Below are 72,089 nucleotides of genomic sequence, written 5' to 3'. Positions count from 1 at the left end.
ATTTATTGCCTGTCCCTAGTTGCCCTTGGAGGGCAATTGAGAGTCAACCACATTGCTGTGGCTCTGGAGTCACATGTAGGCAAGACCGGGTAAGGACGGCAGATTTCCTTCCCTAAAGGAACCAGATGGGTTTTTCTGACAATGGGTCATCGGTAGATTCTTAATTCCAGATTTTTTTTTTTGAATTCAAATTCCACCATCTGCCATGGTGGGATTCGAACCCGGGGTCCCCAGAACATTAGCCAGATTTGGCATTGGCCATGCTAAAATTCTCCCTCAGTCTACGTGAATGGGTGGCCTACAAAAAGCGTATCCTTGCATACAAAATAAAATTTCTTTATTCATCACAAGTAAGGCTTACATTAACACTGCGATGAAGTGACTGCGAAAATTCCCTCGTCGCCACACTCCTGCTCGGGTGACACCGAGGGAGAATTTAGCACCTAAACAGCGCGTCTCTCGGAGGAAACTGGAGCACCCGCAGGAAACCCACGCAGACACGGGGAGAATGCGCAAACTCCACAGAGGCAGGGACCCAACGCAGGGTCCCTGGCGCGGTGAGGCAGCAGTGCTAACCCACTGTGCTGAATATATAGGTTGATTAAAAAAAAGATATTCCAGCGGGTGCTCTGGATGCTGTGTGGAGAAGCCAGTTTTGACTTCCTGTTGGCCATATTCTGAGGTCCCCTAAAAACGTGCATGTGGTGATCGCCTTTTGGGGTCATATTAGTTGGTAACTGTGCGATTGGGTAGACTTGAAAGCTATCTTTAATCGAATATTATCAGGAGACCAGCTTTTATTGTGTTCTTACCTAATTTGTGACCTTTTCTCTGATGTACCCATGTCATTGCTTATTGCGGAGTACCTTTCGTTAACCATTAATCGAATCCCATTTCTGTCTTTCGATACCGACTTGTAATGTTTTTCATTGCAGTGTGAATCACAAAGCACCCACGCCTCTCGCAGTCCAAACGTCACTGTGCCCCTTTGGCTGGTTTGGACTCATGCGCAGTTACGGAGGAAGGTTACTGAACACATTCACAGGAGTCTACTGATCAACCCTTCGCGGTGAAGGAGGAAACCATTCACGGAACCAGAAAAACCAAAGAATATTATTCCAGGCAAAACAAAAATCTCACGCACAAGAGATTAAGACCACAAGCAGTAAGGATAGGCAACAACACCTCCTCCACGATCATCTGCAACACTGGTGCCCCACAAGGCTGTGTCCTCATACCCTACTTATACACCTATGACTGTGTGGCCCAATTCCCCTCCAATTCGATTTTCAAGTTTGCTGATGATACCACTGCTGTGGGTCAGATGTTAAACAATGATGAGGCAGAGGACAGGAAAGAGATAGAGAATCTGGTGAACTGGTGCAGCAAAAAAATCTCTCCCTCAATGTCAAGAAAATGAAGGAGATTGTCACTGACATCAGGAAGGGTAGTGGAGAACATGCCCCTGTCTACATCAACGGGAACAAAGTAGAAAGGGTCAACAGCTTTTAACTGTCCAGATCACCTGTCTTGGTTTCCCCCCATTATAGTTAAGGAAGCCCACCGACGCCTCTACTTTCTCAGAAGACTAAGGAAATTTGGCGTGTCAACTCTGACTCTCACCAACTTTTACAGATGCCCCATAGAAAGCATTCTTTCTGGTTGTATCACAGCTTGGTATGGGCTCCTGCTCTGCCCAAGACCGCAAGGAACTACAAAAGATCATGAATGTAGCCCAATCCATCACGCAAACCAGCCTCACATCCATTGACTCTGTCTCCTCTTCCCGCTGCCTCGGCAAAGCAACCAGCATAATTAAGGACCCCAAACATCCCGGACATTCTCTCTTCCACCTTCTTCTGTCAGGAAAAAGATACAAAAGTCTGAGGTCACGTACCAACCCACTCAAGAACAGCTTCTTCCCTGCTGCTGTCAGGCTTTTGAATGAACCTGCCCCATATTAAGTTGATGTTTCTCTGCACCCTAGCTATGACTGTAACACGACATTCTGCACCCTCTCCTTTCCTTCTCTATGAACTGTATGTTTTGCCTGTATACCACGCAAAAAACCATGCTTCTCATTGTATCCCAATACATGTGACAATAATAAATCAAACAATACTTTTCACTGTATCCCAATACACGTGACAATAATAAATCAAACAATACTTTTCACTGTATCCCAATACACGTGACAATAATAAATCAAACAATACTTTTCACTGTATCCCAATACACGTGACAATAATAAATCAAACAATACTTTTCACTGTATCCCAATACACGTGACAATAATAAATCAAACAATACTTTTCACTGTATCCCAGTACACCTGACAATAATAAATCAAACAATACTTTTCACTGTATCCCAGTACACCTGACAATAATAAATCAAATAATACTTTTCACTGTATCCCAGTACACGTGACAATAATAAATGAAATCAAATCACATTGATTCAAACTTGCACCATTTCTTTCATCCTAGTGACATCCTTACAGACACAAAACCCAGCCAGTGAAGACTTCCTACCATTTTAAGACCACGTATTAAGAGTACAGTAGAGTATCGGGAAGAAGGGAATGCAGTGTTACAGTCATAGCTAAGGTGTAGAGAAAGATCAACTTAACATATGCTAGATTCATTCAGAAAGCTGATGGCAGCAGGGACGAAGCTGTCCTTGAGTTGGTCGGTACATGATCTCAGAGCTTTGCATCCCTTTTTCCGGCAGAAGAAGGTGGAAGAGAGAATGTCCGGGTTGCGCAGGGTCCTTAATTATGCTTGCTGCTTTTCTGAGGCAGTGGGAAGTGAAGACAGTGTCAATGGATGGGAGGCTGGTTTGTGTGATGGACTAGGCTTTGTTCACAGCCTTTTCATAGAAATCATAGAACCCCTACAGTGCAAAAAGAGGCCGTTCAGCCCATTGAGTCTGCACCGACCACAATCCCACTGAGGCCCTACTCCCATATCCCTACATATTTACCCGCTAATCCCTCTAACCTACGCATCTCAGCACACTAAGGGGCAATTTTTTTAGCATGGCCAATCAACCTAACCCGCACATCTTTTGGACTGTGCATTCTTGGGCAGAGCAGGAGCCCATCCCAAGCTGTGATGCAACCAGAAAGAATGCTTTCTATGGTGTATGTGGTGGGAGTCGTAGCTGAAATTTCCTCAGCCTCCTGAGAAAGCTGGTGGACTTTCTTAACTATAGCGTCAGCGTGGGGAGAGGGGGGATCAGGACAGGTTGTTGGTGATTTGGACACCTGGAAACATGAAGCTCTCGACTATTTCCACTTCTCCCCAGTTGATGTAGACAGGGGCATGTTCTCCTTTACGCTTCCTGGAGTTGATGACAATCACTTTCATTTTCAGCCTCTGAACAGACACATGGGAGGGCTTCCTGCCTTGCTTGGTGACTACATACCTCTGACTGTGCACCAAGAACCTCGGTGAGAAGCCCCCCCATGCCTCCTCTCACATGCCGCAACAATGCTTGAGTTTTTCAGTGACTCTTGGAGACCCCTTTAAGAGATAGGTCTCTTTTAACTGTTAGTCAACAGATTAAGTCTTTGAAAAAACCAGCTTCCTGTGACTCCTGAAACACAGGCACCCAAAAGTTTATTCATTAGTGTCACAAGTAGGGTTACATTAACACTGCAATGAAGTTATTGTGAAAATCCCCTAGTCTGTTTGGGTTACACTGAGGGAGAATTTAGCACCTAACCAGCGTGACTTTCGGACTGTGGGAGGAAACCCACGCAGACAACATGCAGCCTCCACACAGACAGTGACCCAATCGAACCCCCTGGCGCTGTGAGGCAGCAGTGCTAACCCACTGTGCCAACGCAGTACCCCCAACACTGGCCAAGTTGCAGGCCAAGCTCCCTTGCCTGTGTAAAACAATTGCACAAATCCAGGAGTTTAGAATATCTCACTCGATCTTTATTGTCCACTCACATTTACACAATAATAACACAGACTCTGTGCTTATGAGGGCAATTTGGTGATATTATATCTGTGTCTGTGTGTGACACACTCTGCCAACGCTGCAGTTTGTCATGGAGTTAGCAAGTCAGAATAAACATTCTGATTTGATCTGATTTGATTTATAATTGCATCATGTATTAGTATTAGTGTCATGATGGTCTAGAGGATTATCACTAGACTATTAATCCAGAAACACTGCTCTGGGGACCCGGGTTCAAATCCCACCACGGCAGACGGTGGAATTTAAACTCAATAAAAAGAAATCGGGAATTAAGAATCTACTGATTCTTGTCAGTGTCAGAAAAACCCACTGTAGGGAAGGAAATCTGCCGTCCTTACCCCGGTCTGGCCTACATGTGACTCCAGAGCCACAGCAATGTGGTTGACTCTCAACTGCTCCGCCCCCACCAAGGGCAACGAGGGATGGGCAATAAATGCTGGTCAGGCTGAATTAAAAAGTGAAAAGTATTGTTTCTTGTGCACAAAGCATACCGTTCACAGAGAAGGAAAGCAGAATGTAGTGTTACAATCTAGATTGGAGAGAAAGATCAGCTTAGTGCGAGGTAGGTCCATTCTAGAGTCTGACAGCAGCAGGGAAGAAGCTGTTCTTGAGTTGGTCGGTACGTGAGCTCAGACTTTTGTATCTTTTTCCCAGTGGAACAGAGAATGTCCGGGGTCCGTGGGATCCTGGATGAAGCTGATCACTTTTCCCAAGGCAGCAGGGAGGATAGACAGAGTCAATGTCTGGGAGGCTGGTTTGCTTGTAGTCCTTGTGCACCAGTCACTGAAGATAAGAATGCACCGGGGGTAAAGAAGGCAAATGGTGTGTTGGACTTCACTGCGAGAGGTTTCGAGTACAGGAGGAGGGATCTGTTGTTGCAATTATACAGGGCCTTGGTAAGGCCACACCGAGAGTATTGTGGGCAGTTTTGGTCTCCTTTTCCTGAGGAAGGATGTTCTTGCTCTCGAGGGAGTGCAGCGAAGGTTTACCAGGCTGATCCCGGGGATGGTGGGACTGATGCATGAGGGGAGATTGACTAGGTTAGGATTGTTTTCACTGGGGTTCAGATAAATGAAGGGGGGATCTCATATAGACTTATAAAATTCTAACAGGACTAGACAGGGTAGATGCAGGGAGGATGTTCCCGATGGTGGGGGGGAGTCCAGAACCAGGAATCACTCTCTGAGGATTCGGGGTAGACCACTTAGGACGGAGATGAGGAGGCATTTCTTCGCCCAGTGAGCCTGTGGAGATCCCTGGTTCTGGACTCCCCCCCCCACCATCGGGAACATCCTCCCTGCATCTACCCTGCTTAGTCCTGTTAGAATTTTATAAGTCTCTGAGAATCCCCCCTTCATTTGTCTGAGCTCCAGTGAAAACAATCCTAACCTAGTCAATCATTACCACAGGAAGTAGTTGATGCCAAAACATTGAACGTATTCAAGACGCAGATGGATATAGCACTTGGGGCGAATGGGATCAAAGGGAGAAAGCAGGATTAGGTTATTGAGTTGGACAAACAGCAATGATGGTGATGAATGGCGGAGCAGGCTCGAAGGACTGAATGGCCTCCTCCTGCTCCTATCTTCTATGTTTCTATTTTCTATGTCAGCCTTTCCATCCTCTTGAACTTCAGGCTCCTTCCCGAGTTGCTGACCAGCCAAGTGTGAGTGAATGTCTGGATGGAGAGAGGTGCAGGTTAGGGTCAGAGGTCACAGGAATATGGTGGGGAGGGAGGGGGTGCGAGGGGACGTTTGGGCATTTCATTTTACAACGTATGTTTCATTTTCAAAAGTAAAGGAAGCTTCCAATTGACTGCATGTTTGGGGTTTGCACATTCTCCCCTTGTCTGTGTGGGTTTCCTCTGGGAGATCTCGTTTCCTCCCACAGTCCAAAAGATGTGCAGGTTAGGTGGATTGTCCATGCTAAATTGTCCCTTAGTGTCCAAAAATATGTAGGTTCGGGGGATTGGCCACGCTAAATTGTCCCTTAGTGTCCAAAGATGTGCAGGTTAGGTGGATTGGCCATGCTAAATTGTCCCTTAGTGTCCAAAGATGTGCAGGTTAGGTGGATTGGCCATGCTAAATTGTCCCTTAGTGTCCAAAGATGTGCAGGTTAGGTGGATTGGCCATGCTAAATTGTCCCTTCGTGTCCAAAGATGTGCAGGTTAGGTGGATTGGCCATGCTAAATTGTCCCTTAGTGTCCAAAGATGTGCGGGTTAGATGGATTGGCCGTGTTAAGTTGCTGCCTCTCACCTTGAACCTGTGTCCCCTTGTAATTGACACTTCCTCCCTGGGGAAAAAGCCTCTGACTATCCACCCTGTCTCTGCCCCTCATCATTTTGGAGACCTTTATCAGGTGTCCCCTCAGTCTTTCCAGTGAAAACAATCCCAGTTTATCCAACCTCTCCTCAGAGCCGACACCCTCAAGACCAGGCAACATCCTGGTGAACCTTCTTTATACTCTCTCCAAAGCTTCCACATATTTCTAGTAGTGTGGTGACCAGAATTGCAGAGTCCGATGGATTTTACCAAGTTACTAGTCCCTCGGAGCACATGAGGAACATGGGAATTCGGAGCAGAAGTAGGCCATTCAGCCCTTCGAGCCTGTTCCGCCATTCGATCAGATCATGGCTGATCTCTCCCTGGTCTCAGATCCACCTGTTCCCCATCTCCCTTTAACCCCATTTTCTATCAGAAATGTATCTATCTCCTTCTTGGAACCATTTAATGATTCTGACTCCCCGCGCGATGGGGCAGTGAGTTCCGCAAATTCACCACCCTTTGCGAGAAGTAGTTCCTCCTCATCTCAGTTTTAAATCTACCGCCTCTCAACCTATACCCGTGACCTCTTGTTCCAGATTGCACCATAAGGGGAAACATTCGGTCCATATTTACTTTATCAATCACTTTTAGTATTTTATACACCTCGATCAGATCCCCTCTCAGTCTTCTAAACTCCAGCAAGTGCAAACCCAAACTGTTTAATCTCTCCTCGTACGTCAACCCTTTCATCCCCGGAATCAACCTGGTGAACCTCCTCTGAACTGGCTCCAACGTCACCACATCCTTTCTCAAATAAGGAGACCAAAACTGGACATAATACTCAGATGTGGTCTCACCAACACCCTATACAATTCCAGCAACACTTATTCACTTTTCGAGTACAGTCCCTGTGCAATAAATGCCTATATCCTATCTGCCTTTTTTATTATGTGCTGTACTTACATATTGACTTTTTGCGATTCATGGACACAGACGCCCAGGTCCCTCTGCATTGACACATCTTGAAGATGCTTTCCATTTACAGAACAATTTGCCTATTTTTTCACACTTATCCACATCTGAAAAGTTGGCCTTACTTTTTTTTTCTTTTTTAAACCCTACAGTACAGAAGGAGGCCATTCAGCCCATCGAGTCTGCACCAACCACAATCCCACCCAGGCCTGACCCCCATATCCCAACATATTATACCCACTAATCCCTCTAACCCAATCATCTCAGGACACTAAGGGGCAATTTTTTTAGCATGGCCAATCAACCTAACCAGCATATCTTTGGACTGTGGGAGCATCCGGACGAAACCCATGCAGACAAGGGGAGAATGTGCAAACTCCACACGGACAGTGACCAAAGCCGAGAATTGAACCCAGGACCCTAGAGCTGTGAAGCAGCCGTGCTATCCACTGTGCTACGTGCCACCCTAAGTTTATTCATTAGTGTCACAAGTAGGCTGACATTAACACCGTAATGAAGTTACTGTGAAAATCCCCAAGTCGCCACACTCCGGCACCTGTTCGGCCATACTGAGGGAGAATTTAGCATCTAACTAGCACATCTTTTGGACTGTGAGAGGAAACCAGAGCACCCGTAGGAAACCCACGCAGACATGGGGAGAATGTGCAAACTCCACACAGATAGTGACACAAGCCGGAATCGATCCTGGTGCTGTGAGTCAGCATGCTAATTTAGCATGGCCAATCCATCTAACCTACAGATCTTTGGAGCATGGGAGGAAACCGGAGTATCAGGAGGAAACCCACACAGAGACGGGGAGAACGTGCAAACTCTACACAGACAGCGACCCAAGCCAGGAATCGAACCTGATGCTGTGAGGCAGCAATGCTAAATTAAATGACCAATCCATGTAACCTGCACATCTTTGGAGTGTGGGAGGGAAACTGGAGCACCCGGAGGAAACCCAAGCGGACATGGGAAGGGAACTTGCAGACTCCGCACAGACAGTCAGGGAATTGAACCCAGGTCTATGGCGCTGTAAAGCGGTGGTGCTAACCACTGTGCCACCATGCCGCCCCCAAACACAGTAGCCTTTTCCCCTGGCAGCGACTGCTCCAAGCTTGAACACATCCCTCAGCAAGGCCTTGGGATGTGTCCGTCTGGGAGATTTAGATCTGGACAAATCCATGCCCTGCTCACCAGCAGCCAAGCTAGCAAGAAAATTGCTCACACTGGGAAGTCTTTGCGCTCCCAAACGGGATGTTGGGATGCAATGCAGTCTGGGTCAGCTGCGGATAAAGGAGGCTGGGATTCGAGTTTACCCAAGCTGTCATAGAGTCATAGAAGTTTACAGCATGAAAATAGGCCCTTCGGCCCAACTTGTCCATGCCGTCCCTTTTTTTAAAACCCCTAAGCTAATCCCAATTGCCCACATTTGGCCCATGTCCCTCTATCCCCATGGAACTGTCCAAATGCTTTTTAAAAGACAAAATTGCACCGGCCTCTACTACTACCTCTGGCAGCTCGTTCCAGACACTCACCACCCTCTGGACATTTTTGTATCCCCACCCTGCGCAGAAAGCGAGGAAGGAAATTGTAGATTATCTTTCAGCTGGGAAGGATGAAAGGGCTCAAATCTGTCTTGAGCATATCATTCGAGAGGACCATGAGGTAGAAGCTATGGAAATTCTGGAGCTGTAATGTGATTTATTGGCATGGTCCAGTCAGTGAAGGTCCTTGATACAGAACTTGCCCCTCTGGACCCTTCTGTATCTCTCCCCTCTCACCTTAAACCTATGCCCTCTGGTTTTAGACTCCCCTACCTTTGGGAAAAGATATTGACTATCTAGCTGATCTTTGCCCCTCATTTTTCCATAAGATCACCCCTCTGCCTCCTATGCTCCAGGGAAAAAAGTCCCTGTCCATCCAGCCTCTCCTTATAACTCAAACCATCAAATCCCGGTAGCATCCTAGTAAATCCCTTGTGCACTCTTTCCAGTTTAATAGGGTGACCAGAACTGTACACAGTACTGTGTCACTGGTGGGACTTAAGCAAGGGTGTGGGGCAAGCTGTCTTGGAAGACTGTCAATAAAGAACCAGAAGCTTCTCTCTCTCCAGGAGTGAATATATAAAGAGCACCGCCTAGTCAAATCTCGATTGACAGTGTGCTTACCGAGCCACGATACTGTGCCAGGAAAAGACAAGAATGAATAAAGCTTTTCCAGTGGGAGTCAAAGGTCAAAGAGCAAAGTTCTCCTGCTTGTAATTGATAGTGAAGCCAGCTATGACACTGCAGAGATTAGTCCTGGGACTGAAAGGACAGTTCTCTAATAAATTTGATCTACTTCCTGAATGCACCACTGCAATTAAATCCTCCATACCAAAACTAATCCATTACTCTGCCGCCCTCTTCCCTGCCGCAGCAGACTTGAGCATTTTTTTTATTAAGTCGTGGGACATCGTTGGCTGGCCAGCATTCATTGCCTATCTGGCTGCCACGGTGGCACAGTGGTTGGCACCGCTGCCTCACAGCACTAGGGACCCATGCTCCATTCCCAGGGTCTGCATGTTCTCCCTGCGTCTGTGCGGGTTTCCTCCGGGTGCTCCGGTTTCCTCACACAGTCCAAAGATATGCAGGTTAGGTGGATTGGCCATGCTAAATTGTCCCTTAGTGTCCAAAGATGTGTGGGTTAGGTGGATTGGCCATGCTAAATTGTCCCTTAGTGTCCAAAGATATGCAGGTTAGGTGGATTGGCCATGCTAAATTGTCCCTTAGTGTCCAAAGATGTGTGGGTTAGATGGATTGGCCATGCTAAATTGCCACTTCGTGTCCAAAGATGTGCAGGTTAGGTGGATTGGCCATGCTAAATTGGCCCTTCGTGTCCGAAGATGTGCAGGTTAGGTGGATTGGTCATGTTAAATTGCCCCTTAGTGTCAGAGGGATTAGCTCAGGGAAATGCATGGGGTTGTGGGGACAGGGCCTGGGTGAGACTGTGGTCAGTGCAGACTCAATGGGCCGAATGGCATCCTTCTGCACTATATTTTCTATGATTCTATCCCCTTGTCACCCTTGAATTGAGAGTCTAGCTTGGCCATTTCAGAGGGGAGTTGAGAGTGAACCACATTGCTGTGTCTCTGGAGTCACATGTAGACCAGACCGGGTAAGGGCAGTAGATTTCCATCCCGAAAGGATATTAGTGACACAGATGGGTTTTTCCGACAATGGGTCATCAGTAGATTCTTAATTCCAGATATTTATTTATTGAATTCAAATTCCACCATCTGCCGTGGCGGGATTCAAACCCGGGTCCCCAGAACATTAGCTGAGTTTCTGGATTAATTAGCGAGAGTATCATTAGGCCAATGCCTCCCCCTGGAAATATTTAGACTGTTTCTGCTCAGAGAGAGGTGACCACAATCCCACCCAGGCCCCATCCCCATAACCCCATCTGCTAGTCCCCCCAACACTAAGGGGCAATTCAGCATGGCCAATCCACCTAACCTGCACATCTTTGGACATTAAGGAACAATTTAGCATGGCCAATCCACCTAACCAGCACATCTTTGGGCACTAAGGGGTTATTTAGCATGGCCAATCCACCTAACCTGCACATCTTTGGACACTAAGGAACAATTTAGCATGGCCAATCCACCTAACCTGCACATCTTTGGGCACTAAGGGGTAATTTAGCATGGCCAATCCACCTAACCTGCACACCTTTGGACACTAAGGGGCAACTTCACATGGCCAACCCACCGAACCTGCACATCTTTGGACATTAAGGAACAATTCAGCATGGCCAATCCAACTAACCTCACTCTTTGGACAACTGGAGCACACAGAGGAAACCCACGCAGGCACAGGGAGAACATGCAAACTCCAACACAGATAGTGACCCAAGGCGGCGATTGAACCTGGGTCCCTGTGAGGCAGCAGTGCTAACCACTGTGCCATGCATAAAGGGCCCAGGTTACTCAAGGAAGAAGTGCAGTGAGAGTTCAAGTCACCCTCGTACCACTCCAAACTCCATAACACTGCTACTGTGCTAGTGGCAACACAAAACCATGCAGGAGTTCACAGAAAGGCCCCATTATCAGCCAGAAGAGGTTGTGTAACTACTGCACATAGTTTACACCTAGCTTTAGGTCCAACGGGATTTACTATCTGTTGTGTTGACACCTACATATCATCGTCAAAGAACAAACACTGTCCTTGGTGTGCACCCCAGGTAGATCTCAGGCCTGTGGCATGGAGATAATGGACTTTGAGTCTCTGTGATGCCAATGTCTAACCTTGAACACTGGGACCTGGCTGATAACACAGCAGCAAATGGGTACCTTGATATTATCCTTATCCACCATCCTCGATAAAACAGACCTTTAAACGGAGATAAATTCTGTGGAAACCACAGCAGCTGTATTGGAGGTGATAAAAAGGCAAGGGAATCATGGATAAGACGAAGGAGGGAAGGTGGAATAGAATGCCATGGACACAGTATATAACACATTCCAATAGACCCAGTGTATAACACACTCCAATAGATTCATTGTACAACACACTCCAATAGACCCAGTGTATATAACACACTCCAATAGACCCAGTGTATAACACACTCCAATAGACCCAGTGTGTAACACACTCCAATAGACCCATTGTATAACACACTCCAAGTAATCTCTAAACTGTCTGTGCTTTATATGCTCTGTCTGAGGCCAGAACTCTCCATTCACCTGACGAAGAGGCAGTCCCCTCGAAAGCTTGTGAGTATATTATCAAATAAATAGGTTGGACTAAAACCTGGTGTTGTCAGACTTTTTACTGTGTACACTCCAACAGACCAGTGTATAACACACTCCAATAGACCCAGTGTATAACACACTCCAAGAGACCCAGTATATATAACACACTCCAATAGACCCAATGTATAACACACTCCAATACACCCAGTGTATATAACACACTCCAACAGACCCAGTGTATAACACACTCCAATAGACCCAGTGTATAACACACTCTAATAGACCCAGTGTATATAACACACTCCAATAGATTCATTGTACAACACACTCCAATAGACCCAGTGTATATAACACACTCCAATAGACCCAGTGTATATAACACACTCCAATAGACCCAATGTATAACACACTCCAATAGACCCAATGTATAACACACTCCAATAGACCCAGTGTGTAACACACTCCAATAGACCCAGTGTATAACACACTCCAATAGGCCCAATGTATAACACACTCCAATAGACCCAGTGTATGTAACACACTCCAATAGACCCAGTGTATAACACACTCCAACAGACCCAGTGTATATAACATACTCCAATAGACCCAGTGTATAACACACTCCAATAGACCCAGTGTGTAACACACTCCAATAGACCCAGTGTGTAACACACTCCAACAGACCCAGTGTGTAACACACTCCAATAGACCCAGTGTGTAACACACTCCAATAGACCCAGTGTGTAACACACTCCAATAGACCCAGTGTATAACAAACTCCAATAGACCCAGTGTGTAACACACTCCAATAGACCCAGTGTGTAACACACTCCAATAGACCCAGTGTGTAAAACACTCCAATAGACACAGTGTATAACAAACTCCAATAGACCCAGTGTATAACACACTCCAATAGACCCAGTGTATAACACACTCCAGTAGACCCAGTGTGTAACACACTCCAATAGACCCAGTGTATATAACACACTCCAACAGACCCAGTGTATATAACACACTCCAATAGACCCAGTGTATATAACACACTCCAACAGACCCAGTGTATAACACACTCCAATAGACCCAGTGTATATAACACACTCCAATAGACCCAGTGTGTAACACACTCCAATAGACCCAGTGGATAACAAACTCCAATAGACCCAGTATATACAACACACTCTAATAGACCCAGTGTATAACACACTCCAATAGACCCAGTATATACAACACACTCCGATAGACCCAGTGTATAACACACTCCAATCGACCCAGTGTATATAACACACTCCAACAGACCCAGTGTATATAACACACTCCAATAGACCCAGTGTATAACACACTCCAAGAGACCCAGTGTATAACACACTCCAAGACACCCAGTGTATTACACACTCCAATAGACCCAGTGTATGTAACACACTCCAACAGACCCAGTGTATAACACACTCTAATAGACCCAGTGTATGTAACACACTCCAATAGACCCAGTGTATAACACACTCCAAGAGACCCAGTGTATAACACACTCCAATAGACCCAGTGTATAACACACTCTAATAGACCCAGTGTATGTAACACACTCCAATAGACCCAGTGTATAACACACTCCAAGAGACCCAGTGTATAACACACTCCAATAGACCCAGTGTTTCTAACACACTCCAATAGACCCAGTGTATAACACACTCCAATAGACACAGTGTATAACACACTCCAATAGACCCAGTGTATAACACACTCCAATAGACCCAGTGTATAACACACTCCAATAGACACAGTGTATAACACACTCCAATAGACACAGTGTATAACACACTCCAATAGACACAGTGTATGTGCCATTCACCCACGTTAATCACTATACCACCCTGACGACAGGGTTTATGGGGTGAGGGGTGTGGGCAGGCATTTAGAGGCAGGAATCCTCAGAACATTGAGTAAATTCTCAGGAGTGCAGCATGGTGGCACAGTGGGTTTGCACTGCTGCCTCACAACACTGAGAACCTGGGTTCGATTCCCGGCTTGGGTAACTGTCTGTGTGGAGTCTGCACATTCTCCCTGTCTCTGCGTGGGTTTCCTCTGGATGCTCCAGTTTCCTCCCACAGTCCGAAAGATGTGCTGGTTAGGCGCTAAATAAATGAATAATTGAGACTGTGGACCAAAGTGAGGGGAAATGGGATTCGAATAGTTTAAAATTTATTTGTTAGTGTCACAAGTAAGCTTACATTAACACTGCAATGAAGTTACTGTGAAAATCCCCTAGTTGCCACACTCCTGTTCAGGTTACACTGAGGGAGCATTTAGCATCTAACCAGCGCATCTTTCGGACTGTGGGAGGGAACCGGAGCACCCGGAGGAAACCCACGCAGACACGGGGAGAATGTGCAGACTCCACACAGACAGTGATCCAAGCCGGAATCGAACCCAGGTCCCTGGCACTGTGAGGCAGCAGTGCTAATCACTGTGCCACCATTCTGCCCTTGATAGTACGACTGCACATTTTTCCCTCATCCCGTGTATGTATGGATTTCCTCCAGGTGCTCCGGTTTCCTCCCATAATCCGAAATATCCCACTCCATACTGTCATAGACACAGCACAGAGAGAGGCCCGTTATATCTGTGTCAGCCATTTTCACTGTAACTTCATTGCAGTGTTAATGTAAGCCTACTTGTGACACTAATAAATAAACTTTAAACAATTCTAATCCCATTTCCCCACACTTTGGCCTTGAATGTTATGGTGTTTAATTAATTTATTTATTAGTCACAATTATTCTTAATCTACCCTATCAGCACAGTGGTTAACACTGCTGCCTCACAGTTCGAGGGACCTGGGTTCAATTCCCGGCTTGGATCCCTGTCTGTGTGGAGTTTGCACGTTCTCCCCGCGTCCACAAGGGTTTCCTCTGGGTGCTCTGGTTTCCTCCCACAGACTGAAAGACGTGCTGGTTAAGTTGATTGGCCATGCTAAATTGCCCATTAATATCCAAAGATGCGTAGGTTAGGTGGATTGGCCATGCTAAATTGCCCCCTTAGTGTCCAAAGATGTGTGGATTAAGTGGATTGGCCATGCTAAATTGCCCCTTAGTGTCCAAAGTTGTGCAGGTTAGGTGAATTGGCCATGCTAAATTGCCCCTTAGGGTCCAAAGATGTGTAGGTTGGGTGGATTGGCCATGCCAAGTTGCCCCTTCGTGTCCAAAGATGTGCAGGTTAGGGTAATTGGCCATGCTAAGTTGCCCCCTTAGTGTCCAAAGATGAGCGGGTTCGGTGGATTGGCCATGCTAAATTGCCCTCTTAGTGTCCAAAGATGTGTGGGTTAAGTGGATTGGCCATGCTAAATTGCCCCTTAGTGTCCAAAGTTGTGCAGGTTAGGTGGATTGGCCATGCTAAATTGCCCCTTAGTGTCCAAAGATGTGCAGGTTAGGTGGATTGGCCATGCTAAATTGCCCCTTAGTGTCCAAAGATGTGCAGGTGAGGTGGATTGGCCATGCTAAATTGCCCCTTAATGTCAGGGGGATTAGCAGGGTAAATGCATGGGGTATGGAGATAGGGCCTGGGTGGGATTGTGTTTGGTGCAGACGTGATGGGCCAAATTGCCTCCTTCTGCAGTGTAGGATTCTGTGAAAGCTTTCTTCTTATCTACTGTATTGTCACTGCGGCATCAGCGGGATTCGAACACGGAACTTTTGGGGCTGGGAGACCGGAACGTTAGCCAACCAAGCTACAGTCTACAGCTAGAATGCGGTGAGCAAGAGGACCCCTGCCCTTTGACTGATTGTTTGCCGACTGACTGGACCGAGATTATTCAGTTTGGACTGGGTTAATAAGTTGGGATTTATTGGCCTCTGCAGATTCTCATTGGCTGCCCGCCCCTCATGCTAGGTGACGTGGGTCTCTGCGAATCTATTAAAGTCCCGATTATCAGCCTCCAAAACTGCTGGGTGTATTCCCTGACCATCTGCGTGCTCTGTGCAAACATGAGAAGTGAATTCAAATAAGCGGACACATACTCGGGGGGAAAATGTTGGTGAAAATATTCACCGTTGTGTTATACCTCAGCCTTCACTCCTTCATGGTAAGTGCCAAATACCCACACTAGTTTCTGGTCCAGAGGTTATTCCGTCTTCTTCGTCACGATCTGTGTGTCACTGGATATTGTGGCTGTCTCTCGCTCAGATAGTGAATCAGTCTTCTGACAAATAACCAGACACTGTGGTCTTTAAGCATCTCAATGACAACGATACAATTGATTTTGATTTGATTTATTATTGTCACATGTACTGGGATACAGTGAAAAGTATTGTTTGATTTATTATTGTCACATAGAACATAGGAAAACTACAACACAAACAGGCTCTTCCACCCAGAAGTTGCACCGAACGTGTCCCTACCTATTAGGCTTACCTATAACCCTCTATATTACTAAGTTCCATGTGCTTATCCAAAAGTCTCTTAAAATACCCTATCGAATCTGCCTCCACCACCACCACCGGCAGCCGATTCCACTCACCCACGACCCTGTGAGTGAAAAACTTACCCCTGACATCTCCTCTGTACCTACTCCCCAGCACCTTAAACCTGTGTCCTGTTGTGGCAGCCATTTCAGCCCTGGGAAAAAGCCTCTGAGAATCCACCCGATCTATACCTCTCAATATCCTATACACTTCCAACAGGTCACCCCCTCATCCTTCGTCTCTCTAAGGAGAAAAGACCGAGCCCCCTCAACCTATCCTCATAAGGCATGCTCCCCAATCCAAGCAACATCCTTGTAAATCTCCTCTGCACCCTTTCAATAGCTTCCACATCCTTCCTGTAGTGAGGCGACCAGAACTGAGCACAGTACTCCAAGTGGGGTCTGACAAGAGTTCTTTCAGTTACAACATTACCTCCTGACTCCGAAACTCAATCCCTCGATTGATAAAGGCCAGTACACCATACGCCTTCTTAACCACATCCTCTACCTGCGAGGCCGATTTGAGAGTCCTGTGAACCCAGACCCCAAGATTCTTCTGATCCTCAACACGGCTAAGAGTCCTACCCTTAATATTACATTCCTTCATCCAATTTCACCTGCCAAAATGAATCACCACACACTTAGATACTGGAATACAGTGAAAAGTATTGTTTGATTTATTATTGTCACGTGTATTGGGATACAGTGAAAAGTATTATTTCTTGCACACTATACAGACAAATCATACTGTTCATAGACGACATAGGGGAGAACGAAAGGAGAGGGTGTAGAATGTAGAGTTGCAGTCATAGCTTGGGTGTAGAGAAAGGTCAAATTAATATTTGATTTATTTTTGTCACAGGTATTGGGATACAGTGAAAAGTATTGTTTGATTTATTGTTGTCACATGTATTGGGATACAGTGAAAAGTATTTGATTTATTATTGTCACATGTATTGGGATAGAGTGAAAAGTATTGTTTGATTTATTATTGTCACATGTATTGGGATACAGGGAAAAGTATTGTTTGATTTACTATTGTCGCATGTATTGGGATACAGTGAAAAGTATTGTTTGATTTATTATTGTCACATGTATTGGGATACAGTGAAAAGTATTGTTTGATTTATTATTGTCACGTACTGGGATACAGTGAAAAGCATTCTTTGATTTATTATTGTCACATGTATTGGGATACAGTGAAAAGTATTGTTTGATTTATTATTGTCACATGTCCTGGGATACAGTGAAAAGTATTATTTGATTTATTATCAAATTTATTATTATATTGTTTGATTTATTATCAAATTTATTATTATTATATTATTTGATTTATTATTTGATTTATTACCCCTGAGTGCCCCAGGGGTCGGTGCTGGGGCCTCAGCTATTTACCATTTTTATAGTTGATCTGGAGGAGGGAACCGAGTGTATGGTGTCGAAATTTGCTGATGACACCAAGATTGGTGGAACGGCAAATTGCGCGGAGGGTGTGGAGAGTCTGCAGAAGGATCTAGATAGGTTGGGCGAATGGGCCAGGAAATGGCAAATGGAATTTAATGTTGGCAAGTGCGAGGTGGTCCACTTTGGCAGGAATAATGGTAGGAAGGACTATTACGGGGCGAAAAACTGCAGCAGGCGACGGTGCAGAGGGACCTCAGGGTCCTTGTGCATGAGTCACAAAAACCCAGCCTGCAGGTGCAGCAGGTGGTCAGGAAGGCTAATGGGATGCTGGCCTTCATAGCGAGGGGGATTGAATATAAAAGTAGGGAGGTCTTGCTGCGGCTGTATAGGGCATTGGTGAGGCCGCAGCTGGAGTACTGTGTGCAGTTTTGGGCGCCGTACTTACGCAAGGATATTTTGGCCTTGGAGGGAGTGCAGAGGAGGTTTACTAGGCTGATACCGGAGTTGAGGGGGTTGAGCTATGAGGAGAGGCTGAATAAACTAGGCTTGTACTCGTTACAGTTTAGAAGAATGAGGGGAGATCTCATTGAGACGTATAAGATGATGAATGGGATGGATAGGATAGAGGTGGAGAGGCTCTTCCTGCTCAGAAAGGACAGTAGGACTAGGGGGCACAGCCTCAAGATAAAGGGGGCGCGGTTTAGAACGGAGTTGAAGAGGAACTTCTTCACTCAAAGGGTGGTGAATCTCTGGAATTCTCTGCCAGTTGAGGTGGTGGAGGCTGCCTCGTTACATATTTTTAAGACGCGCGTTGATGGGTTTTTGATAAGCGAGGGGATTAAGGGTTATGGGGAGAAGGCAGGAATGTGGAACTGAGACACGACAGATCAGCCATGATCTTACTGAATGGCGGGGCAGGCTCGAAGGGCTGGATGGCCTACTCCTGCTCCTATTTCTTATGTTCTTATTGTCACGTGTACTGGGATACAGTGAAAAGTATTGTTTGATTTATTATTGTCACATGTACTGGGATACAGTGAAAAGTATTGTTTGATTTCTTATTGTCACGTGTACTGGGATACAGTGAAAAGTATTGTTTGATTTATTATTGTCACATGTACTGGGATACAGTGAAAAGTATTGTTTGATTTATTATTCACGTGTATTGGGTTACAGTGAAAAGTATTGTATCTTGCATGCTATACAAAGCATACTGTTCATAGAGAAGGGAAGGAGAGGGTGCGAAATATAGTGTTGCACTCATAGCTAGGGTGTAGAGAAAGTTCAAGGTTGATCCATTTAAAAGTCTGACGGCAGCAGGGAAGAAGCTGTTCTTGAGTCGGCTGGTGTGTGACCTCAGACTTTTGTGTCTTTTTCCCAATGGAAAAAGGTGGAAGAGAGAATGTCTGGGGTGTGTGGGGTCCTTGATTATGCTGGCTGCTTTTCCCGAGGCAGTGGGAAGTGTAGACAGAGTCAATGGATGGGAGGCTGGTTTACGTGATGGACTGGGCTACATTCATGACCTTTTGTAGTTCCTTGCGGTCTTGGTCAGAGCAGGAGCCCATACCAAGCTGTGATACAACCAGAAAGAATGCTTTCTGTGGTGTATCTGTAAAAGTTGGTGAGAGTCGTAGCTGACATGCCAAATTTCCTGAGTCTTCTGAGAAAGTAGAGGCGTTGGTGGGCTTTCTTAACTATAGTGTCAGCATGGGGGAACCAGGACAGGTTGTTGGTGATCTGGACACCTAAAAACCTGAAGCGCTCAACCATTTCATTGTACTTGTGTAGTGCCCATTAACCTCCCTGCTGACACTGATGTGTGCCCACGCTAAAAAAAATTGGACCATAAGATAGTTACACGGGTTAGAGAGTGATTGAGAGTGTATTGGGGGTGGGGGAGGGGGGGGCGGTGCGGGTGAAGACTGAGGGGAAGACGGTGGGAGAGAAGGAGGGATGGAGGGACTGAGTGGAGGGATGGAGAGGTGGAGGGATGGCACAGTAGCACAGTGGTTAGCACTGCTGCTTCACAGCTCCAGGGTCCTGGGTTTTATTCCTGGCTCGGGTCACTGTCTGTGTGGAGTTTGCACATTCTCCCTGTGTCTGTGTGGGTTTCCTCCAGGTGCTCCGGCTTTCTCCCACAGTCCAAAGATGTGCGGGTTAGGTGGATTGGCCATGCTAAGAAATTGCTCCTTAGTGTCCTGGGATGTGAAGGTTAGAGGGATTAGTGGGTAAATGTGTAGGGATATGGGGATAGGGCCTGGGTGGGATTGTGGTCAGTGCAGACTCGATGGGCCGAACGGCCTGTTTCTGCACTGTAGAATTTCCATTCCCTGAAACTGATATGGATGGAGGGATAGAGAGATGGGAAGATGGAGGGATTGAGAATGGAGCGATGAGAGGATGGAGGGGTGGAGAGTTGGAGGGAGAGGAGGGATGGGAAGATGGACGGAGGAATGGGGAGATGAAGTGATGGAGGGAGGAAGGAAGGAGAGATTCTCACAGTGTCTGCGTGGGTTTCCTCTGGGTGAACAAAGAACAGCACAGCACGGGAAACAAGCCCTTCGGCCCAACAAGCCGCCATCTTAACAATGTGTTTTTCCTCCTCCACCCTTGACTCATGTCTATGCTTATGGTACCCCCATTGGGAACCAGATTAAGGGGAGAATAATTTAGGGACAATTTGTAAACACCAATCAGCCTAAGAGCACATCTTTGGGGTGTGGGAGGAAACCGGAGCACCCGGAGGAAACTCACACAACCACAGGGAGAATGCACAAACTCCCATAGACACTGGCCCAAATCCATGTATCTGCACAGCAAACAGTGATAGTCACTGAGCTGTTGTGGTGCCTATCTGCTGGTCCAGTTTTAAGCATACACAACGACGCAAAATACTAGGCCACTCTTGAACCATCCAAGAGCAGCCCATGCACGACCAACCGTGTGCATGCCCCTTGTTAGACAACAAGGTGGACCGACACACCTGCGGAGTAAAAGAGAAAAATGTCAACACACGTGGCATTAGATTTCCAGGAACGTCCCTCCTTATTTAAAACGTCTCCTATAACCCTCCATCCCTGTTTCGCTCATGTGTCGATCTAAGTAAACCTTAAACAAGTCCAGCGTGCCTGCCTCCACCACCTTACTTGGCAATGCATTCCATACCCCACGACCCTCTGTGTGAAAAACCTTCCTCTAGCATCCAAACTATACCTCTACTCCCTCACCTTAAGCCCGTGGCCCCTTGTGATATTTGTCTCCAATCTAGGAAAAAGCCTGCCACTGTTTATCTGTACCCTTCATTATTTTATACACCTCTATCAGATCCCCCCTTAATCTCCGTCTTTCGAAGGAAAAGAGCCTCAGTTTACCCAATCTTTCCTCATAACCCAGTCCTTCCATACCAGGCAGCATCCTGGTAAACCTCCTCTGCACTCTCTCCAGGGTCTCCACATCCTTCCGGTAGTAAGGTGACCAGAACTGGACGCAGTACTCCAAATGCGGTCTAACCAATGTTCTGTACGACTGTAGCATTAGACGCCAGCACTTGTACTCTATACCCCTTCCTATAAAGGCTTGCATACCATAAGCTTTCTTCGCAACCTTCTCCACCTGTGTTGCCACCTTCAGAGACTTGTGCAGTTGCACTCCCAGGTCCCTCTGCATTTCTATACTCTTAATAGGTCTACCTTTTATCATGTAACTCCTCCCTGCACTATTCCTTCCAAAATGCATCACCTCACATTTGTCAGGATTAAATTCCATCTGCCATTTATCTGCCCAATATACCAGCCTATCGATATCCTGCTGTGTCACCTGACACTCCTCCTCACTATCTGCCAATCTTGCCATCTTTGTGCTCCGGTTTCCTCCCACAGTCCGAAAGACGTGCTGGTTCGGTGCTAAATTCTCCCTCAGTGTAACCCGAACAGGCGCCAGAGTGTGGCGACTCGGGGATTTTCACAGTAACTTCATTGCAGTGTGAATGTAAGCCTACTTGTGACACTAATAAATAAACTAAACTTTATTAAAAAAACTTTGAGATGTAAATTATTTTGGGATGTTTTACTGAATGTTTGTGGATGGGGGGCCAATCAAGCGGGGCTGCTTTGTCCTGGATGGTGTTGAGCTTCTTGAGTGTTGTTGGAACTGCACCCATCCAGGCAAGTGGGGAGTATTCCATCAGACTCCTGACTTGTGCCTTGTAGATGGGGGACAGGCTTTGGGGAGTCAGGAGGTGAGTTCAGCCTCAGGATTCCCTGAGTTGGGTCCTTGTAGACGGTGGCAGGTTTTGGCGGAGTCAGGAGGTGAGTTACTGCCTCAGCATTCCTTGAGGTGTGCCTTGGAGATGGTGGACAGGCTTTGGAGGTGTCAGGTGGCGAGTTAGGCCTCAGGATTCACCGAGTTAGGTCTTTGTCGATGGTGAAAGACTTTGGGGGAGTCAGGAGGTGAGCTCGGCTTCAGGATTCCCTGAGATGAAATTTGTAGATGGTGCACAGGCTTTAGGGGAGTCAGGAAGTGAGCTAGGCCTCAGAATTCACTGACGTGGGTCTTTGTAGGACAGGCTCTGGGGGAGTCAGGGGTTGAGCTCGGCCTCAGGATTCCCTGAGATGAGATCTGTAGATGGCGGACAGGCTTTGGGGGAGTCAGGAGGTAAGCTCGGCCTCAGAAGGTTGACGAGGCCAGGAGAATTTGCCCTCTAACCGCTGTTGTCTTCCTCGCAGGGCGCCTGCACCAAAATCCACCGGGCCGGATACTGCGCCTTCTACGAAGATTGCGGCCCCAACCCCGAGGTGAGCGGCAGCCTGCTTCCAGCCCGCGTCCCCTGCCTGAAGAACATCCCGGCTCGCAAGGTGGTGGGCCAGCACTTGGCGCAGCTGCAGCGTGTGTGCCCGATGCTGTACCGCGGGGCGGGCAGCACGCACGCCTGCTGCTCGGCGAAGCAGCTGACAATGTTGGAGAAGAGCCTCTCGCTGTCCAAGACCCTGCTGAGCCGCTGCCCGTCCTGCGTGGAGAACTTCATCAACCTGTACTGCCAGAACACCTGCAGCCCCAACCAAAGCCTTCACATCAACGTGACGCGGAGTTTTGTCGCCAACATCTCCGGTGTCCTCACCCCGGCGGTGCTGGAGTACCAGTGCTACTACACCCGGCGTTTTGCGGACGGCACCTTCAGCTCCTGCCAGAACGTCCGCATCCCCTCCACGGGTGGGTTCGCCATCTCCCCCATGTGTGGCAAATACACGGCAGCCCTCTGCAACACCGAGCGCTGGCTCCGTTTCCAGGGCGACAGCAGCAACGGCCTAGCCCCGCTGGATATCCAGTTCATCCTGACGGAGAACGGCGCGGGGCCTCCCGCAGGCACGGGCATAGTCCCCTACAACGGGGCCTTCTGGCGCTGCAACCAGTCCACGGTGGCCGACGGGCAGGCCTGCTCTTGCCTGGACTGCCTGGAGTCCTGCCCCGTCCTGGCCACCCCTCCTCCGCCCCCGGGGCCTTGGCAGGTAGGCTCGCTAGACGGAGCGCTGGCCGTCAGCTTGGCATGCTTTGGCGGGGGCGTCCTCCTCTTCGTCCTCTTCCTGGTGGCGCGCAAGCTCTGTAAGGGCCGCTTGCTGGGCACTACCGGGCAGCCCCCCTGCCAACTCAGCCTGGGCCAGGCCTTCCAGCTGTGGGGCACCATGGTGGCACGGCACCCAGTGCCCGTCATCTGCGTGGTGCTGGCAGCGGTGGCGGCCCTGTCCGCTGGGCTGGCCTTCATCACGCTGACCACCGACCCGGTGGAGCTGTGGTCGGCCCCCGGGAGCCGGGCCCGCAGGGAGAAGGAGTTCCACGATGCCAACTTTGGCCCCTTCTTCCGCACCAACCAGATCATCATCACGGTGGCGGATCACTCCAACTACACCTACGACTCCGTCCTGTTTGGCCCCAACACTTTCAGCACCATCTTCTCCAAGGAGGTCATCCTGGAGCTCCTGGACTTGCAGACCAGGCTCCAGGACATCAGCGTGTGGTCCGAGACGGCGCAGAGAAACATCACCCTCAAGGATATTTGTTACGCTCCGCTCAGGCCCCATGACCCCCGGCCTAGCGACTGCGCCGTCAACAGCCTGCTGCAGTACTTCCAGAACAACCGCACCAGAATCAACGCCGTGGCCAGCCAGACCGTGGCAGGGGTCACCGGCACCATCGACTGGCGAGATCACTTCCTGTACTGCATCAAGTAGGTCTTCTTCCCTTCTGATTCAAGATGGAGGCATGGCGGGCGAGGTTTTCGGTGGGAGGGGTATGGGGTGTGGTGTGGAGCTAGAGAAAGCCCCACATGGTTTAAGGCTCCACTTAATCCGGGCAGGAGGAGGCCATTTGACCCGTCGCGCCCCTGCCAGCTCTCTCTCCTCACCGACAATTGCCCCTTGGTGTCCATGGGTTGGATTCTCTGACGTCGCTCGGGGGGGGGTGGGATGCATAGACTCATCGAGAAAGGGGCCATTTGGTCCACAAGTGCACTGACAGCGTCTCCCCACCCCCACCCAAGGCCGAATTCCTGTAATCCCACATATTTACCCTGCTAATCCTCCCTAACACTAAGCAGCAATTTACCATGGCCAATCCCCCTAACCTGCACATCTTGGGACACTAAGGGGCAATTTACCATGGCCAATCCCCCTAACCTGCACATCTTGGGACACTAAGGGGCAATTTAGCATGGCCAATCCCCCTAACCTGCACATCTTGGGACACTAAGGGGCAATTTAGCATGGCCAATCCACCTAACCTGCACATCTTGGGACACTAAGGGGCAATTTACCATGGCCAATCCCCCTAACCTGCACATCTTGGGACACTAAGGGGCAATTTAGCATGGCCAATCCCCCTAACCTGCACATCTTGGGACACTAAGGGGCAATTTACCATGGCCAATCCCCCTAACCTACACATCTTTGGACACTAAGGGGCAATTTAGCATGGCCAATTCCCCCTAACCTGTACAGCTTTGGGCACTAAGGGGCAATTTAGCATGGCCATTCCACCTAACCTGCACATCTTGGGACACTGAGGGGCAATTTAGCATGGCCAATCCTCCGAACTTACACAACTTTGGACACTAAGAGACAATTTAGCATGGCCAATCCCCCTAACCTGTACAGCTTTGGACACTAAGGGGCAATTTAGCATGGCCAATCCACCTAACCTGCACATTGTTAGAACTGTGGGAGGAAACCAGAGCACCTGGAGGAAACCCACACAGACACAGGGAGAACGTGTAGATTGCACACAGATGGCAACCCAAGAAATGGGAATCGAACCTGGGTCCCTGGCGCTGTGAGGCAGCAGTGCTAACCCACTGTGCTGCCCCATAACCAGCCAATTTTCTCATGTTTAACACATCCATTTTTTTGTCTTCATTGCGTCCCTCCGTCTCGTTCGTCATCCAGGCTAGGAATACGTCTCCGTGACTGCTGGTTCTGGGACAGCTTGGAGCCTGTACCCATGCCATCACCGACCTGAGGGCCTCCCAAATACAGACTGCCCGTCCTTGTAACACTGTCACGCAACTGAGGTGAATTCAGTGTGCCGTAAAAATGCCTTTCTGTCCACAGCTCTCCCCTGTCCTTCAAGGACAACACAGTTCTGGGAATGAGTTGCATGGCAGAATATGGGGCCCCCGTCTTTCCATTCCTTGCAGTTGGCGGATATAAAGGTAAGGAACTGAATTGCTGTTACCACAGTGGAGGCGGTGGCCTCGTGGTATTATCGCTACACTATTCATCGCGAAACTCAACTAGTGTCCTGGGAACCCGGGTTCGAATCCCCACCGTTTGAATTTTGAATTCAAGTTAAAAAAAAATCTGTAATTGCGAATCTGCCAATGATCATGGAACCATGTAGGAAAATCCCGTCAGGTTCCCTTTAGGAAATCTGCTGTCTTTACCTGGTCTGGCCTACATGGGGCAGTACAGTGGTTAGCACTGCTGCCTCACAGCGTCAGGGACTCAGGGGTTCAATTCTGGGTCACTGTCTGTGTGGAGTTTGCACATTCTCCTGCATGGGTTTCCTTCCACAGTCTGAAAGATGTTCAGGTTAAGTGGATTGGCCATGCTAAATTGCCCTTAGTGTCCAAAGATGTGTCGGTTAGGGGGATTGGCCATGCTAAATTGCCCCTTAGTGTCCAAAGATGTGTAGGTTTGGTGGATTGGCCATGCTAAATTGCCCCTTAGTGTCCAAGGATGTGCAGGTTAGGTGGATTGGCCATGCTAAATTGTCCCTTAGTCTCCAAGGATGTGCAGGTTAGGTGGATTGGCCATGCTAAATTGCCCCTTCGTGTCCAAAGATGTGCAGGTTAGGTGGATTGGCCATGCTAAATTGTCCCTTAGTCTCCAAGGATGTGCAGGTTAGGTGGATTGGCCATGCTAAATTGCCCCTTCGTGTCCAAAGATGTGCAGGTTAGGTGGATTGGCCATGCTAAATTGCCCCTTAGTGTGAGGGTGAGTGGCGAGGGAAATCTGTTGGGATTGTGGGGATAGGGCCTGGGTGAGATTGTGGTCGGTGTACTCTTGATGGGCCGAACGGCCTCTTTCTGGACTGTAGGGATCCTACGAGTCTATGAGTGTGAGACAGAAAGCCATACTCCAGCTCCGTCCTCTGCGGAGAGATACACTTTCACTCTGTTTAATTATCAGGAGAGTGGTTTCAGCAGATATAGCCGGCTGTTAAATATTTAGCTGTTATAATTTAGGTTGTGGTCTGCTGTTGGGGCAGGGCTGATTATTACTTTACCGGTTGTATTGGCCTCTTCATTTGAATCTCTTTTTGCCTCCTTAACAGATGAGGACTTTACCGGGGCAGAAGCCTTAATTATGACATTCTCTTTAAATAACTATGATGCCCAGGATCCCAAATATGAATACGCCTTGCTTTGGGAGCAAGAGTACCTCCGGATTCTGCAAGAGTACAAGAAGAACAAGTCCATCCATTTCAATTTTGTCTACATGTCGGAGGTACGGTGGTTAGAAACTGCTTTGCATCACCTAACGAGACCCTCACACCACATCCTGACCCTATTGTCCAGCTCCATCACCTCAGTAGCAGCAGTGTGTACCATTTACAAGATGCACTGTGGCAGCTCATCCTTAGACAACACCTTCCAAATCCACTACCATCTAGAAGGACAAGGGCAGCAGATACATGGGGAACACCACCACCTGCAAGTTCCCCTCCGAGCCACTCACCATCCTGACTTGGAAATATATCGGCCAATCCTTCACTGTCGCTGGGTCAAAATCCTGGAACTCTCTCCCTAACAGCACTGTGGGTGTACCTACACCACACGGACTGACTGATGTCCAATAACAATCCTGGAACTCCCTCCCTAACATCACTGTGGGTGTACCCACACCACAGGGACTGCAGTGGGTTCAAGATGGCAGCTCACCCACCACCTTCTCAAGGGGCAACTAGGGATGGGGGATAAATACTGGACCCAGCCAGTGGCGCCCACATCCTGTGAATGAGTTTTAAAAAAATTATTTAAGTTTATTTATTAGTGTCACAAGTCGGCTTACATTAACACTGCAATGAAGCTACTGTGAAAATCCCCTCGTCACCACACTCTGGTGCCTGTTCAGGTTACACTAAGGGAGAATTTAGCACCTAACCAGCACGTCTTTCAGACTGTGGGAGGAATGGTGGGGCAGTGGTTAGCACTGCTGCCTCACAGCGCTAGGGACCCGGGTTCAATTCCAGCCTTGGGTCACTGTCTGCGTGGAGTTTGCACATTCTCCCCGTATCTGCGTGGGTTTCCTCCGGGTGCTCCGGTTTCCTCCCATAGTCCGAAAGACGTACTAGTTAGGGGGATTGACCATGCTAAATTGTACGAGTGTCGCAGGATGCATAGATTAGAGGGATTAGCAGGGTAAATATGTGGAATTTCGGGGATGGGGCTTGGGTGGGATTGTGGTTGGTGCAGACTTGATGGGCTGAATGGCCTCCTTCTGCACTGGTAGGGGATTCTCTGATTCTTTCTATACCCGGGAATCGAACCCTGGTCCCCGGCGCTGTGAGGCAGCAGTGCTAGCCACTGTGCCACCGTGCCACCCCTTAGGTCCCGCGACTGTGCTGATATCCAAAGACTCATGTGCAAAAAAAGACAGCTATTACTCCTATTACGCTGGAGGTTAGGCGTGGAGTAAAAGAATTTCTCCTCACTTCTGTTAACAGAGATCGCTGGAAGATGAGATTAACAGAACCACAGCGGACGATATTCCCATTTTTGCCATTAGTTACTTGGTGATATTTATCTATATTGCCTTGGCACTTGGAGAGTACACCAGTTGGAAGAGTGTCATGGTAAGTACTCCTATTAAGAGCCGTAAACTCCTAAACTGTTTGGTGAAGTTCGCTTAAGTTTTACATCTGATTGGTAAGCATAAAGTGTTTCATTCCCAGTACAAAACAAAGGACAATACAGCACAGGAACAAGCCCTTTGGCCCATCAAACCTAGGCCCATTCGTGGCTTCTAGCCCTATTTTCGCCTCCTGTTTATCAAGATTGTATGTGTCTGCTTCCTCTGGCAGCGCGTTCCAGGCACCCACCACTGTCTGCGTGAAAAACCTTCACCCCCCGCACATCCCTCTTAAACTCTCACTTTGAACCTGTGCCCCACCTTTTTGACCATGCTAACAGAAATGTATTAGTGAGGCTTACACTGACACGGCAATGAAGTTACTGGGAAAATCCCCCAGTCGCCACACTCCTGCTCGGGTTACACTGAGGGAGAATTTAGCACCAAACCAGCACGTCTTTCGGACTGTGGGAGGAAATTGGAGCACCCGGAGGAAACCCACACAGACACGGGGAGAATGTGCAGACTGCACACAGACAGTAACCCTGGCGCTGTAGGCAGCAGTGCTAACCACTGTGCCACAATGCCACCCTAAAATCATAGAATCCTACAGGGCAGAAGGAGGCCATTTGGCCCATCGAGTCTGCACTGACCTGAATCCCACCCAGGCCCTATCCCCATAACCCCATGCATTTACCCCAGCTAGTCCTCTTGACACTAAGGAACAATTTAGCATGGCCAATCCACCTAATCTGAACATCTTCGGACACTAAGGGGCAATTTAACATGGTCAATCCACCTAACCCACACATCTTTGGACACTAAGGGGCGATTTGGCATGGTAAATCCCCCTTAACCCGCACATCTTTGGACACTAAGGGGCGATTTGGCATGGTAAATCCCCCTTAACCCGCACATCTTTGGACACTAAGGGGCGATTTGGCATGGTAAATCCCCCTTAACCCGCACATCTTTGGACACTAAGGGGCGATTTGGCATGGTAAATCCCCCTTAATCTGCACATCTTTGGACACTAAGGGGCAATTTCGCATGGCCAATCCACCTAACCTACACATCTTTGGACTGTGGGAGGAAACCGGAGCACCTGGAGGAAACCCACGCAGACATGGGGAGAATGTGCAAACTCCACACAGACAGTGACCTGAGTGGGGAAATCGAACCCGGTGCGAACCAGTGTAGTCCTGCAGATATACTATGGGTAATCACACGAGAAAATAAGTAACAATGAGTTTCTTTTTTGTTGCTGCAGATCGATTCGAAGATTACCCTTGGGTTGGGAGGTATCCTGGTGGTACTTGGTGCTGTACTTTCCTCGATGGGATTCTATGCGTATATCGGAATACCGTCCTCCCTCATTATCCTGGAAGTGGTTCCTTTTCTGGTGCTGGCCGTGGGAGCGGACAACATATTCATTCTCGTACTTCAATATCAGGTCAGTCGAGGAAAAAAAATCAAGGCCCCCACTGCTGCCAGTCCCCCCCTGTAAAGTTCTCTGAAGCAAAACAATTCCTTCCCCCCCCGCCGCCAAATCCAAACTGACAGGGAAATCACCCATGGAAGTGTGAGAATTAGAACTTAGAAATCCTACAGTGCAGAAAGAGGCCATTCGGCCCATCAAGTCTGCACTGACCACAATCCCACCCAGGCCCTATCCCCATATCCCTACATATTTCCCCACTAATCCCTCTAACCTACACACCTCAGGACACTAAGGGGCAATTTTAGCACGGCCAATCAACCTAACCTGCACATCTTTGGAGGAAACCGGAGCACCTGGAGGAAACCCACACAGACACGGGGAGAATGTGCAAACTCCACACAGACAGTGACCCGAGCCGGGAATCGAACCCAGGTCGCTGGAGCTGTGAAACAACAGTGCTAACCACTGTGCCGCCCCCGGTGGCGTGGGTCGCTCTCTAGAAGCCGGCTCCAAAGGGTTGTATTGTTTGCTCGAGGGACATGGGCGTCGCTGGCTGGGCCAGCATTTATTGCCCATCCCTAGCTGCCCCTTGGAGGGCAATTGAGAGTCAACCACATTGCTGTGGCTCTGGAGTCCATCTAGGCCAGACCAGGTAAGGACGGCAGATGTCTTTCCCTAAAGGACATAAATAAAGGGCTCGAGTATGGTGAACAAAAGAGACAAAGCTTTTTGTCTTACATTTGTAGAATCATGGAATCCCTACAGTGCAGAAGGAGGCCATTCAGCCCATCGAGTCTGCACCAACCACAATCCCACACAAGCCCCATTCCCGTAACCCCACATATTTACCCTGCTAATCACCCTGCTACTATTGGGCATGGCCAATCCACCTAACCTGTACATCTGTGGGCTGTGGGAGGAAACCACAGCACCCAGAGGAAACCCAAGCAGACACGAGGAGAATGTACAACCTCATAGAATCACAGAACCCTACAGTGCAGAAAGAGGCCATTCGGCCCATCGAGTCTGCACTGAACACAATCTCACCCAGGCCCTACCACCATATCCCTACATTTTACACCCACTAATCCCTCTAACCTGCACATCCCTGGACACTAAAGGGCAATTTCTTAACATGGCCAATCAATCTAACCCGCACATCTTTGGACTGTGGGAGGAAACCAGAGCACCCAGAGGAAACCCAAGCAGACACGAGGAGAACATGCAAACTCCACACAGACAGTGACACAAGCTGGGAATTGAACCCAGGTCCCTGGTGCTGTGAGGCCACAGTGCTAACCACTGTGCCACTGGGTCTTGATCTGTGTGGAGTTTGCATATTTTCCCCATGTCTGCGTGGGTTTCCTCCGGTTTCCTCCCACAGTCCAAAAGACGTGTGGGTTAGGTGCTAAATTCTCCCTCAGTGTAACCCAAACAGGAGTGTGGTGACTTGGGGATTTTCACAGTAACTTCATTGCAGTGTTAATGTAAGCCTATTTGTGACACAGATAGTCAATGAGTCAGACAGTATAAGTGAGTGGGTGAGGGTCTGGCAGATGGGAGTACAATGTTGGTAGATGTGAGGTCATCCATTTTGGTAGGAATAACAGCAAAATGGACTATGATTTAAATGGTAAAAAATTGCAGCATGCTGCTGTGCAGAGGGACCTGGGCGTCCTTGTGCAGGAATTGCCAAAAGTTGGTTTTCAGGTGCAGCAGGTAATGAAGAAGGCAAATGGAATTCTGTCCTTCATTGCGAGAGGGATGGAGTGTAAAAACAGGTTATGTTAATGCTGTGTAAGGTGCTGGTGAGGCCACATCTGGAGTACTGTGTACAGTTTTTGTCTCCTTACTTGAGAAAGGATATACTGGCACTGGAGGGGGTACCGAGGAGATTCACTAGGTTGATTCTGGAGTTGAGAGGGTTGGCTTATGAGGAGAGACTGAGTAGACTGGGGCTATACTCATTGGAATTCAGAAGGATGAGGGGAGATCTTATAGAAATATATAAGTTTATGAAGGGAACAGATTAGATAGAAGCAGGGAAGTTGTTTCCACTGGCGGGTGAAACTAGAACTCGGGGGCATGGCTTCAAAATAAGGGGGAGCAGATTTAGGATTGAGTGGAGGAGGAACTTCTTCACCCAAAGGGTTGTGAATCTGTGGAATTTCCTGCCCAGTTGAGGCTCCCTCACTGAATGTTTTTAAGGCAAGGATAGATAAATTTTTGAACAGTAAAGGAATTAAGGGTTATGGTGACCGGGCAGGTAAGTGGAGCTGAGTCCACAAAATGATCAGCCATGATCTTATTGAATGACGGAGCAGGATCGAGGGGCCGAATGGCCCACTCCTGCTCCTAGTTCTCATGTAGGACACAAAATCCTTCTGGTTATTATAAAAAGGAGGGAACGCAGAGGCCTGCAACTTAGGCCGAGGATTAGGCCTACCAGAGGGTTAACACCTATCAGGTGACGAGCTCTGGCCTGTTGGAACTAAGCGATGCGGCCCAGCACACACCTCGCTTTGCTGGCTTCCATCCCCCCACACACTGGCAGAACCTTCCGGAACACACTCACATCTGTCTTTCCCTTCCGCAGAGGGACGAGAGGAGAGCGGGGGAGCGAAGGGAGGAGCAGATCGGTCGGGTGCTGGGGGACGTGGGTCCCAGCATGCTCCTCTGCAGCATCTCCGAGTCCATCTGTTTCTTCCTGGGTAAGGCCTCCATTTTGTTTCCATCCTTTCCCCGGACGTTGGGGGGTCGGGGGGAGGGTTTGGTTCCGAGGAGCCCAGGGCGCCCACGTTTCTTTCACAATTTGTTCTTGTTTCGTAACGGAATCCGAATTTACCCACCTCCACCCTCCTGGGGCTTGGCCTCTCCCTTTGGGGACCACAGGCCTGGAGATCTCCAAGATGGTGGGGTTGTTCTCTAACCCAGCACCACAAACCCAGAGTGGGCAGGGTTGGGATTCCAGGACCAGGAGGGAAGTCAGACCCTGGGCAGCTGTGGGAGGGAGGGTCGGGGGAGACGGTGGGGGGGGGGGGAGAGGGTATTGGGGTGGCACGGTGACAGAGAAAGAGGCAGAGAGATGGAGAGAGAGAGAGAAAGAGAATGAGCAGGGAAGAGCGAGATAGAAACAGAACGGGACAGAGAGAGAGAAAAAGAGACAGACAGACAGATAGAGAGAGAGAGAGAGGGAGACAGAGAGAGAGGGAGACAGAGAGAGAGGGAGACAGAGAGAGAGAGAGACAGAGAAACAGAGAGAGAGAGAGGGAGAGAGACCGAGAGAGAGACCGAGAGAGAGACAGAGAGAGAGACAGAGAGAGAGAGACAGAGAGAGAGAGACAGAGAGAGAGGGAGACACAGAGAGAGAGACAGAGAGAGAGAGAGACAGAGAGAGAGAGAGAGAGAGAGGGAGACAGAGAGAGGGAGACAGAGAGAGAGAGACAGAGAGAGAGAGACAGAGAGAGAGGGAGACACAGAGAGAGAGAGACAGAGAGACAGACAGAGAGAGAGAGACAGAGAGAGAGAGACAGAGAGAGAGACAGAGAGAGAGACAGAGAGAGAGGGAGACACAGAGAGAGAGACAGAGAGAGAGAGAGACAGAGAGAGAGAGAGAGAGGGAGACAGAGAGAGAGAGACAGAGAGAGAGACAGAGAGAGAGGGAGACACAGAGAGAGAGACAGAAAGAGACAGAGAGAGAGAGACAGAGAGAGAGGGAGACACAGAGAGAGAGACACAGAGAGAGACAGAGAGACAGACAGAGAGAGAGAGACAGAGACAGAGAGAGAAAGAGGGAGAGAGAGCAGAGGACAGCAAGTGGAGGAATGAAGTTACATTGTGAAATGTCTGCACTCAGTGCTGAGGGTGGATGGGTTACAGGTTCGATTGGTGAGACAGTGTCCCTAGAGTGCGTCTCGAGCTTCACTGGCAGAGAGAGGACAGGGAGAGGACAGTGGGGGGGGGATCCGGGAGCTGGAAGAGGAGGAGAGGGGGTGGGGGAATGAGAGAGGGGACCGGGAGCTGGGTTAGGAGGTGGGGGGGGAGTGAGAGAGGGGACCGGGAGCTGGGTTAGGAGGTGGGGGGGGGAGTGAGAGAGGGGACCGGGAGTTGGGTGAGGAGGGAGTGGGTGGGGAGTGAGAGAGGGGACTGGGAGCTGGGTGAGGAGGGGAGGGGGTTGGCGGGGAGTGAAAGAGGGGTCCGGGAGCTGGATGAGGAGGGGAGGGGGGGAGGGGGAGTGAGAGAGGGGTCCGGGAGCTGGGTGAGGAGGAGACAGGGAGGGGGAATGAGAGAGGGGACCGGGAGCTGGGTGAGGAGGAGACGGGGAGGGGGAGTGAGAGAGGGGTCCGGGAGCTGGGTGAGGAGGAGACGGGGAGGGGGAGTGGGGGAGGGGGAGTGAGAGAGGGGACCGGGAGCTGGGTGAGGAGGAGACGGGGAGGGGGAGTGGGGGAGGGGGAGTGAGAGAGGGGACCGGGAGCTGGGTGAGGAGGAGACGGGGAGGGGGAGTGAGAGAGGGGACTGGGAGCTGGGTGAGGAGGAGATGGGGAGGGGAAGTGAGAGAGGGGACCGGGAGCTGGGTGAGGAGGAGACGGGGAGGGGGAGTGAGAGAGGGGACCGGGAGCTGGGTGAGGAGGAGACGGGGAGGGGGAGTGAGAGAGGGGACCGGGAGCTGGGTGAGGAGGAGACGGGGAGGGGGAGTGAGAGAGGGGACTGGGAGCTGGGTGAGGAGGAGACGGGGAGGGGGAGTGAGAGAGGGGTCCGGGAGCTGGGTGAGGAGGAGATGGGGAGGGGAAGTGCCTGGGCACACAGCGAGAAGCGCTCACCCTTCGCCTCGCCATCCCTCCCGCAGGTGCCCTCACCAAGATGCCCGCTGTCCGTTCCTTCGCACTCTACGCAGCCCTGGCCGTAACCTTCGACTTCCTCCTACAGATGTCTGCGTTTGTCGCCCTGATGTCCTTGGACGCTCGGAGAGAGGAGGTATTGTCTACTCTTCAATATCAGTGGAATTCTTCACGGCACCTCACTGTATCTGCTTTCATCCTGTCAGAGAGGGCCTATTGTAGACTCACAGAGATATCCAGCATGGGATGTGGCCCTTTGGCCCATCGCCTCAACGCTGACTCAATTTCCTCAACTGAACTAGCTCCATTTGGCCCATATCCCCGCTCTCATCCATGCACCTGTCCAAATGTCTTTTAAATATTGCCATTGTGCCTGTCTCTACCCCCCTCCCCTGGCAGCTCATTCCACACACACACACCACTCTCTGTGTGAAAAGGTTGCCCCTCAAGTCCCCTTTCCCCTCTCACCTTTAACCTATGCCCTCTAGCCTTGGACTCCCCTCACCCCCCATGTACTCATCCAGAAGTCTCTTAAAAAGCCCGATCACATTTACCTCTACGCCACCAACAGCAGCCGATTCCACTCACCCACCACCCTGTGAGTGAAAAACTTACCGCGATATCTCCTCTGTACCTACTCCCCAGCACCTTAAACCTGTATCCTCTTGTAGCGACCATTTCAGCCCTGGGAAATAGCCTCTGAGAATCCACCCTATCTCTACCTCTCAACATCTTATAAACCTCTGTCAGGTCACCTCTCATCCTTCGTCTCTCCAGGGAGAAGAGACCGAGCTCCCTCAACCTATCCTCAGAAGGCATGCCACCCAATCCAGGCAACATCCTTAGAAATCTCCCCTTTCAATGGCTTCCACATCCTTCCTGGAATGAGGCGAGCAGAACTGCGCACAGTATTCCAACTTGTCTTGCATCAGGTTAAGAACGGTATTACCGCTGACTTGCTCGGTCTGGTCTCTCCTACAGTCGGGCAGACTTGACATCTGTTGCTGTGTCCACTCGAAGCGGAAGAAGTTGAGAAAGAAGCACGAAGGCCTCTTGCTGCCCTTTATGAGGGAATATTACGCCCCATTCCTGCTCCATCCTGTCACCAGTATCATCGTGGTAAGAAAGATATCCATCCCATTCATTCCCAAGCACTGGGGGCCGCAGTTGGAAAGCCCAACCTGGACTGAACCTTCCTTAGGCTCCATTGGGAGCCTCCATTTCATACTTAAATGCTGAAGAAGGTTTCTCTTTACTTGTTTCAGGGACATGGATGAGCCAGCATTTTATTGCAAAAAGTCTCACAGGTTTATTTGGTAGTAAAACGCCACTAGCTTTGCCTGGTGTTGTGAGACTTCTTACTGTATTAACCCCAGTCCAACTCCACAGCATTTATTGCCCATCCCTCGTTGCCTGTTTCCGTGCTGTGAACCTCTATGACCCTGGAGCAGGTTTTGTCTTCGAATCATGGGTCTTTAAGCTTTCTCTCATGTCTTGCTGTCCGTTTCCTATGCCCTGACTGACAATTCTTTCTCCTCCAGTTTGTCCTCTTCCTCTTCATGCTGTGCGCTGGGATATTCCTGACCCTCCACGTCCGCGTGGGACTTGACCAGGAGCTTGCCCTGCCAACGGTCAGTATTTAACCATCATCTTCCCATATGGGGAGGGCGATGGCCTCGTGGTATTAATGTTCGCCTACTCAACCAGAAACTCAGCTAATGTTGCAGGGACCTGGGTTTGAATCCCGCCATGGCAAATGGTGGAATGGGGTGGCACAGTGGTTAGCACTGCTGCCTCACAGTGCCAGGGATCCAGGTTCATTTCCATCCTTGCATGACTGTGTGGAGTTTGCACATTCTCTCCATGTCAGTGTGAGTTTCCTCCGGGTGCTCCAGTTTCCTCCCACAGTCCAAAGATGTGCAGGTTAGGTGAATTGGCCATGCTAAATTGCCCCTTAGTATCTAAATAGTGCAGGTTAGGTGGATTGGCCATGCTAAATTGCCCCTTAGTGTCCAAAGATGTGCAGGTTAGGTGGATTGGCCATGCTAAATTGCCCCTTAGTGTCCAAAGATGTGTAGGTTAGGTGGATTAGCCACGCTAAATTGCCCCTTAGTGTCCAAAGATGTGCAGGTTCGGTGGATTGGCCATGCTAAATTGTCCCTTAGTGTCCAAAGATGTGCAGATTAGGTGGATTGGCCATGCTAAATTGTCCCTTAGTGTCCAAAGATGTGCGGGTTAGGTGGACTGGCCATGGTAAATTGCCTCTTAGTATCGGGGGACGAGCAGGGTAAATATTTGGGGTTATGGGTGGGTGAGATTGTGGTGAGATGGGCCAAATGGTCGCCTCCTGTACTGTAGACATTCTCTATCGCACCTCATGATCGATGAGTCTGATTGAAAACTCTCTCTTATCCTGTGCCCTGTTAGGACTCGTACATGCTGAAGTATTTCGCTGCCCTCAACGAGTACTTCGAGGTGGGGGTCCCGGTGTACTTTGTCACCAGGGCAGGCTACAACTTCTCCACGATTGATGGAATGAACGGTGTCTGCTCCAGCGTGGGCTGCGACAACAACTCAATGACACAGAAGATTCAGTATGCCACCAAGTTCCCCCAAGTGTGAGTAGCGTAGGATTTAAGGAGTGTGTGTACGCGTGCGCGTGAGTATGTAATTTTTCTGTACTCACATCTGGAGGCACTTTGACCAGATGTGGATTCACCTTGGCAAAGGGCAGGTTGGAAGGGGCCACAGCGTAGATTCACCAGAGATGAAATGGTTAATTTTAAGTTGAAAGCTTATTTATCAGTAGCCTCCATTAACACCGCAATGAAATGACTGTGTGTAAATCCCCACCTGTTCGGGTTACACTGATAATTTAGATCCTAACCCACACATTTGACTGTGGGAAGAAACTGGAGCACCCAGAGGAAACTCACGCAGACATGGGGAGAATGTGCAGCCTCCACACAGACAGTGATCCGAGCCGGGAATCGAACCCAGCTCCCTGGTGCTGTGGAGCAGCAGTGCTAACCACCGTGCCGCCCCACAGAAATAGAGAAACTAGAAATGGGAGTAGGTCATTTGGACCTTCGATCCCTCCTTGTACCCCCATATCCCTTGATCCCTTTAAACCCAAGAGCTATATCTAATTTCTTCTTGAAATGGGCCTGGTAAACCTTTGCTGTACTTCAGCAAGACGTCCCAATTCCTGTATTCAATGTTCTGACCAATGAAACCAAGCATCTCGAATGCCTTCTTCACCACTCTGTCCACCTGTGATTCCACTTTCAAGGAGCTATGAACTTGTACCCCTCAATCTCTTTGTTCTGCAACTCTCTCCAACGCCCTACCATTCATTGAGTAAGTCCTGCCCTGGTTCAATCTCCCAAAATTCATCATCTCGCATTTATCTAAATTAAACTCCATCCGAGGGCACTATTTTACCATTTTTAGTCCGGGTGGGCATGGAACTGGGAGGGTTCCACATACGACCTTCTGGCCTGTTTTTAAGCCCCCACCCTCCCCCATACCCACTCTGGCTGTGGCTGGCTTCAGAAGGCTGTGGGCAGGATTTAACACGCCCGAAAGCCTGCAGAGGGAGCTAGTGCGCGTGTGCTCTATCAATAGCAGACGTCTGACAGACAAAAAGGTTATTTCGCCTTGTGGGAGAGTCTCGGAGTGGAAGGGCAGAGATGAGGAGGAATTTCTTCTCTCAGAGGGTGGAGAATTATTTAGAAGTCTGCGGAGGCTGGCTCGTTAAATATATTCACGACAGATCAGTAAGGGAATTGAGGGGATAAGGTGTAAAAGTGGGCCGAATGGCGTCTTTTTGTATTGATTTGTGGGACATTGGGCAATGTTGGCTGGGCCAGCATTTATTGCCCATCCCTAGTTGCCCAAGGGCATTGAGAGTCAACCACATTGCTCTGGAGTCACCTGTCGGCCAGGCCAGCGTAAGGATGGCAGATTTCCTTCCCTAAAGGGAATCCCATGGCTTTTTCCGACTATGGTTACATGGTCAACAGAAGATACTTAATTCTTGATATTTTTTATTGAATTTGAATTCCACCATCTGCCGCGGTGGGATTCGAACCCAGATCCCTGGAACATTAGCTGAGTTTCTGGATTAATAGTCCAGTGATAATACCACTAGGCCATCGCCTCCCCATTCTGGTGCCTGGATTTGAAAAGCAGACTACTGTGGATTGAGAACCACATTTTGTAACCTCTCGTGATTTCTTGGAGACCAAGTAATTTTTTTTCAATACGGTGCCAAAGCGTGGTGACTTCCTGCAAACTATGCCCAGCACTGCTGCTTCACAGCTCCAGGGGCCTGGGTTCGATTCCTGACTCGGATCATTGCCTGTGTGGAGTTTGCACATTCTCCCCGTGTCTGCGTGGGTTTCCTCCGGGTGCTCCGGTTTCCTCCCACAGTCCAAAGATGTGCAGGTTAGGTTTACTGGCTGTGCTAAAATTGCCCCTTAGTGTCCTAGGATGCTAAGGTTAGAGGGATTAGTGGGTAAAATACATAGGAATATGGGTGTAGGGCCTGGATGGGATTGCGGTCAGTGCAGACTCGATGGGCCGAAGGGCTTCTCTCTGCACTGTAGGGTTCTCTATTCTTTCTTTTACTCTTGATCCAAGCTTCGAAAACTTCATTCTAATTCTTTTAAACTCTCAAACAATGCTACGCTGAAGTTAAGAAAGTCCACCAACATCTTCTTTCTCGGGGGGGGGGGGGGGGCGAAGGAAATTTGGCATGTCAGCTACGACTCTCACCAACTTTGACAGATGCACCATAGAAAGCATTCTTTCTGGTTGTATCACAGCTTGGTATGGCTCCTGCTCTGCCCAAGACCGCAAGGAACTAGAAAAGGTCGTGAATATAGCCCAATCCATCACGCAAACCAGCCTCCCATCCACTGACTCTGTCAACACTTCCCCCTGCCTTGGGAAAAGCAGCCAGAATAGTAAAGGACCCCACCCGCCCTGGACATTCTGCTTCCACCACCTTCTGTTGGGAAAAGGTATAAAAGTCTGAGGTCACGTCCCAACCGACACAAGAACACCTTCTTCCCTGCTACTACAAATTTGAATGGACCTACCTCACACAAAGTTGATCTTTCTCTACACCCTAGCTGTGACTGTAACACTACATTCTGTACTGTCTTATTTCCTTCTCTACGAATGGAATGTTTTATCTGTATCGCGCGCAAGGAACAATACTTTTCACTGCATCCCAATACACGTGACAATAATAAATCAAACAATACTTTTCACTGTATCCCAGTACACGTGACAATAATAAATCAAACAATACTTTTCACTGTATCCCAGTATGTGACAATAATAAATCAAACAATACTTTTCACTGTATCCCAGTACATGTGACAATAATAAATCAAACAATACTTTTCACTGTATCCCAGTACATGTGACAATAATAAATCAAACAATACTTTTCACTGTATCCCAATACATTTGACAATAATAAATCAAACAATACTTTTCAATGTATCCCAATACACATGACAATAATAAATCAAACAATACTTTTCACTGAATCCCAATACATGTGACAATAATAAATCAAACAATACTTTTCACTGTATCCCAGTACACGTGACAATAATAAATCAAACAATACTTTTCACTGTATCCCAGTACATGTGACAATAACAAATCAAACAATACTTTTCACTGTATCCCAATACACGTGACAATAACAAATCAAACAATACTTTTCACTGTATCCCAGTACACATGACAATAATAAATCAAACAATACTTTTCACCGTATCCCAATACATGTGACAATAATAAATCAAACAATACTTTTCACTGTATCCCAATACACGTTACAAATCATAAATCAAAGAATACTTTTCACTGTATCCCAGTACGTGACAATAATAAATCAAACAATACTTTTCACTGTATCCCAATATATGTGACAATAATAAATCAAACAATACTTTTCACTGTATCCCAGTACATGTGACAATAATAAATCAAACAATACTTTTCACTGTATCCCAGTACACGTGACAATAATAAATAAAACAATACACGTGACAACAATAAATCAAACAATACTTTTCACTGTATCCCAGTACACGTGACAATAATAAATCAAACAATACTTTTTACTGTGTCCCAATACATGTGACAATAATAAATCAAACAATACTTTTCACTGTATCTCCATACACGTGACAGTAATAAATGAAACAATACTTTTCACTGTATCCCAGTACACGTGACAATAATAAATCAAACAATACTTTTTACTGTGTCCCAATACATGTGACAATAATAAATCAAACAATACTTTTCACTGTATCTCCATACACGTGACAGTAATAAATGAAACAATACTTTTCACTGTATCCCAGTACACGTGACAATAATAAATCAAACAATACTTTTCACTGTATCCCAAGACATGCGACCATAATAAATCAAACAATACTTTTTACTGTATCCCAATACATTTGACAATAATAAATCAAACAATACTTTTCAATGTATCCCAATACACATGACAATAATAAATCAAACAATACTTTTCACTGAATCCCAATACATGTGACAATAATAAATCAAACAATACTTTTCACTGTATCCCAGTACACGTGACAATAATAAATCAAACAATACTTTTCACTGTATCCCAGTACACGTGACAATAATAAATCAAACAATACTTTTCACTGTATCCCAATACACGTGACAATAATAAATCAAACAATACTTTTCACTGTATCCCAGTACACGTGACAATAATAAATCAAACAATACTTTTCACTGTATCCCAGTACACATGACAGTAACAAATCAAACAATACTTTTCACTGTATCCCAGTACACGTGACAATAACAAATCAAACAATACTTTTCACTGTATCCCAGTACACGTGACAATAATAAATCAAACAATACTTTTCACTGTATCCCAGTACACGTGACAATAATAAATCAAACAATACTTTTCACTGTATCCCAGTACACGTGACAATAATAAATCAAACAATACTTTTCACTGTATCCCAATACACGTGACAATAACAAATCAAACAATACTTTTCACTGTATCCCAGTACACGTGACAATAATAAATCAAACAATACTTTTCACTGTATCCCAGTACATGTGACAATAACAAATCAAACAATACTTTTCACTGTATCCCAATACACGTGACAATAATAAATCAAACAATACTTTTCACTGTATCCCAATACATGTGACAATAACAAATCAAACAATACTTTTCACTGTATCCCAATACATGTGACAATAATAAATCAAACAATACTTTTCACTGTATCCCAATACACATTACAAATCATAAATCAAACAATACTTTTCACTGTATCCCAATACACGTGACAATAATAAATCAAACAATACTTTTCATTGTATCCCAATACAAGTGACAATAATAAATCAAACAATACTTTTCACTGTATCCCAATACAAGTGACAATAATAAATCAAACAATACTTTTCACTGCATCCCAATACATGTGACAATAATAAATCAAACAATACTTTTCACTGTATCCCAATACATGTGACAATAATAAATCAAACAATACTTTTCACTGTATCCCAATACATGCGACAATAATAAATCAAACAATACTTTTCACTGTATCCCAATACACGTGACAATAATAAATCAAACAATACTTTTCACTGTATCCCAATACACGTGACAATAATAAATCAAACAATACTTTTCACTGTATCCCAATACACGTGACAATAATAAATCAAACAATACTTTTCACTGTATCCTAATACATGTGACAATAATAAATCAAACTTACCTTCTGATTAATATTTGTTCCTCCTCAGATCCTACATAGCTATTCCAGCATCCTCCTGGGTAGATGATTTCATTGATTGGTTGAACCCGATGTCTCGCTGCTGTCGCTTGTACACCTTGGGACCCAACGCTGGCAAATTCTGCCCAGCTACCTCCAGTAAGAGCTTTCTCTACAGCCTCTTTGATTCGTTTTGTTTTTCACACCGGTCGCTGCATCTGGAAAATCATCAGGTGGGATCTGGGTCAGAATGGATTGGAAGAAATTGTTCCCGTTAACGGGAAGATTAAAAGACAGAGGACACAGGTTGAAGGCAATTGGTAACAAACACAATTATCGTGTCACAGAATCCCTACATTACAGAGTGAGGCCATTTGACAACAATCCCACTCAGGCCCCATCCCCCTAACTCCAAGTATTAACACTGCCAATCCTGCTGAGACTAAGAGACAATTTAACATGGCCAATCCCCCGAACCTGCATATTTTTGGACTGTGGGAGGAAACCCACGCAGACATGAGGAGAACATGCAGATTCCACACAGACAGTGACCTGAGTGGGGAATCGAACCCGAGTCCCTGGTGCTGTGAGGCAGCAGTGCTAACAATCATGCTATCATGTCACCCTGGTAACTGACTCCACTCCTCAGGGGAAAGGTCTCTTCCTATCCACCCTATCTATGTCCCTCATCATTGTGCCTTAATGTTAAAAGGTGTGTGGGTGAGTTGGATTAGCCCTGCTAAATTGCCCCTTAGTGTCCAAAGATGTGTGGGTTAGGTGGATTGGCCATGCCAAATTGCCCCTTAGTGTCCAAAGATGTACGGATTAGGTGGATTGGCCATGCTAAATTGCCCCTTAATGTCCGAAGATGTGAAGGTTAGGTGGATTGGCCATGCTAAATTGCCCATTAGTGTCCAAATATGTGCAGGTTAGGTGAATTGACCATGCTAAATTGTCCCTTAGTGTCCAAAGATGTGCACGTTAGGTGGACTGGCCGTGCTAAATTGCCCCTTAGTATCCAAAGATGTGTAGATCAGGTGGACTGGCCATGCTGAATTGCCCCATCATATCAGGGGTACTAGCTAGGGTAAATGTACGGGTTTATGGGGATAGAGTTTGGGTGGGATTGTTGTCAGTACAGACCTGATGGGATGAATGGCCTCCTTCTGCACTGTCGGGATTCTATGATTTAAGGTAAGAGACAGGGGATTTAGAGTGGATTCGAGGAAAATCCATCCAAAGGGTGGTGGGAATCTGGGACTCGATGCCTGAAGGGGGCAATAGAGGGGGGAAACTCTCACTGAAGAAGTGGTGCCATAGAACCCAAGGCTACAGACAAAGTGCTGGGAAAATGGGGTTACAATAGATCGGTGCTTGATTGGCCGAAGCGTCTTTTCCTGTGCTGTTAGATCTCAATGACTGCAGTGAAGGTTTACCAGGCTGATTCCGGGGATAGGTTTGAAGGGCTGAATGGCCTCCTCCTGCTCCTATCTTCTATGTGAGGGGCCAAATGGCCTCATTTTGTGCCTCTTGATCTCCATGTGTTCCAATATTTCTTGCAAACGAGGACTCTTCTACGTTCTAATTGAGGTTGGGATTACTCATGTATTTTTTTGGGAGTTAAATGCATTTCTGTCTCTTGCCCAGATAAGCTGTGTTTGAAGAAATGCATGAAATCCAATGAGAGTGGTATCATCCGGCCCAACAACAAACAGTTCAATCTCTATCTACCCGATTTCCTGAATGATGTTCCCACCCTGCAGTGCTCCAAGGGGTAAGGCCCTTCTCGGTTGGCAGGTAGGCCGGTTCGGAAGGTCAGACGGGGAGAGCTCAGGCGTCCGGGGTCCTGGGATAGCGACGGCCAAGTCGGTGACGCCAACCCCATTGGGTGAAATGGCACCCCTCCACTCTTCATCGCAAAATAGGTGGCACAGTGGGTTAGCACTGCTGCCTCGCAGCGTCCGGGTTCGATTCCCTGCCTCGGGTCACTGTCTGTGCACGTTCACCCCGTGGGTTTCCTTCGGGTGCTCTGGTTTCCTCCGAAAGACGCACTGGTTAGGTGCTAAATTCTCCCTCAGTGTAAACCGGACAGGAGTGTGGGGATTTTTCACAGTAACTTCATTGCAGTGTTAATGTAAGCCTTACTTGTGACACTAATGAATAAACTTGAAATTGAATGATCAGAATATAAGGAATAAGTTGGGTATTTCGTTCAGTAGCTGCCATTCAATGACAACAGGAGCAGAGGGAGACCATTCGGCCCTTCAATCTTGTTCTGTTATTCATTTTGATCTTGACTGATCATCCAACTCAATATCCTGACCCCACCCCCCCGCCACTTTCCTCCCCTATCCCTTGATCTCTTTAGTCCCAAGAGCTATATCTAATTCCTTCAAACACAGAACAGTACGAACACAGGAACAGGCCCTTCGGCCCCACAAGGTTGTGCTGAACATGATGTCAAATTAAACTCATCCTTTCTCCCTGCCCTTGCCCCATATCATTCTATTCCTTGCATATTCATCTAAAAGCCCTCCCCCAATCGTATCTGCCTCCACTACCACCCCCGGCAGCGCATTCCAGACACTCTCCGTGTAAAAAACTTACCCCTCACATCTCCTCTGAGCTTTCCCCCCTCTCACCTTCTTGAAATCACACAATGTTTTGGCCTCAACTACTTTCTGTGGGAGTGAATTCCACACATTCACCACCCTCTGGGTGAAGAAATTTCTCCTCACCTCAGTCCTAAAAAGGTTTATCCCTTGTCCTGCTCTGGTTAATTTCTGGAATCCCTCGACCTCCAGCCGAAGAAGAACGTTCTCTTTCTTCATCTCAATCCAAAATGGCTGACAACTCATCCCGGGTGGGGGCTGGAGGCCTGCAGGGCCAGAAACATGGTCAGCCATTCAAATGTGACTCCAATGGGGCTAAAAGACCTTACCGGTGGAAATTCTACCCTGTGGGACTCCTTGTTCCAGTTCCCCTACCCCAGCGTCAACCCCATCACACCCCCCTTGGAAAAGTTCAGTCAGACTAAGACCACAAGAACTAAGAGCAGGAGTAGGCCATCTGGCCCCTCGAGCCTGCTCCGCCATTCAGTAAGATCATGGCTGATCTTTTTGTGGACTCAGCTCCACTTACCCGCCATAATCCTTAATTCCTTTATGTTCAAAAATGCTTGCCTTAAAAACATTCAGTGAGGGAGCCTCAACTGGGCAGAGAATTCCACAGATTCACAACCCTTTGTGTGAAGAAGTTCCTCCTCAACTCAGTCCTAAATCTGCTCCCCCTTATTTTGAGGCCATGCCCCTAGTTCTAGTTTCACCCGCCAGTGGAAACAACTTTCCTGCTTCTATCTTATCTATTCCCTTCAAAATCTTACAAGTTTCTGTAAGATTTTCCTGCATCCTTCTGAATTCCAATGAGTACAGCCCCAGCCTACTCAGTCTCCGCTCATAAGCCAACCCTCTCAACTCCGGAATCAACTTGGTGAATCTCCTCTGCACCCCCTCCGGTGCCAGTATATCCTTTCTCAAGTAAGGATACCAAAACTGTACACAGTACTCCAGGTGTGGCCTCACCAGCACCTTATACAGCTGCAACATAACCTCACTGTTTTTAAACTCCATCCCTCTCGCAATGAAGGACAAAATTCCATTTGCCTTCTTCATTACCTGCTGCACCTGAAAACCAACTTTTTGGCGATTCATGCACAAGGATGCCCAGGTCCCTCTGCACAGCAGCATGCTGCAATTTTTTAACCACACTCCAGGGAATGTAGACCTCAGTCTCCTTGGACAATCCCCTCTTGGTGTCTATGTTGAGTGTACAAACGGCTCAGGGGTTAACTATAAGTCGATGATGGTGGAATGAACAGTTTGTAAAAGTTAAACAGTCCCTCAGTCCACGCTATCCGTCTTTCTCTCGCTGTAAGGATGTGATTTCCTTTTCAGAGGCTTGGGAGCTTACGGGGACGCGGTGAAAAGGGGCAAGAGCGGCGAGATTCTGGGTGAGAATTGAGAATATTTTAATTTATAATATGGGGAGACAACGGCCTAGTGGTACAACTGCTAGACTATTAACGTGCCGGGGACCTGGGTTCGAATCCCGCAGATGGTGGAATTTGAATCCAATTTTTAAAAATCTGGAATTAAGAATGAAACCATTGTCGATTGTCGGAAAAACCCTCCCTTTAGGGAGGGAAATCTGCCGGCCTCACCCTGGTCTGGCCTACATGTGACACAGCGATGTGGTTGACTCTCAACTGCCCTCCAAGGGCAACGAGGGATGGGCAATAAGTCCTGGCCCAGCCAGTGACACCCACAAATGAATATAAAAATACACCCGTGCCTCTCAAGCCTGTTCCACCATTTAATAAGGTCATTACTAACCTCAAACCTGTACCTTGACCCCTTGTGCCTAACAACACCAAGAATAAATCAAAATGAGAAAAAGATGAAAATATCCTGCGGATTCTTTCCATCGGAATGGTAAAACAGCGATCTAGAATCCAGTGATCATCGCCAATAAGAGACACTTTAACCCACATCCCTTGAATCCCCCCCCTACTGGAATCCTGGGGGTTACCACTGACCAGAAACTGAGCTGGACCCAGCCATATAAATACAGTGGTTACCAGAGCAGGTCAGAGTCTGGGAATCCTGCGGAGAGTAACTCACCTCCTGACTCCCCCCAAAGCCTGTCCCCCATCTACAAGGCACAAGTCAGGAGTGTGATGGAATACTCCCTACTTGCCTGGATGGGTGCAGCTCCAACAACACTCAAGAAGCTCGACACCATCCAGGACAAAGCAGCCCCGCTTGATTGGCACCCCATCCACAAACATTCACTCCCTCCACCACCGACACTCAGTAGCAGCAGTGTGTACCATCGACAAGATGTACTGCAGCAACTCATCCTTAGACAGCACCTTCCAAACCCACAACCTCTCCCATCTAGAAGGACAGGGGCAGCAGATACATGGGGAACACCACCACCTGCAAGTTCCCCTCCGAGCCACTCACCATCCTGACTTGGAAATATATCGGCCGTTCCTTCACTGTCGCTGGGTCAAAATCCTGGAACTCCCTCCCTAACAGCACTGTGGGTGTACCTGCACCACACGGACTGACTGATGTCCAATAACAATCCTGGAACTCCCTCCCTAACAGCACTGTGGGTGTACCTCCACCACACGGACTGACTGATGTCCAATAACAATCCTGGAACTCCCTCCCTAACAGCACTGTGGGTGTACCTACACCACACAGACTGACTGATGTCCAATAACAATCCTGGAACTCCCTCCCTAACAGCACTGTGGGTGTACCTACACCACACGGACTGACTGAGGTCCAATAACAATCCTGGAACTCCCTCCCTAACAGCACTGTGGGTGTACCTACACCACAGGGACTGACTGATGTCCAATAACAATCCTGGAACTCCCTCCCTAACAGCACTGTGGGTGTACCTACGCCACCCGGACTGACTGATGTCCAATAACAATCCTGGAACTCCCTCCCTAACAGCACTGTGGGTGTACCTACACCACACGGACTGACTGATGTCCAATAACAATCCTGGAACTCCCTCCCAGCCAGCAAGGTCCACATCCAGTAAATGCCACCCACAGTGCTGTTAGGGAGGGAATTCCAGGACTGTTACTGGACATCAGTCAGTCCGTGTGGTGTAGGTACACCCACAGTGCTGTTAGGGAGGGAATTCCAGGACTGTTATTGGACATCAGTCAGTCCGTGTGGTGTAGGTGCACCCACAGTGCTGTTAGGGAGGGAGTTCCAGGATTGTTATTGGACATCAGTCAGTCCGTGTGGTGCAGGTACACCCACAGTGCTGTTAGGGAGGGAATTCCAGGACTGTTATTGGACATCAGTCAGTCCGTGTGGTGTAGGTGCACCCACAGTGCTGTTAGGGAGGGAATTCCAGGATTTTGACCCAGCGACAGTGAAGGAACGGCCGACATATTTCCAAGTCAGGACGGTGAGTGGAGGGGAACTTGCAGGTGGTGGTGTTCCCCGTGTATCTGCTGAAAAAGGCCCCCAGTTCAGCCCTATGTTTGTATCATTTTGTGCTCTCGGTATTAATGTTGAGGATTTGTGGAGTTAGATTTTTATCGTAGGGGGATTGACGTTGTGGTGTTGTGACTCCCGTCTTACTCCTGGGATTTGAATCCTGTTATGCGGACTGTCCGAAATATTGAGTGTGTTCTCTGGGGGTGGATGTGGTCTGCGTCTCGTTGCTGGCCTTAATCACCTCAGTGTGACGTGTGTTTATGACCAGCCTCCAGGTTCATGGCCTATCACACACCTCTGAAAAACTCCCAGGAGTACACCGCAGCTCTGAAAGCAGCCCGACAACTCGCGGCTGACATCACCGCCACCATGAGGGAAATCCCTGGAACGGACCCCAACTTCGAGGTTTTCCCCTACACGTGAGTTTACGTTGAAGACTGAAAGTGTTCGCTTCGCAGAGGGCGGTTTTGTTTGAATTAAGGTGCCGCCCTCCAATCTACCACGCGTGTTTGTATCATACATACCGCTCTGCATTTGATTGAGTGCGCCTGTGCATCTATGCTTGCTGAGCTTGACTATTCAAGCCGAAGTGTGGACTCAGAGTAAAGTGCAGAAGTGAGCAAGAGGTCGCGGCTGAAGGGTGTTAGCAGGCATGTGGAAGAACTGGAGTAACTTCTGTCCCATACGTGGACACGCGTGTCATCGTTGCATAGATAGGAGGTAGAAAATGTACAAAACCTTCTAGCCTGGGCATTCCGCTCTGCACAGACTGCTGGGTTCCCCAGGAAGAGGGAATTGATTTTTTAAGGCCCCTGTTTCCATATTGTAAGCAGGTTACTATGAGCGCACACACTAAACCCCATTTGCAGTTGATTGCATTTAACTTAGATCCCTCACCACTCCACATGCTTCAGTTAAAACATGTGCCCTGACCACTTGATACAGATATAGAATCCCTCCAGTGCAGAAAAGGCCATTTGGCCCACTAAATCTGCACCAACTCTCTGACAGAGTATCTCATCCAAGCCTTCTCACCCACCCTATCCCCGTAAACCCACACATTTCCCATGGCCAATCCATCTAACCTACACATCTTTGGATACTAAGGGGCAATTTAGCATGGTCAAGCCATGTAACCTACACATCTTTGGACACTAAGGGGCAACTTAGCACGGCCAATCCACCGAACCTGCACATCTTTGGACACTAAGGGACAATTTAGCACGGCCAATCCACCTAACCCACACAAGTTTGCAGGATAAATACATGGGGATAGGAACTGGGTGGGATTGCTGCTGGAGCAGGCTTGATGGGCTGAATGGCCTCTTCTGCACAGTAGGGACTCTATGACAGGCACTGAACATTATGTCTCTTGCAGGATCACCTACGTATATTACGAACAGTACCTGACTGTGGTGGAGGAGGGAATTTTCAACATCGGATTGTGCCTGATCCCGACCTTTGTGGTCTGCTGCATCCTACTGGGAATGGACATTCGGTCGGGAATTCTGAACCTCATAACGATTGTTATGATCATTGTGGACACAGTGGGAGTGATGACACTGTGGGGGATCGACTTCAACGCGGTGTCCCTCATCAACCTCGTCACGGTGAGACTCCAACACTGCCTCCTCAACCCCTCCTGCCCATCAAGCTCGCTCCCTGCCAAACAACCCAATAAGTCCCAATCCCTATCCTCTACTGTATCCGTGCATCCCAGCAAATTTATTTCCATCAATTCCCCATCCAATCTCCTTTGGAAAACATCCATCGTCCCCACTTACACGGAATTGGAGGGCCGAAGGGCCTATTCCTGTGTTGGACTTTTCTTTGTTCTTTGTTTGTTGACTGGGTCGTGTGTGTGTGTGTGTGTGTGAGAGAGAGAGAGGGATTCTACTCAGTTAATGGTAGGGCATTGGGGAGAGTTATAGAACAAAGAGATTGAGGGGTACAGGTTCACAGCTCCTTGAAAGTGGAGTCACAGGTGGACAAAGTGGTGAAGAAGGCATTCAGCGTACTTGGTTTCATCGGTCAGAACACTGAATACAGGAGTTGGGACGTCTTGTTGAAGTTGTACAAGACATTGGTAAGGCCACACTTGGAATACTGCGTACAGTTCTGGTCACCCTATTACAGAAAGGATATTATTAAACTAGAAAGAGTACAGAAAAGATTTACTAGGATGCTGCCGGGACTTGATGGTTTGAGTTATAAGGAGAGGCTGGATAGACTGGGACTTTCTTCTCTGGAGTGTAGGAGGCTGAGGGGTGATCTTATAGGGGTCTATAAAATAATGAGGGGTACAAATCAGCTCGATAGTCAATATCTTTTCCCAAAGGTAGGGGAGATTAAAACTAGAGGGCATAGGTTTAAGGTGAGAGGGGAGAGATACAAAAGGGTCCAGAGGGGGAATTTATTCACACACAGGGTGGTGAGTGTCTGGAATGAGCTGCCAGAGGTAGTAGTAGAGCTGGGTACAATTTTGTCTTTTAAGAAGCATTTAGGCAGTTACATAGGTATAGAGGGATATGGGCCAAATTGGGACTAGCTTAGGGGTTTTAAATAAAAAGGGGTGGCATGGACAAGTTGGGCCGAAGGGCCTGTTTCCCTGCTCTATGACTTTTATAAGTAGACCTGTTTTGTAGCAGCCTGTGTGATTTTTATACCTGTGTGACGATGAACCCTCATGAGCGTCGGGGTCTAATCAGATATCTGTTGCCTCCTCCCAGGCTGTCGGGATGTCCGTGGAGTTTGTCTCTCACCTCACCCGTTCCTTTGCCGTCAGCACCAAGAGTAACAAAGTGGAGCGGGCGAAGGATGCCACTGCTACCATGGGAAGCGCGGTACGTATGGCAAGGCAGGGGGGGCATGGCATCTTGGCCATGGGTTTGCGCGAGCAGACGGGTGAGGTATATTCCCCTTCTGTGACTGTCTTCTCAATAGCAAGACATACAAACCACTGTGTGGATGGCACAGTAGGTTGGCATCAGCTGTCTCACAGCGCCAGGGACCCGGGTTCAATTCCCGGGCTTGGGTCACTGTCTGTGCGGAGTCTGCAAATTCTCCCCGTGTCTGTGTGGGTTTCCTCCGGATGCTCCGGTTTCCTCCCAGACTCCGTGCTGGTTAGGTGCTAAACTTTCATCAACAGGAGTGGCGATAACTTCAATAACTTCATTGCAGTGTGAATGTAAACCTTACTTGTGGCACTATTAAATAAACTTTTAACATTAATGTCCCACCCAACAAACCCAGCACAAAGGTAGGTTTTTGATTTTTTTGTTTAACAGATCTTTTTCCAATCAACCCAATCAAAGTCTCAATGAATGAAACCTTCCCGATCCAAGCTGACAAGCTTCTTTCTGTCTTGGCCTTAGTACACATGACCCAAGCTGATTGGGTCAGGCATGACACCTTCGCCAAGGCTTGACCTCATTTGCATCTGAGCCAAAAGGCCGAGATTTGAAACATTTCTTCAAATGAAGCCTCAGTGTAACCCCATGACTTGGAGTACTGTGCGCAGTTCTGGTTGCCTCATTACAGGAAGGATGTGGTAGCTACTGAGAGGGTGCAGAGGAGATTTATAAGGATGTTGCCTGGATTGGGTGGCATGCCGTATGAGGATAGGTTGAGGGAGCTCGGTCTTTTCTCCCTGGAGAGACAAAGGACGAGAGGTGACCTGATAGAGGTTTATAAGATGTTGAGAGGAATATACAGGGTGGATTCTCGGAGGCTTTTTCCCAGGGCTGAAATGGTCGCTACGAGAGGACACAGGTTTAAGGTGCTGGGGAGTAGGTACAGAGGAGATGTCAGGGGAAAGGTTTTCACTCACAGGGTGGTGGGTGAGTGGAATCGGCTGCCGTCGGTGGTGGTGGAAGCAAATTCGATAGGGTCTTTTAAGAGGCTTCTGGATGAGTACATGTGACTTAATAGGATTGAGGGTTATAGGTAAGCCTAGTAAGTTAGGGATATGATCGGTGCAACTTGTGGACCGAAGGGCCTGTTTGTGCTGTAGTTTTTCTATGTTCTATAACATCATCCAAGATACCACACCTGATATTAGCCAAAAGGCCGAGAAGTGATTGCTTCTTACTTATTTCAACACTTACTGAACAATTCTGAGTGTGCTAATAGCTACATGGATTTAAGACAGCAGTCACATTCGTAATGTGGTTCCCATGTGTACAGGCTCAAAATAACATACAATCGCACACAGTGATCCATTCTCTGCAATTAAAAGGAATATGTCCAAGCTTTGGACTTGTATTTTCAAATTATCCGGGTGCTTGGGGAACCGCTGGATGTTTCCTCCAGGGCAATGCCTCGGAGTCAACCTGCCATGAGCTCCCTTGTCATATAAATTGTTGCGAGAGTTGGAAATCTGGCATTCTTGTCCTGGTGAGTCCAAGTTGAAAAACTTCGACAGCATGTCTCTTTTCTTGGCAACATTGATGCTTGAAGCTAAACGACTGTTTATATACATGAAGAAGGTTATACTTACAGGGTAAAGGTATAAAGGCGCCTGTCTTTTCACCCGATTCTGTTTGCTTCCCCCACAGGTCTTTGCAGGCGTTGCCATGACAAATCTCCCCGGAATTATTGTCCTGTATTTTGCCCAGTCACAGCTGATCCAGATCTTCTTCTTCCGGCTGAACCTGGTGATCACATTACTGGGCCTGGTTCACGGCCTAGTCTTCCTCCCTGTGCTTCTCAGCTACTTTGGTAAGTGCCAACATCTTCAAGGGCACTGCGGGATGGCGCCCTGATTGAAGGGCAGGAACAAGGGGAGCAAGCAGAGCGGGCAACATTAAGCCACACAAATAGAAGTGTGATGTTCATTGGAATTGGAACAGAATGTAAAAATAGAGAGTTATTCAAGAACAGCTTCTTCCCCATTGCCGTCAGACTTTAGAACGGACCTACTTTATATTAAGTTACTCTTTCTCTACACTCTAGCTATGATTGACACTACATTCTGCACTCTCTCCCTTCCTTCGCCCCATGTACTCTATGAACAGTATGCTTTGTCTGTATAGCATGCAAGAAAAAATACTTTTCACTGTATCCTAATACATGTGACAATAATAAATCAAACAATACTTTTCACTGTATCCCAATACATGTTTGATTTATATTCACGTATCATTTTTGATTTACCATTGTCCTGTGTACTGGGACACAGTGAAAAGTATCGTTTGATTTATTGTTTTCATGTGTACTGGGACACAGTGAAAAATATTGTTTGATTTATTATTGTCACGTGTACTGGGATACAGTGAAAAGTATTGTTTGATTTATTATTGTCACGTATTGGGATACAGTGAAAAGTGTTGTTTGATTTATTATTGTCACGTGTACTGGGATACAGTGAAAAGTATTGTTTGATTTATTATTGTCACATGTACTGGGATACAGTGAAAAGTATTGTTTGATTTATTATTGTCACATATATTGGGATACAGTGAAAAGTATTGTTTGATTTATTATTGTCACATGTACTAGGATACAGTGAAAAGTATTGTTTGATTTATTATTGTCACATGTATTGGGATACAGTGAAAAGTATTGTTTGATTTATTATTGTCACACGTACTGGGATACAGTGAAAAGTACTGTTTGATTTATTATTGTCACATGTATTGGGATACAGTGAAAAGTATTGTTTGATTTATTATTGTCACATGTATTGGGATACAGTGAAAAGTATTGTTTGATTTATTGTTGTCACGTGTACTGGGACACAGTGAAAAGTATTGTTTGATTTATTATTGCCACGTGTACTGGGATACAGTGAAAAGTATTGTTTGATTTATTATTGTCACATATATTGGGATACAGTGAAAAGTATTGTTTGATTTATTACTGTCACATGTATTGGGATACAGTGAAAAGTATTGTTTTATTATCATCACATGTGTCGGGACACAGTGAAAAGTATTGTTTGATTTATTATTGTCAAGTGTACTGGGATACAGTGAAAAGTATTGTTTGATTTATTATTGTCACATGTACTGGGATACAGTGAAAAGTATTGTTTGATTTATTATTGACACATGTACTGGGATACAGTGAAAAGTATTGTTTCTTAGGCGCTATACAGACAAAGCATACTGTTCATAGAATATATAGGGGAGAAGGAATGGAGAGAGTGCAGATGACAGTGTTACAGTCACAGCCAGGGTGTAAAGAAAGATTGGCTTCATGTATAGTAGGTCCATTCCAAAGTCTGGCAGCAGCAGGGAAGGAGCTGTTGTTGGGTTGGATGTTGGTGGTGTGGACAGCTGAATTACCTGACGCTCTCGGGTCTTTCTATTTTATCAGTGTTGAAGTAGCTGGGGGACCTGTTCAATATTCTCACTTGCTGTTGTCAGGTCTTTCAACAACCGTGTCCACCTTGACTTACAGGCCCGGCTGTCATGCCTGCTGCGTTACCACGGCAACACGAGCTCGATGAAGCAGCGCCAGGGAAGGTGCTCGCGGCCGAATCCTTCCGGAACTTTGGGTTTGAGGGCGCTGAGCCCGGCAAGGACCAGCAGCCAACGCTGCATAGCAACGGGGCAGTCAAGATGGAGGAGCTTCCGGTGACCAGGGACAGCGGGCAGCCTGCGGCGGAAGAAGCCGTCTCAGAGGGAGCTCCGGCAGACCCCGCCCCCGCCTCGCTCTGAGGCCTCTCGCAGCCTCGGCGGTTCGAGTTCTCCACTCCAGTCGGACACGGGCCTACCCGGCCCTCAGACCCGGAATGTTCCACCCGGCCACGGGGCCCCTCACAATTGTTCCCGTCCGTGCAAATAATATCACATTAATTCACACTGCTGCTCCAACACACACACACACACACAAAGTGAACACTCGATGGCGCCAGGTTTTCCCCAGCTGGCACAGCGGTTAGCACTTCTACCTCACAGCGCCAGGGACCCGGGTTCACTGCCCGGTTCAGGTCTGTGTGGAGTTTGTATATTCTCCCCCTCCCTGTCTGCGTGGGTTTCCTCCGGGTGCTTCTGTTTCCTCCCACACTCCAAGGATACGTGCGGGTTAGGGCGTTTGGCCATGCTAAATTGTCCCTGAGTGTCCAAAGATGTGCAGGTTAGGTGGATTGGCCATGCTAAATTGCCCCTTAGTGTCCAAAGATGTGCAGGTTAGGTGGATTGGCCATGCTAAATTGTCCCTGAGTGTCCAAAGATGTGCAGGTTAGGTGGATTGGCCATGCTAAATTGTCCCTGAGTGTCCAAAGATGTGTAGGTTAGGTGGATTGGCCATGCTAAACTGTCCCTTAATGTCCAAAGATGTGCAGGTTAGGGGGATTGGCCATGCTAAATTGTCCTTGAGTGTCCAAAGGTGTGCAGGTTAGGTGGATTGGCCATGCTAAATTGTCCCTTAGTGTCCAAAGATGTGCGGGCTAGGTGGATTGGCCATGCTAAATTGTCCCCTAGCGTCCAAAGCTGTACGGGTTAGGTGGATTGGCCATGCTAAATTGCCCTTAGCGTACAAAGATGTGCAGGTTAGGTGGATTGGCCATGCTAAATTGCCCTTTAGAGTCAGGGGGATTTGTACGGTAAATGTGTGGGGTTATGGGAATAGGGCTTGGGTGGGGTTGTGGTCGGTGCAGACTCGATGGGCTGAACGGCCTCTTTCTACACCGTAGGAGTCTATGTTCTAGTCTCAGCGGCCTGACAAGAGGGCTATCCCACTAGTTCAAGAGCGACTTGGGATGGACAATAAATGCGCACGTCCCACAAATGAAAAAGAAAAGCATGGCGGGGGGGGGGAGGTGGTAGTTTGACTATCCTCGTTACCCCACTGTACAGATGTCTACACAGCTGTTGGATGACTGGACGAGACCAATTGGCTGACCAGTTGAGGGCAACTGGCATATATGGGATGCTCGCCAATGCTGCCTGCAGGTTAACCTTTCCCTGCCCTGCAACAGTGCGCGAGCCCCTCTTTCCACTCCCCAACTCATTGCGCCTGGATAGAGATTGACACTCCGAGAGCGGGAAAGAGAGTATCCAACAGGCACAGGGTGACTAGAAATTTGGCTGCGGAACCCCCTCTCTGTGAGTGCCCTGTAGTCGTCAAGGTGTGTAAGCTTTGGGGGAGGCTTAATCCAGAGCCTCAAAAAAAAAGGGGGCAATGCAATCTGCCAGGCATCCCAGGAAACAGACTAAAGTTGCCCCACCACGGTGTGGATAACCCAACCCGCTTCGGGTATCCGAGTCAATAACTAGCAACAACTTTGGCAATAATAAGTGCAATAAAGATTTCTGACTTACGGTGGCCTCTGTGATTCACTGAGTCGTACAGAGTGTATTTTCCGTTTTTTTGTGTCTAATTCGTTTCAGATTCAACAGAGAAGAGGGTCGTGCTTCCGGTTGGGAGAGCGAGGCCGGTTCCAACCTCCAACACGTGTCCAAAGCCCTTTGACGCTGACAGCGTTGCCATGGGGAAAAGTCGCAGCCCATTTTATGCAAACAAGCTCCCATAATATTCAAACTGGTGGCACAGCGGGTTAGGACTTGCTGCCTCACGGCGCCACGGACCCCAGGTTTGATTCCAGCCTCCAGTTTTAAACTTTATTTGTTAGTGTCTCGAGTAGGCTTACATTAATGCTGCAATGAAGTGACTGTGAAATTCCCCTCTCCTGTTTGGGTTACACTGAGGGAGGATTTAGCACCTAACCAGTACGTCTTTCCAACTGTGGAAGGAAACCGGAGCACCTGGAGAAACCCATGCAGACACGGGGAGAATGTGCAGTCTCCACTCAGACAGTGACCCAAGACAGGATTTGAACCTGGGTCCCTGGTGCTGTGAGGTAGCACTGCTCATCAGCATGCTACCCAGTGGCCTTGGGTCACTGTCTGTGTGGAGTCTGCACGTTCTCCCCATGTCTGTGTGGGTTTCCACCAGGTGCTCTTGTTTCCTCCCACAGTCCAAAGATGTGCGGGTTAGGTGGATTGGCCATGCTAAAATTGCCCCTTAGCGTCAAGGGGACTAGATATGTGGGCTGATGAGGATAGGGCCTGGGTGGGATTGTAGTCAGTGTAGACTTGATGGGCTGAATGGCCTCTTTCTGCACTGTCGGGATTCACAAACCTGCTGCCTTAGTTGCTTGTTAAAAATTAGAAGTCCAGACAGTTTGGTCAGTTTGTGGTGTTGCAGAAGCAACAGGAGGCCATTCAGCCCCTCTACATCCTTTCACTCCCATGGTAATATTCTGAGCACATCAAAAAACCCATAGAACGGAGCCCCGTTCCCCAGGTACAGTCTAACCGGGATTGTACATCACTAATAAAACCTCCATCCTCTTTGAGGTAAAGGTCGATATACCTCTCGAGGGAGGGCAGCGAGGGTTTACCAGGCTGATCCCGGGGACAGTGGGACTGATGTATGAGGAGAGATTGACTGGGTTAGGGTTGTTTTCACTGGGGTTCAGACAAATGAGGGGGGGAATCTCAGAGATTTATAAAATTCTAACAGGGCTAGACAGGGTAGATGCAGGGAGGATGTTCCCGATGGTGGGGGGAGTCCAGGACCAGGGGGGTCACAGTCTGAGGATTCAGGGTAGGCATGACAATGAGTAATTCTTAATGAATTTCTCTAATGTGTTCCAGTTAAGTTTATTTAAGAATATAGTTAACATATATGGACGAAAATCAGCAATGTCTTCTATCAATTACGACAAACAAAGGGACACAATAATATATAGCCCTTAACAAATATGTATCGGATGTTCCAATCAAACATCCAATAGACAAAACCCTTGAAATAGATTAATCACTGCACAGGCTCACAATACTGGAATCCAGTTCTCTGGGTTGAATGCTGATTTCAAATGATCTCAGAAACTCAGAGAAGTTTGTATTCAGGTCACAACACCACAGCACAGATTCATTACTTCAGCATGGCGACAAGCCTTTCTATCAGCTAACTGGTTACATTTTCAAAGCACAACACGGAGAGAAAGAGACTTCTTTTCCAGCTTGCTTCTAAGACTGCCTCGAACACTGCAGCCAACAAACTAAAAACAACCCTTCTCACCTGATCAACACAGGTTTTTCCCCCCTCTGACATCACCCAAGGCTGTGACCATGTTTTAAAAAACCTCTCAAAAAGGTACATTCATATCACACAGGGGACAAGACAGCCTCGTAGCATTACTGCTCGACTATTAATCCAGAAACTCAGCTCATGTCCTGGGGACCTGGGTTCGAATCCCACCACGGCAGATGGTGGAATTTGAATTCAATATAAAAAAATCTGGAATTAAGAATCTACTGATGAAACTATTGTCGGAAAAACCCATCTGGTTCCCTTTAGGGAAATAAATCTGCCGTCCTTACCCCAGTCTGGCCTACATGTGACTCCAGACCCACAGCGATGTGGGTGACTCTCAACTGCCCTGCAAGGGCAACTAGGGATGGGCAATAAATGCTGGCCCAGCCAGCGACACCCATGTCCCACCAATGAATTAAAAAACACACCCTTCATTTTCGACCAAGGAGCTGCTGTCGAAAGAAATTACATATCACTGACAAAAGAGACAGGCTGTCGAAGCTTTTCAACCTGCACTCACCAGGTCACGCACAAGAATGCCAAATCTCAGACAATTTATATGCATGCAAGCACAGATTGGTTGACAAATGGTCTCCGATTCTTCGAGGTGTTGCCACTGGAGGAAGCAACAGACAACTCTGGGATCCCTAAAGTCCCGGTTAATAAAAAAAAAGGAGGAAGGCTTGAGCATATTCCTTTCGTTTTCAGGGAATGGATCCCTGGAAATTTGTATTTATTCATCTGTGGGACATGGGCGTCGCTGGCTGGGCCAACATTTATTGCCCATCCCTCATCGCCCTTGGAGGGCAGTTGAGAGTCAACCACATTGCTGTGGTTCTGGAGTCATATGTAGGCCAGACCGGGTAAGGACGGCGGATTTCCTTCCCTTAAGGACATTAGTGAACCAGATGGGGACTTTCCGACAATGGTTTCATGGTCATGGGTAGATTGTTCTTTTTTAATTGAATTCAAATTCCAACCTCAGCCATGGCAGGGATTTGAACCTGGGTACCCAGAAATGTTTCTGGATTAATAGTCCAGTGATAGTACCATGAGGCCATCGCCTCTCATTTGGAGCAAGTGTAAAATGAGGCATGTTAAGAGCTTGAGTGATAATTTTACACTGATGTTAGTGTAGCTATCAGCGCACTCAGGGTTATTTAGTAAGGACTGCCCAATCTAACATTTGTTTGGGGCTTTTTTTACAAGCTTATTAAGAACAGGGACATACTCTTTGATCCAATCAGCCAATCGCACATGGCTTCATGTACCCAGCAACGCATCAGTAGCGAAACAGATACAATTCATTAGCCATCCCATAGTGCGCCTCCTACTGGCACTGAGATTGGCACCAATGGAGATGGAATGGACAAGTGTAAAGGACTGGGCACACGCGTGACGGAGTCCAGGGGTGTCACTGTCTGAAGTGTTGCTGGCTGTTTGGTACCTGAGTGGTCACAATCGAGGCCCCTTGGTAAGTGTCGAAATTCTCCTTCTGGAATCCTCCATCACAGGAGGTCCGAACGGTGAACCTTGTGTTCCGACCTGCCGCTGCCCTTGTACCTGGAGCGTGAGAGAGAGGGAGAGAAATTATCTCCAAAAAGATGTCAACTAAAGGCTGCCATCCAATCACTGCGTGAGCCAGCAGCTCAAGTGGGTTCAAAAGGATCAGCACAGTGGGTTAGCGCTGCTGCCTCATGGCGCCAGGGTCCTGGGTTCGATTCCCGGCCTCAGGTCACTGTCTGTGTGGAGTCTGCACATTCTCCCCATGTCTGCATGGGTTTCCTCTGGGTGCTCCGGTTTCCTCCCACAGTCCAAAAGACTTGCTGGTTGGGTGCTAAATTCTCCCCTCTCACAGTGCAACCCGAACAGGAGTGTGGCGACTTGGGGGATTTTCACAGCAACTTCATCGCGGTGTTAATGCGAGGCTAATAAATGAAACTTGAAACTTGATCTTTTTGGATGTTCAACCCATGTCTCCGGCTCTACAACACTTGAACAGATGCCAAAGGGAAGGGCCACACGCAAGAGATTTGCGTTTGATACAAGCAGAAATGGCCAACAGGTTAAATGGACACCAGAGGTCTCATCTGGTCATCTTCAAACTCACGCCTTTCCATAGGATGGTGTAGAGACCCAGGACAATGACTCTAAATATTAATGCAGCCAATAAACCTGCCCAGAAAATTCCTGATTAATGTCAGCCAGTCCATTAATCTGCAGGAGATGTTTCTAAGCTCCTAGATCATCTTCAGTCTCATGAACGTGTCCTTCTAACCCCTCCTCAGATAGTGCACCCCTACCTCCAGTCTTCCAATCATCACTCTTCCCCTCGACTGCCCTTCCTGCTGGTCCCACACACACACCGCCCCCCCCCCCACACACACTGACCGACAAGTACCCCCCTCCCCAGTCCAGAAACATCCTGACTTTCCAACACTCAGCACCCCCCTCCACTGATGTAGACAGGGACATGTTCTCCTTTACACTTCCTGAAGTCGATGACAATCTCCTTTGTTTTGTTGACATTGAGGGAGAGATTATTGTTGCTGCACCAGTTCACCATTGTATCCAAAAAGTGTTACAATCATAAATCAAATCTCGAGTTTGAGATTTATAGAATTCCTACAGTGCAGGAGGCCATTCAGCCCATCGAGTCTGCACTGATTCTCCAATAGACCATCTTATCCAGACCCTGTCTGCGTAACCCCATACATTTACCCCACCAACCACCTAAGCTTTGGACACTAAGGGGCAATTTAGCATGGCCAATCCACCTCACCTGCACATCTTTGGACACTAAGGGACAATTTAGCATGGCCAATCCACCTAACCTACACATCTTTGGACACTAAGGGACAATTTAGCATGGCCAATCCCCCTAACCTACACATCTTTGGACACTAAGGGGCAATTTAGCATGGCCAATCCACCTAACCTGCACATCTTTGGACACTAAGGGACAATTTAGCATGGCCAATCCACCTAACCTGCACATCTTTGGACACTAAGGGGCAATTTAGCATGGCCAATCCACCTAACCTACACATCTTTGGACACTAAGGGACAATTTAGCATGGCCAATCCACCTAACCTACACATCTTTGGACACTAAGGGACAATTTAGCATGGCCAATCCACCAAAACTTTGGACTGTGGGAGGAAACCGCAGCTATGGTTCTAAACAAAGTGGGCTGGAAGTCCATGCGATAAGGACTAAGCCAGACTAGACCACAGGAACCACAGAACCCCTACAGTGCAGGAGGCGGCCATTCGGACCATCGAGTCTGCACTGACCCTGCGAAAGAGCGTCTTTCCCAGGCCCAAGCCCGTAACCCTGCTCATTTAGCAATGGCCGATCCAGCTGACCTGCACGTCCTTGGAGTGTGGGAGGAAGCCGGAGCCTACGGAGGAAACCCATGCAGACACAGAGAGAACGTGCAGACTCCACACAGTCACCCCGAGGCCGGAACTGAACCCAGTTCCCTGGCGCCGAGAGGCAGCAGTGCTAACCATTGAGCGTAATGGACTTGGACATGGAAGTTTCCGGAAAGGCTAATATTTGCTTCAGTTTGTCAGGGGGCCCCCCTGCGCTTAACTTGTGAAATGTTTAACAGTTGGCAAACAAGAGATCAGTGAACCTAAGGCAAACAAAAAGGTTGACATACCTTTAGCTGAGACAATGCTCGCGCTCAGGATCACAGCTACAGATGATGGAATGTTCCAGAAGCAACTCACAAATCCTTCATCCAGAGTACGTTTCCCAAATTTAGGACATCCTCTCCGACAAATCCTTTATTGATTAGCGTCACCACAGGGCAGCACAGTGGGTTAGCACTGCTGCCTCGCAGCACCAGGGATCCCGGTTCAATTCCAGCCTGGGGTCACTGTCTGTGCGGAGTCTGCACATTCTCCCCGTGTCTGCGTGGTCTTCCTCCGTTGCTCTGATTTCCTCCCACAACCTGAAGGGCTGTGGGTGAGGTGCATTGGCCATGTTACGTTGCACCTTAGTGTCAGGGGCACTAGCTCGGGTAAATATGTAAGGTTATGGGGATACGGCCTGGGTGGGATTGTGGTCGGTGCAGACTCGATGGGTCGAATGGCCTCCTCCTGCACTGTAGGGATTCAAAGTCGACTTACATTGTCACAGTAACTTCACTGCAGTGTTAACTCCCCTAGTCGCCACACTCTGGAGCCTGTTTGGGTTACACTGAGGGAAAATTTTGCCCCTAACCAGCACCTCTTTCAGACTGTGGGAGGGAACTGGAGCACCCAGAGGAAACCCACACAGACACGGGGAGAATGTGCAGACTCTACACAGACAGTGACCCAAGCTGGGAATCGAACCTGGATCCCTGGTGCTGTCAGGCAGCAGTGCTAACCCTCTGTGCTACCCTGTAGAAACTGGAGACAAAATTTTACCACGGTTCACAGAACAGAATTCCCCCCCTGGTGTCGGGCGGGATTTTATGAGCCTCACCTGAGTGAGATCCTAAAATACCAGCCTAGGAATATTGAAGCAGGAGGAGGCCATCCGGAAAATCTAATTCCTCCTTGAAATCACACAACGTTTTGGTCTCAACTACTTTGTGTGGGAGTGAATTCCACACATTCCCCACCCTCTGGGTGAAGACATTTCTCTTCACTTCTATAAGGTTTACCCCTTATCCTCAAAATATAACCCCACCCCCCCCAGTGCTGGACTCCCCCCACCATGGGGAACATTCTTTCTGAATCTCCCCTGTCTAACCCTGTTCGAATTTTGTAAGTTTCTGTGAGATCCCCTCTCATAGAAATGGAATTTCGAGCCCTGTGCCACCCACCCTCCCACCTACCCACCCCCACCCCTTCTTGATTTGGATGACGCCTAACAAGAATGGATGAAGTGTGTTTTGGTATGGAAGTTGTCTAAATTCAGGGCCTGATTACAGAGTGCTTGCTAGGTATTGAGATAGCAAGGGTTAACTGAGGAATAACAAGCACTGGGGAAAACAGGACAATAGACTTTGCCTTCTTGGTCAGGAGAATGACATCTTAAATGCAATGAAAGCTTTTTGTAGAGGTGAACAAGAACATCACCCTCGCACGTACCCTTGTTCTATCTCAATCCTAACCACATATTCCTCTAACACACGTTGAAAGGTTTTTTTGGGCAGTTGTATAAAACTAAAGCTTTGAAACACGTCGTGCATTCCATTCTTGCAATGTTAAGCCCGACAAAGTGACCCAGTGGTTAGCACTGCTACCTCACACTGCCAGGAACCCAGGTTCCATTTCCCAGCTTGGGTCACCGCCTGTATGGAGTCTGCACATTCGTCCCGTCTTTGCGTGGGTTTCCTTCCGCTGTCCAAAGATGTGCAGGTTAGGTGGATTGGCCATGCTAAATTGCCCCTTAGTGTCCAACAATGTGCAGGTTAGGTGGATTGGCCATGCTAAATTGCCCCTTAGTGTCCAAAGATGTGCAGGTTAGGGTGGATTAGCTGTACTAAATTGCCCCCTAGTGTCCAAAGATGTATAAGTTATGTGGATTGGCTATGCTAACGTGCCCACAAGTGTCCAAAAATGTTAATTAGCTATGCTAAATTCTCCCTCAGTGTCCACAGATGTGCATGTTCGATGTATTGGCTATACTAAATTGTCCCAAGATGCATAATAAATAAATTCCATCAATACTACTTTTTTTTATTCCCGGGACACGGGCATCGCTGGCTGGGCCCAGTATTTATTGCCCATCCCTAGTTGCCCTTGGAGGGCAGTTGAGAGTCAACCACATTGCTGTGGCTCTGGAGTCACATGTAGGCCAGACCGGGGTAAGGACGGCAGATTTCCTTCCCTAAAGGGAACCAGATGGGTTTTTCCCCCACTAATCCACAATGGCTCATCAGTAGATTCTCACTTCCAGGTATTTTTATTGAATTCAAATTCCACCATCTGGCATGGCGGGATTCGAAGCCGGGTCCCCACAACATTAGCAGAGTCTCTGGGTTACAAGCCTAGTAATAATACCACTTGACCATCACCTCCCCCTAGGCACTGATGTACCTTTGAGGTGTTTGAAAGCAGAAGCCTATTTCTGCTCAGCAAGCTCTCACAAACAGCAACGTGGTAACAAGCAAATACCTTGGGTTTGTTTGGGAGGTTGAGGGGTTCACATCAGCCAGGGATAATTCGCTTTCTCTTGCGGTCATTCAAGAAAAAGATGCACTGCAGCAATTCACCAAAGATCCTTAGACAGCACCTTCCAAACCCACGACCTCTACCATCTAGAAGGACAGGGGCAGCAGATACATGGGGAACACCACCACCTGCAAGTTCCCCTCCGAGCCACTCACCATCCTGACTTGGAAATATATCGGCCGTTCCTTCACTGTCGCTGGGTCAAAATCCTGGAATTCCCTCCCTAACGGCACTGTGGGTCAACCCACAGCACACGGACTTCAGTGATTCAAGAAGGCAGCTCACCACCACCTTCTCAAGGGGCAAGTAGGGGGTGGGCAATAAATGGTGGACCAGCCAGCGACACTCACATCCCATGGATGAATTTAAAGAAAGCTTTGATTAAACGGATGACGTGCGAGGCCAGATTAAGCAGTTTGGGTTTGTATTTACGGGAGTTGAGAAGGATGGGGGGGGTGGGGGGGGGGAGAATGATCTGATTAAGGTGTATAAAAGGGATTGATTGATTAAATGTAGACCAAATGTTTCCCCTTTTGAGGGGATCTCAAACAAGAGGTCACAGGATGAGAGGTAGTAGATTTAAAACTGAGATATGTTTCTATCCAGAGGGTGGTGAATGTGTGGAATTCAGTCCCACAGACAGTATTTGGGGCCCAAATGTTGTGTGATTTCAACAAGAAATTAGATTTTGCTCTTGGGGCTAAAGGGATTGGGGGCAGGTGTGGAACATTGCATTTGATGATCAGCCATGATCAAAATGAATAGCCAAGCAGACTTGAAGGGCTGAATGGCCTACTCCCAATTCCAATGTTTCTGTGGGGTGTAACGGTGGTTCGCACTGCTGCCTCACAGCACCAAGGACCCGGGCTCAACTCCCAGCTTAGCTCACTGTCTGTGTGGAGTCTGCACATTCTCCCCATGTCTGCGTGGGTTTCCTCCGCTAGCCCGACAGACACAATGGTTTGGTGCTAAATTCTAACTCTGTCACCCAAACAGGTGTAGGGGATTTTCACAGTAACTTCATTGCAGTGTTAACGTAGGCCTACTTGTGAAACTAAAACTTTCTTTCACTTGTGCACGCTCATAAAGAATGGTGGAGCAGGCTTGAAGGGCTGAATGGCCTCCTCCTGCTTCTATAAAGGAGGAGGGGTGAATTTGTGGAACTTGCTGCCCCATGGTGCGGGGGAGGCATAATCATTCAAAACGGTGCCAAGGAGATAGAAAGCAGGTTCAAGGGATAGTGGGGAGGTGGATTCGAGATCAGGGGAAGAGTAACATGATCTGATTGAATGGTGGAGTAGGCTGAAGCCGCTTGGTATGGGCTTGTGCTCTGCCCAAGACCACAACAAACTACAAAGAGTTGTGAACATAGCCCAGTCCATCATGCAAACCAGCCTCCCATCCAATGACTCTGTCTACACTTGCTGTTTCTTCAGCAAAGCAGCCAGCATAATCAAGGACCCCACAGAGATGCTCTCTTCCACCAGGACAGTCTGAGGTCACATACCAACAGCTTCTTCCCTGCTGCTGTCAGACTTTTGAATGGACTTACCTCGCACTAACTTGATCTTTCTCTACACCCTCGCTATGACTACAACACTACATTCTGCACTCTCTCCTTTCCTTCTGTGAACAGAGTGCATTGTCTGTATAGCACGCAAGAAACAATACTTTTCACTGTATCCCAGCACACGTGACAATAATAAATCAAATGAATTTGTCTCCTCCTGCTCCTGACTTCTAGGAATCTATAAATCCTCAAGTCCCGCACAGTCAAGCTCCAATAACCAGACGGTGTGGAGGGGGCAATTTTTTGAAAGCAAAAGTTTTTATACATTTGTGAAAAGAGACAGATTACAGTGTAAACAAGAGACCCGTGACAAATCAAACCCGCAACCTCCGACAGAGACACACGAGGCGTGGACGGGGTGGGGGGCGTGCGGTCGTTGTACACCAGCCTTTCGTGTTATAAAGATGACAGGGGGTGGGGGAAATAAGTTAATATGGCGGATAACACATTTACAATTTGCCTGATTAGAGAGGGGAGGGAAGAGAGGCAGGAGGGGGGGTAGATAACAAAAGCAAAAAATACTTATTGTACAAAAAAATAAAGTGTGGGCAACCTTCACTCTCAGTCACATGTCAGAAGCCCATCAGTCTTGGATGGGACGTCCCGAGATGATAGTCTCCGCCAACCCCGATTTTCATCAGATCTTATGCCCGCTGAAGCGAGGATTAAAAGTGGGGGGAGGGATGGACCTGACTGCTTCCCCCCACCCCCATGGCCAGACCCAAATCCTCCAGTTTCACCTCCAAGCCCGTACAATGGTCCCCCGCCAGAGTGGAGGCTGGCTTGAGATTTGGCAGGGGGTGGGGGGAAATCTGTGCCAACTTGTCAGGGGTGGTGGGGAGGGGTTTGCGCTGCCAGTGAGTTAAGTCTTGGCCTTCTGCTGCACCCCACAATGGATATCCCAAAATTAAAATCCCAAATCTGGAGGGGGTTGGAATCATTAAATCCCTGCAGTGCAGGAGGCCATTCGGCCCAACACTGACCACAATCCCAGCCAGGCCCCAATCCCTACATATTATTATTATTTCTTTGGGATGAAAATGGAACAGGGGACTTAATTAAACCAAAGAAAAACAAAGCGGCAGACTGGCAGGATGCCAACTTTGGATGGCAGGCACCACTGTGATAGTATCAGGGAGGTTTTAGTGGAGTTTACAGCCACTGTGTACACACATACACGTCACAGAAAGCACACATCACTTTACAGAAACCATCTCCCCCCCCACCCCATCAAAAGCAACACCAACAGCAGCCTGTCACAAAACACATCGACACCAAAGGTCCCAGGAGGTGCCAGCTGCTAATCCCCCTTGTGTGCGCGCGCGTTGGGGGGGGGGGGGGGGGGGGGTGTGTGTGTGTGTGTGTGTGTGTGTGTGTGTGTGTGTGTGTGTGTGTGGGATAAAAAGGGTACACTATGCTGTGCCAAAGGGACCACTTGGATGGCAGTACATAGCCAGAGGTCTTTCTTCAAACCCCCTCAATCCCAAAGAATCCATCCAAACTCAAATTGGGCAAAGCCAACTGGCACCCAGAGCAATCTCAAAAGGGGAGGGAGGGGAGAAATAGATTGACTGATCTATGATTCACTACCTCCCCCCAATTCAAACTCCTCCTGTTCTGTCCAAACGTAGAGCAGTGGGGGAGGGGGAGGGAAGAGAGATAAATTGGCAGTGTTGAAGGGAAGGGAATGATGGAAGCCTAAAAACACACGCACACACACACACACACACTTCACTCTGGGAAGCAAGCTCCCATCCCAGATTCCACACATTATATTCCACATGTTAATCGTTACAAAGAGAGTGCAAGCCTAACCAAATGGCAGCGTGGACCACATTTCCTCACACAAAGGGTGGCGGAGGGTAAGAGGGCTTAATTTGCCGTACCCCCCCCCCCCCACCCTCAAGATTAAAGGCGCTTGAGACATTTTATTTCCCCCCCAAAATGGAATGGGCAAGGACTGAGGTCGTAGTTAGAGAAACGGGGACCTTCAGAGCCAAGTGTGTGCACCAATGGACACAGTGCCAGGGACATCTGGCACCGTTCCCCAGATAGGGCGCAGAACAAACCGACGCTCGGGTCTCGGGGTGTGCCCTCCAGCAGCACAAAGAATTTGGAAGCAGGAAAAACGTGTGACAGAGGAAAAAGGCTTCCCCCAAAGAAGAATTAGTTGCTTCCCAAAGACTCAAAATGGCCGCCGCCACCACAGGAGTTCGAACATGAGGATACCCAAACCCTTACGATAAAGGGAGAGAGAGTCTGCAGAAGACAGGAGAAGGAGGTGAGCTCTGTGCCACCCTGGCTTAATACTTGGCAGAGCAGGGGCCCACTGGCTGGTGACCAGGGGAGGGGGTGACCCATTGAGCTGCAGAAGTGAAGAAACCATATCGAATGGTCAAAAAAAAAAGACACTGCTCTCTCTCTCTCCCCTCACCCCAAATCCTCCATCCAATCTCCAACCCATGACTCAAACAGCTGACCGGAACACACGCCAGCACAGCTTGAAAGCAGTGCGGACCCAAGTGAGGGGTGAGGTTGAGAGATACGGCCATGCCTGCTGGCCCCCTCCAGACCACAGCTCTTCCAAGGTCCAGGTCACCAATCCAGACCTCCGCCCGGATATATGACTGGGGGGGCCCCAAGAACAAAACCTGAGGACGGGGTGGGGGGACTGCGGAGGCTGAACAGCAGAGGGCCAGTGCATGTGTCAGTGCCCTGATGTGTGCAGGCACAGGGACAGAGGCTGCGCTGGCTACGACACCCGGCCTGCTCCCCTCCCCGAGGGGTCACACAGCCTGTACAATGGACAATACTGAGAACAGAAAGAGAAATGACTTCAATGGACCGTAAAACGATTGAACAATTTGGGAGCTGGATTAATTGTACGCATGTTCCCGGGAGCCGTGGCATGCACAGACAAACACGCATGTACACACACACACAGACATGCACGCAACTAGCACACGTGCACCCGTGGGCACAAATGCAACTGGTGCACCATGGGCACAGACATGTAACTGGCACACATTCCAGCAGGCACACAACTGGTACACACTACCCCCCCCCCCCCCCCCCCCACCATGGGCGCACACATGCAACTTCCACCCCCTGGTGCACATTCCCCTGCAGGCGCGCACTGTCTGGAACAAGTCACAACTGGCAAACCGTTTATTTTTAAAAAACAGGAGTCTGAAGCTGCCCCACTCCTGGAGATGTTTGGGTGACATTCGGCAAGGAAGCTGCTCACACACACACACATCCACAAAGACAAAAACAGGGCAAGGGTGAAGTTGGGTGCCGCTCCCATTGACCCGTGTGCAGCAGGTGAGCGCGCGCACACACACACACTGACTGTCCAGGGGGAGGGAGAGGAGAGGGGGTTCCACCACGTGTGACACACACACAAAAAAAAAATCACCCGCCTTGGGGGTGGGGGAGAAGAAAAATCGACTGCTGACAAGTTGTTATTGTGTCGCCCACACGCGCTGAAGAGAGAGGTTTTGCTCCTACGATCCCGGGTGTTGTTGAAGGCAGAGGGACAGAGTGGGAGCCCCAGTCCGGAATCACATGATCTCACAGCAGGAATTCTGTTTGCGAGCCTGCGGGAAAGTCGGGGGGGTAAAACAGAAAAGAAAAAAGTTGGCAACATCTCCAAACCAACCCCTCCCTGATATTTCACACATTTCCATCACAGATCGGTGCAGAACTTCACTAATCTTTCCCCAAATAGAGAATAAGGTCTCCCACCAAGGGTGTTGCTGGCTGGTCAACATTTATCGTCCATCCCTAGTTGTCCTGTGAGAACTTCTACCCTGGGAAAGAGTGTTAAGGATTATCCTCTCCATTTGCTAAACTATCAGGTTGGTCCCCCCCCCTCAGCCTCTGATGCTGCAAGCAAAAACAAACCCAAGTTTGTCCAATCTCTCCTCGTAGCTCATAACCTCCCCAAAGTGGGCAACCTCCTGGCGAACCTTCTCCGTTGCCAACGCACCTTCCTTGGACACCCAAGCCCGCTGGGTGGGACTCGAACCCAGAGTTTAGGGCGAGGAGGCTAACCCCCGAATCGCGCCGTGGGACCCGAACCCCTGACCCAGGAGGGACTGGCAGTTGGCGAGCTCTAACCGGGCCACACTTACCGTTTTGTAGAAGGCTTTGGACTGCGTGCCCAGAACTTCCGATTTGGACACCAGATCGTCGAGTTTCTCCCCGCGTTCCAACAACGACTCCATAGTGTTATGCTGCAAACACAAAAAGGATGGGGGAAGCTTGCAATGTCAGCGTTGTGTGTTCACAGCTTTACCCCGTCACTGGGCAAGGTCAGCATTTATTACCCACCCCTCGCCGGCCACTGTCACACGTGTAACATCATTGAACCAAACTTCCCGTTAATGCAAGGTAGTGACAGGTGGAAGGGGAAAGTTGAATAGTTTGAGAGTCGAAGGCTGGTATACTTATATCTTACCAGAGAATCCCTGCAGTGCAGGGGGAGGCCATTCAGCCCATTGAACCTGCACCAGCCACAATCCCACCCAGGCCCTATCTCCCTGTATGTACCCTGCTCATCCCCCTGACACGAAGGGACAATTTACAATGGCCTAACCTGCACATCTTTGGACACATCATGGGTGATTCTGCAGTGCAGCGGGCTGGGAGACACTGGCAGAGGCCATTAGTGGGGTCCCCCTTGGGCGCCACGCCATCCACCCGTCTCTGGCCCGCCCTGATTTCCGGCATTGTGATTTCAGTGCCTGAAATCAGCGTGGAGCTGATTCGAACATTCCTGTCTGGATTACCATTCCATTGGTAGCATCCGCACCCCCTCCCAACCCCAGGAGTGGTTCACAACAGCTCCCCACGAATGGGGGCTGGCTGGCAGCCTGAGCCCGCTGGAGTGAAGGGGGAACTACAGAGATGCCCCTTCACTGTCAGCCTGGCACTGCCCAGGCAATCAGGCAGTGCCAAGAGAGCTGGGCGTTCCACTGCCACTCTGCAGTCAGGTTTGGCGGGAAGGGTGGACAGTATTTGGGGCTGTGGTGGTGGTGGTAGAGAGAAACCAGAGGGGCAGCGATGAGCGGTCATGGGGCTGATATTTACTCAAATTCGGCACTTCAAATATTTTTGGGAGAATCCCAGCCAATCTGTCAGCAACTTCTACTTTCAGCCACCAAACAGATTAATCCTTTTGTTATTTCACAACTAAAAATAAACAGACCTAGCTGGTGTATCTTACCATGCTATTTCACTGGACACTCAGCTCCTCTATCAGCCTAGAGATTCTTAGCTGCTAAGTTTACTTTTTCCTTTTCTTGTCTCAGCCTGGGTACGTCGAGGTCCATGCCTCATCCTTCATAGTTAGAGCATTACCAGAGTTCTTTCCTTAAGGCTATGTTAGGCGAATCTTCCAGCCTCGGTTTGTGAAGCTCCTCTCTAGTTTGATCTTTTCACCCAAGTGGGAGTTCCTATCTGCATTCGAGCGAGGTGAACCATAGGAGACACTTAGCTTCTGGCTGCTCTCTTCCCCCTGCCCACCTCCAAACCCTGGCAGACTCACCTGTTCCTTGATATTCCAAATATTTTAGTGAGATTTCCTAATGAGTCAAGCAGTTTAAGTTGCCAGAAAATTAGAAGTATTCAGCAAAGTCTAATTTGATATCACAATGGTTTTCAGTATCCCTTTCCTTCTCAAAGCCCATCGCCAGAGCAAGATCAATCACCTGGGTCTCTTATCCAGATAGAGATGAAAACTGGCTACGCTCGAGAGCCCAACTCTCCCGACACCATAGCAAGTTGAATCACTTGGGCCTTGTATCCAGATAGAGATGTGAACTTGCTATGCTCGAGAGCCCAAACTCCCTTCCAACTTCTTAAAGAAAAAAAGAGGGGCAGCTTAAAACATGTTTACCACCCGATATTCTCAAAACTCTTCTGGGGCTTTGGAGACACTGATGGACAGAGTGACAGTATTCACCAGGGTGAACAGGGGA

General features: G+C 48.2%; 2 protein-coding genes across 2 annotated transcripts in view; one reads left to right on the top strand and one right to left on the bottom strand.

Annotated features, from left to right (window-relative positions):
* The first annotated feature begins 22,438 nt into the window (after nt 1-22,438).
* Nucleotides 22,439-54,973, top strand: npc1l1 (NPC1-like 1). The gene is given in 18 exon segments (XM_080216884.1): nt 22,439-24,048; nt 25,427-25,527; nt 26,652-26,824; nt 28,044-28,172; nt 29,439-29,621; nt 32,206-32,320; nt 34,456-34,583; nt 35,429-35,566; nt 35,989-36,078; nt 36,875-37,065; nt 42,311-42,438; nt 43,927-44,053; nt 46,233-46,288; nt 48,580-48,730; nt 49,690-49,921; nt 51,041-51,154; nt 52,868-53,030; nt 54,714-54,973. Coding segments are annotated over 18 exon segments (4,089 nt in total).
* Nucleotides 54,974-69,230: 14,257 nt separating this feature from the next.
* ykt6 (YKT6 v-SNARE homolog (S. cerevisiae)) overlaps nt 69,231-72,089 on the bottom strand; it is a 19,541-nt gene continuing 16,682 nt past the window's right edge. The window contains exons 6-7 of the mRNA XM_080216953.1: nt 70,242-70,343; nt 69,231-69,704 (exon numbers count right to left, since the gene is read on the bottom strand). Of these exons, the coding sequence (XP_080073079.1) occupies nt 69,669-69,704; nt 70,242-70,343 (138 nt within the window). The 3' untranslated portion in view covers nt 69,231-69,668. The remainder of the gene's footprint in view (nt 69,705-70,241; nt 70,344-72,089) is intronic.

Source organism: Carcharhinus amblyrhynchos, chromosome 34 (genome assembly GCF_965287045.1).
Source record: "Carcharhinus amblyrhynchos chromosome 34, sCarAmb.v2.hapA, whole genome shotgun sequence".
Lineage (NCBI taxonomy): Eukaryota > Metazoa > Chordata > Chondrichthyes > Carcharhiniformes > Carcharhinidae > Carcharhinus > Carcharhinus amblyrhynchos.
Note: the sequence above shows the minus strand (reverse complement) of the source record. Positions and strands in the feature narration are given on the sequence as shown.